Consider the following 72,089-nt stretch of genomic DNA (forward strand, 5'->3'; position numbering starts at 1 on the left):
AAAACTGGAGTTGCTATATTGCTTTCAGCCAAAATAGACTTCAGAATAACAAAGGTTATCAGGGATGAAAAGGGATATTAAATGATAGATGAGTCAATTATCCAAGAAGGCATAATAATCTTAAGTGGGTAAGCACCTAATGACAGAGATTCAAGATATATGAGATAAAAACCGACAGAAGTAAATTAAGAAATAGACAAATACAGAATTATAGTTGGAGACTTCAACACTCCTCTCAGTAATTGATAGAACAAGTAGGCAGAAAAATTATGAAGGATATGAACAATTTAAACAGCATTATCTAGGAACTTGACCTAATTGACATTTCTAGACCATTCCACCCAATATATTCTTCGTCAGCATACATGAAACTTTCACCAACATAGACCATATCTTGAGCCATAAAGCAAAGTTTTACAAAGTTAAAAGAAGAGAAATCATTCAAAATATGTTCTCAGACCAAATGGAATTAAACTAGAAATCTATAATAAAAAGCTTCCTGGAAAACACCCAAATATTTGGAAATTTAAACACACTTCTAAATAACCCATGGGTCAAAGAGGAAGTCTCAAGGGAAATTAAAAGCTCATCAGAATGAAGCCCAAATTGGTGTGGTGTGAGGGAAGTTGGCATGGCCCACCAATGAAATGAACATGGGAGCCAGGCCTTCAGGCCCCTCAGAAAAAGACATGCTCCTGAGATATGGGGATGAGATTCAAGTGAGGGTGGATTTGCAGGTGTGGTTTGGGGCGGTGGGTTGGAGGAGCACCCAGCACAACTGCCCAGCTTTTCCTTCCCTAAATGTTTTGCATTAATGCATGTGATAGGCCATACTTTCCCTGGGCCAGATGGAAAAACAAAGTCCTAGAGGATGTGACACCATTTGCAGCAGGGCACTCCATTCTGAGTTCCTTGCTCTTGATCCCTGCCCTCCAATCCTCAAAGTATTCATTCCATACTGTGCTTTCCCCACTGTAATAAAACCACAAAATTTATAACTATGGCTTGCTTACTATGTAAGTGCTAAGCGCTTTACAAACATTTGCACCTCAAGAAAAAAAATGCATAAGGACGATATTCTTATCCCTATTTCACAGAGATCCAGCTAGATTACACAGGCACAAGCTGGTAAGTGGAAAAACCAGGACTTGACTCCTACTTTATCTAATTCCTAAGACTCTCAATGCCCATGGTGTGTTGCTTTCCATTGTTGAGTACTCAGTACATGGTGTTAACTTTGTCCTTCAGATTGTCTGTAAATGCTTTTGCTTTCTGGGGGCAGAAGTCTAGATGGTTGACAGTGTCCAAGGAGGGTTTAGCAGGAGGTGGTGCAGTGGTCATAGTGAACCATTTAAACACACATTTATAACATCTCCACTAAGATGCGCCATAGCCACGGGATCTTCTTCCGTGGGCCTCTGGGACAAAACCACCAGCAGCATGGACAAAAAGGAGCACTTTAGACATGTGTTCTTCAGGTTGGGCCTTCTCCATTTTATATTAAATATTACTGAGATTAAAAGCAAAACGAATCATTTTTTAATTTGTACTGTCATTCTTCTCACCAAGCAGTAGAAATGTTGAAGGAAAAATAAAAGGCTGGATTGAAAAATATCTGTGTAGTCAAAAAGAACAAAACACAAGGCAAGGAGTTGGTGGCATAATATGTAAAATTGTTAAATTTCTGTACATTTCTGCATGGTGTTTAAGCCCTTCGGGTTTGGAGCTATGCTGCCTGGGATCAAAACCTGTTTCTGCTGCTTACTGGCTGTGTGACCTTGGACCCTGTTACTTTAATCTCTCTCTGCCTCAATTTCCTTTTCTGAGATCTACAGATGATCATAGTGTTTCTTATTGCACAGGGCCATTATGAGGATTAAATGGATTAATATACGCGAAAAGTAATGTGTTCAAGACATTTTAGCTATTATGACTATGCGTTCAGCAACCAACACAGAATTAAAAACATGTATAGAATGATAACTCAAGTCTCAAGAAAATAGGATGCAAAAGTATTTGCCCCTCCTTCAAGACCCTGATCAAGTGCACTGTCCTGAACGTTCCAAAAGAATAATCTTTCCTTCTTTCTGAACTTGGGTAAACTTCTGGTTTAACATTCATTACATTTCGAGTATAGTTTTTTATGTAGCTGTTTCATGGGCTGTCCATGGTTGGAAACTCTTTGAGGACAGGAATAAGGTTTCATTCACCTTTTTCCCTTGACCCTACCCTGCCCCTGCTCAGGCCCACAACTACAAACAGCACCTAGGATACTGTCTGGAACTTAGCTGGTACTGAATAAATGTCTGTTGAATTGAAGTGAACTGAATGGAAATCCAGAGATTTGACCCACCCAGGAGAAAAGAGACTGAAAAAGCAGGAAGAAAGCTAAGAGTTTCTGTCATTTGTCATGCATCTATGTTGCTTAAATGTATTTGAATAACAGACACTCAACATTGCAGGCAAAACATGTTTGAAACGTAAAGAAAACACCTCTGAGCCTATTGATGCCATGCAGATGCAAACAACTCATCCAAAATATGGACTGAATATCTTGCTAATTTGTAGTAATCCTGACCCTCGATTTTAGTCTGTATCAAGCTTAGAGATCCCTGAGAAGCATTCTCTAAAGTTGCTTTACTTTTGCAAATTAGTGTGAGCTAAAGCAAACTTTTCAACAGATTCTACCACGATTCTCCAGTCAAAAGTTCATTAAATTCCTAGGGGTCAAAAATGACAAGAGGATGTCTAACTTTGTTCTGTGGAGGTCTGAGCAAAGTTATGGAAACCAGATGCAATTGTGTATTGCCACGATTCCAGGGGTTACTGGCTGGAGAGTCGTGTTTGTCCTGTAGTGTAAGTTCATGAACATGTGTGTACACACACTCTCAAATACACAGTCTCAAATACACACATGGACAAACGCACACCTCTTAATCATTTCAAAAGTTGCACTATTAGAACCTTTGAGCAATAACCGCTAGTGTGGGTATCCAGAAAGTGGCTTCTGTCTTTATAGTATCTCATCAATACTATGTGGTTTTCAGTTTTGGACCCCTAAAGTACTCGTTCTCATATTTGTATTAGAAACTCAAAATTTCCTGCAGACTGTTTTAAAACGAAAATTCTGGGGCCCTGAAGCTTTTGAGATTCTGGTTTGGAAGATCTGGGGCAGTCTAAGAACCTGCATTTAGTGGATAGGCAATCTAAAATGAGTCACATTTTGAGTAACAATTTTCTAAAGACTTCTGAGTGCTTTTTAAGGCCAAATAGGTCTACCCTACATTTTTGCATTTAATCAAAGAGGCAAATGATACTTCAGTGGCTTTGGTAATGCAAACATAAAAGTCTAGTTGCAGGGAAGCAGATGTGGCTCAAGCAGTTGGGCACCCACCTACTACATGGGAGGTCCCAGGTTTGGTTCCCTTTGCCTCCTAAAGAAGAGGAGCAAGACAGTGAGCTGACGCAATGGGCTGGCACAGCAAGCTGATGCAACAAGATGATGCAACTGAGTTGACACAATGAGAAGACACAATGAGGAAACACAATGAGAGACACAACAAGCAGGGAATGGAGGTGGCTCAAGCCATTAGGCAACTCCCTCTCATATGGGAGGTCCAAGATTCAGTTCCCGGTGCCTCCTAAAAAGAAGATCAGCACACAGTGAGCAGACAGCGAGCACAAACAACAAGGCAGGGGGTGGGGAGAATAAATAAAATAAATCTTAAAAAAAAAAAGTATAGCTACAGAATAGTCCTCCTCTCCTGTGAGCTCCATAGTGCTTTCCACATTTACATAATAAAAAGGGGTGTATTTAAGAATGAGCTGTGTTATACAGATGAACCTGAAAAGTGCAGGCAGCCCACAGCTTTGTTCTAGGTGTTCACCTGCAATCTCATATCTTGGCAGAGCTGGCACTTGAACTCAGCTCTCTTGATGGTGTCAAACCCAAGAGGTGTTTCACTCAACCACATCTGTCTTCACTGGGTGACCAGGAATCTCATAAAAGGAAGTTTTTGCACCAGGTGATATTAAAAACATTTAGCAACTGGTAGAGCAAGTGCAGGGCCCCATCAGAACTGCTTCAGGTGAGTGAGCACTGAGGTTGTTGCCTGAGTGCAGGAGAAGGCCTTACTCCACTCTACTGACCCCACCCACTGATAATGTCAGTGCATCCTTCCAGATGTTATCACCTGGGACTTAGGCCCCTAATTAAGGGTGGGAGAGAGAAGCAGGAAATCACCTGTTTTCCCCCAACTTCCAAGACAAATGAGAGTAAACAGAAAATTATAATGAAAAAATACATGGTTACTTTTTTCTGGAGATAGTGTAGAAGGACTAACTTAGCAGGCTGATTCCCATAAGAATGGTGGTGTTTTTTTCCCTCCAAACAAAAACTCAAACTCATGGTCCAAGTGTTCTATAGTTAAGAAGATAAAGAATCAAATATTTAAAGCCACAACTGTCCTTCAAATCTGTGACAAATGCTGGCCAAATCTCAAGTATCATTTGGTGGTCATTAGTATACCCTTTCACTGCAAAATCTGAACCCCATTGCTAAGAAGTAAGCAGAACAGGTTTATTTCTTTACTATAAAGAATTCGCTTCCTTCTGGCACCCAAATACAAACACCTGGGAGCAGATTTCTGGAAGGTCTATGAAGGTAACTCATTAAGTCCAAACGGACCTCCCAGTTTTGCCTACATCCAGCCCAGGTCAGCTGTCCTTTGACCCTCTGGCAGGGCTGGTAAGAAGCCCTGTGTGAGTGTGAGTGGAAGTTGATTTTCTCAGCAGATTTCAGTCTTAGAAAAAGCTCTGGTCCACTGCAGGTTTCCTTCCTTTTCTATACTCCCATCCCTACCTGCACACACACAAAACCTCACATTTTCCTTACCTATTCACCTATACTATTTTCATACTTAATATTTAATACCTTTAAACTTCACAACTCTCGAGTCGTGAATTATGAAGTTGAGCTCTCGCTTTTGATAACAGTTTCTAGCCTTTTGCCTTTTGGACAACTGTTGAAATGTGGAAAGCTATTGTCTTGAGCACCCCATTGTTTGACTTAAAATGATTCTTACTTAAAGGCATGACATTCTGATTTAAAATCCTACCTGCAATACAGCAAAGTCTAATAACCATGCCCACAAGGTACTTAATGTAATTGGAAAATATTTTATTCTGGCTTCACATCCCTAAAAACATTCCAACACCACTCATTCAGCAAACTTAAATAGAAGTTTGATCTTGGAATTAATTAGGGATTAACACAGAATCTTAATTTTAAATGTATCAAAGGAAAGAAAACAATTTTGTCTTCAGTGTACATCAAAGCATAATTCTACCTGGCAACGTACGAGGGCTTTGCAGCAGCCTAATCTCTCACCACACCCTCATGCTTCCATAGCTACCAAACCACAGAAGTCACAACATCGTGAGTGCTGCTCCCTCGCACAAGGAACTCTCCCGAAGCACTGGGGTCGGGTTTTAATTAATTATAGCTCTTGACAAACACATAGAGGGTGGTTACACACCAACAGAAATGCACCACCGACTCAGCAAGCGGCGTCTTTGGAAGTCATTGATGAACTGAACTGCATTCTGATTGCTGTTATTGAACATGGATTGAGTCCTGACAAGAGCACAGGTTTTGCCTCTGCCCTCCGGCAATCTCTGTAGTGGGAGGGGCAGGTAGGACATGGGGCGCTTGGCCAGAGGGATAAGTGAGAGAAGCCAAGAACGAGGTGGGAGACATTTCAGAGTCGACACCAGCTGCACTCAGGGTTCAAAGTGGTGTCAAATGTCAGCACTGTGCAGCATGAGATTCCTATGCACATACCTTCTTCTTGTAGGCAGGGTTCTGTGTGCATTTTTCTTTTTTTCACTTATTTAAAAACCTTCTGCTGCAGAGGAAGGGATTATGCACTGAGAGTGTTTCATTTTCAAATGTTTTTGCAGAGGGCTTTTGCCTCCCACCAACATTTCAATCACATATATGAGTTTCATGAGAAAAAAGTTTTTCATTTAAAATTTGAGTAAGAACCATAAAATCAAGAAGGATTTAGCATGCCGAATTCTGAAAGAGAGGGAATTCTGGGCAAAGCAACCATCTCTTAGGTAGAGATCAGGTTCTATCAAAAAAGTGTCATCCGGAACTTGAGTCAACCTGCTTATAATTTTAGCATTTGATAAAGGAATGAGTTTTAGGACTTTAAGAGATAACTTTTTATTTCACTAGTATGCAAATGTATCAAAGTTTATCTTACTTTCTGACCACATTTACTAAAAAGAATGTTCACTCTTCTCCTCTTCCTCCTTTTGGTAAGTATAAAAGCTGGTGCAAGTATATATTTTTTCTCCTATTTTTATCACGGTAAAATGTATATAACATAAAGTTTGCCATTTTAACTTTTTTGGATATACAGTTCAGTGGCATTGATTACATGCATAATGGAATGCTACCATCACCTCCATCCATTACCAAAACTTTTTCATGATCCGAAACAAAATTTCTGAACCCATTAAACAATAACTCAAAACTTGATACAAAATGTTAAAATTTTCCTTAGTACAACTCTGTGGAATCACTTTTTCCCTCTAGTGCTAGCTATTCTGAGTTTCTAAACACTGAGCTTTCACTGAAGTATAGAATTGGCTTCCTCTGGGCAGCAGAATTGGTATTGCAAAAGGCCTTTTTTCACTTTTATTTAAAACAAAACAGAACAAAACAAAACCTTCTCAGGAGCAGCTTTCTCCTTACTGAAGGCTACTATTGTGGTTGTAAAGGAGGCCAAATCCTGCATCTCTGTGTATGGCCAGTTCGAATGTGATTCCCCTCATGCTGGGAAAGAAAAAATGTTTTTTTTAATCTCTAAGGGAAGTTTTTAGCTTGAACTGATAAACAAAAATATGTTGTCAGTGAGTGTTTTCCTGGGTATAGTATATCCCTCAAAGAATTTTTCCTAAGAGGGGAAATATTAAGCTCTTGATAAATGAAAAATAAACTCTTGTTCTCAAAGATAAATTATTACAATGCGAACTTTCTCCAACCTTAAAAATCTAATACTAATCTTGGCTTTGCAAGGTAGAGTTTCCCTAAACCATTGAATACATTCCATGTTTCTCAGAGCTTGTTTTGGTAAAGGACAAGGGAGCATCTCCAATGGGTGAGTGATTACCTTATCATCCTTTTACTGCAGCCACCGAGATCTTTAACTCTTTAAGCAGCGGCATTTGAGTCTTGAGAACACCCGGGAGCATGCCCCAGGCTTTAGACATTCTCAGTTAAAAAAAAAAAAAAAGTCAAGCTTGGGTATCAACAAAGCAGAAATAGAATAAGCCAGGTAGTTCAATTCTGATAAGATTGGAGATCTGCAAATCTGGTAAACTGAACTGCAAACAAGCACCCGTGCTTCTGCAGAGGAAGCACCCGTGCTTCTGCAGAGGCAGGCTACGTGCTCTCCTGGTTTTGTATTTGGTGCTTTCATTCTGTAAGGAGACTTAATGGCAAGAAAAGTTAGAGATATGCTCTTTCCCAGTTTCTCTGAGCAATGAGGTTATTCTTACACAAACATCTCTAATCACATCTTCTTACCTTTCCTGTGCCCTTCAAAAAGAGGTTATCTAAAAGTGAATTGTAATGCTCTAGACTATGTTGCAAAAACTCATAGAATCACCAATTTTAAGAGACTTTCTTGCCAACAGTTTATAGCTCTTGATTGAAATGAAATGATAAATATAATTTCTTGACCTCTGAAAAGCTGCCGCAACCACAACCAAAGGTAAGCCTTCTCTTAAAAGAAAAAAAAAAAAAAAGGAAAGAAGATCATAGGAAAGCACTCTTAAAACCAAAAAATCAGAATGCAGAAATTTATTCCTTTGTTGGGAATTAGTTCTATTTTAAGCCCTTTGTGGTGATGTCAAAACCCTTAACCTATACTGGTAAATTGAAACAGTAATGGAAAATGAATTATTTTATTCAACTTTTTGGTGTGTTTTGCTAAAAGTGCTATCTATAAAAAGAAACACAAATAAATCAAACAAAAGCATACCTGTACACCTTGTAGGAAATTTAATGAGACAGTTCTCAATGATAATTTACCTCATGATATTTTTTGTTTTCAAATCAAATCAGGTTTGAAAGCGATCTCAACTATAAAAAGGATTTAAAGAATAAAAAAGCTAAGAAGACCATATATCTGGAGTTAGCAGAACCTGACCTTAACTGGTGGAATTATTTTTATATTATTTTAAAAATTACTAATTTTTAAAAATATTTTTACCTTTCAAAACATCCCAATTTTCTATGAAAATATATACTGCTTAAAGATTTAATATAATTTCATTTTGATGTGTAAAAAAGCCCTCCTCATATTTGTTTCATTCTTGTGGCTTTTAAATGCAAACTTTTCAACCCTCTCTTGCCTTTCCCATTCTTTTTCTCATCCCTGCGTTAAGTGTCTCCCTGGGTTGCCGTTTTCCTCTTCTCTCTTTGCAGACTAATTGCTCTTTTTCTTCTTCAATTAGGTCATCCGCTTGAAACTAAATTGTTTGACTCACCCGGGTGCAATTTATCCAACGTGAGGTCAGAAGGACCGAGGAAGCTCTTTAGAGATAAGGGACTAGAGAATTTCAGAACTGAAGAGATGGGACCAGATGCCTCATTTTAAAGATGAAAGGACTAAGGTTAGTGCACAGAGTGACTTGTTCAAGGTCACACCTCCAGTCTGGGGCAGCACGGGAATTAGAATCCAGGACTAGTCCTTTAGCTTGCATCTGTGGAAAAGCAAAGGGTCTCAGAATGGAGGCTGTCAAAAACAGCAAACACAGATGTGTACAAGGAACCAGGCAGACCAACCAGGAGCTGGCTGGGTTGTTCTAGAAATGCACCGCTATCTCTGGTTATTTTTCCTTTTTCCAGCTTAGGTAGCGATATTAGTACAGACAAATGTTTCTCTGTTTAATAATCACGGCCGTGCTAAAGCAGCGATCAAGAGTCACTAACCTGTGGCTCCAATGGCCTGGGGGAGTCTGGCCCAAAATAACCAGATCTTCTGATTTCAAAATGGCAGGAATTAAGTTTTTTTGTGAGACATTTCCCAGTTATAAAATGTTGGTGCAAACCTTTAAAAACATTCCTCAAGTCAAGTAAAATAGCCCAGGGTCCAGAAGTCTGTAACCCTTAATACAGAATGTGAGAACAGGACAGGGTTGCCTCAGAATCTTAGAGTGAAGGCAACTGTTACAAACCCTTGATGAAAGAGGAAGGATGATTATCTACACTGCCGAAGGGTGACCTCAGAATTAAAGAGCATCAATATACTTGTGTCTGCCCAGAGCCTTCTGGGACACTGGGCACCATTGGCAATTGCTCTTTCCGTGCTTCCCACAGCCTACCTGCCTTTTTCTCTCCTTTATGTTGAAATGAGAAGATGATAGTTGTTGCATCCTTGGCTTGTAACCAAGATGCAGACCTCTCCAACCATTGGTAGAAAGCTGTGGTCCTGCATTGGGGGTCTACCTGTGGAAACTTGCATGTAACAAGCATGCAATATTTAAGCCTGTCCTCTGATGACTAGGAGAGTGACCACAAAAGGGCATCCATCTTGCCATGAACTGTTTCTATGTTCTCTCTGGCTCTCACCCTCATTTAGAGAATGGAAACTCTTTCCTCACCAGAAAGCTTATTTCTTCATCACATAGACCAAAAATTTGCCAATACCAAGACTACACTGTGGCTTTCCCTTTTAAGTTCAACTCATAAGAAAAGGTGTCATTTTTAAATGAGGGCAATGAAATCTCAACCTAACCTAAAGATCATTATCTAAATTATAGTTGGAGCACATCCTTATAGGTTCCTATTTCCTCCCAATTTTCTGCAGTGAGTATTGATTGTTTTTGTACTCTAGAAGGGATAAAGTTATGGCGGGGGGGGGGGCAGACAGGAAAATAACACAAAAGGCATATTAAATGAAATGCCTAGTTGAAGAGTCACATCAGTCATAGGTGGTTCAAAGAAGCCCTAGTGAAGTGGAAAGGACCCCAGCTATTGGGCCAACAACCCTGAGTTGAATGCCAACGTTGCCATTCACAGATTCATTTAATCTCTCTGAGTACTCAAACTGTCCTGTTCAAGGGGAAAACAGTGCCCGTATATCAGGGTCACTGTAAAGGTTAAGAGTAAGTTATCTGACACATTGTAGGTTCTGAATTAAAAGTAGCCATGGTAATATGATAATTTTGTTTAAATGTGCCACCCAGACTCAAATTAAGTTAACTGTGGGCAGTCCTGGTGAATATTTGAATTCACATTGTATCCATGAGAACAAACCACCTCTAAGTGAGCAACCAGCTGAGGAGTATGCTGTTGTTTCTCCTCCCAAAACACCTCTGCAGAGAGACCATGCAGCACCACGGAGCCATGTGGGATGAAATTTGGGACCTGTACAAAGTCTGTGAGAAAATTTTGACTTTTTCTTTTGCTTTATTTAGAGGTATTATACAGTTTCTAAGGAATCAGTGGCTGAATTTTCAGAGTCATTTGTAAATTTAGTTGCTTTCACCCTTCAACAAACAATTTTTTATTTTGTTTTTTTCCCCAGAGTTCTTCAGTGCAAAGAGTACAACCTTTTAGAACAAACTTGGATTTTGTGCTGTTGTGACTCTTTTAATAGTGCTTTCCACTTTAGTAAGTAGTCAATAAACACTTGTTTTGTGTGATTAAATGCCCAGAGTCCCTGAAAAAATGTGCACTCCTAATGGACTCCTCTGGAAAAGTGCTAGATATGTTGCCTTCAGGGGAACTTCCCTATCCTCCAGGAATTAAGGAAAATGCTGATATCTTCCTGGTTAATTCCATAAACTACCTAAATACTTTCCCAATCTACTAATAGTTTGTGGTTTTGTGGTGGTTGTTTTACATATGCATTTACTGATTACTGTGCCAGCTTAGAAATGTAAACTAATTTGAGATTTTTTTTCTCTTTTCTTAAGAAGTCGTCTTAAGACTGACTGAAGATTATGCTCCTCTCTTCCACCAGGGCCGCCTATCACCATTGTCCACTCGGGCTTCCTTTCTGGCCTGGGCTATTGTAATCTGCTCCATGCTGGAATTCCTGTCTCATGCAATCAACTTGTGTGCACGAACAGAGAATTTCTAAACTGTCAACCTAATCCTGGCCTGTGACTTACTGGATAACAACCTTAGCTAATGTTTGCTGAGCATTTATGGTATCTGGCATCAGGTTAAATGCTTTACAGTCATTATCTCATTAAATCCTCCCAACAATCCTATGAGATAAAGCCCCATTTTACAGAGACGCAAAGGGAAGCGCGGAAGGACTAAGTAAATTGTTCAAGTAAGTCGTAAATTGCATTTTGGGCTCTATCTCATCTGCTCACATACCCAGTTCCCTGGTCCACTGTAGCCACAGCAGAATGCTCAGGGCTGATGACCTTTTTTGCTCAATGACCATTTCTGTCTGGGTTGCTTTTGCCCACTTGACACTCAGGTAGAGTCCTCTTTCCTGTGTAGCCTTCCCAGACATCCTTCAAAGTGGACAAAGCGTGCCTCTGTTACTGACTACATTGAAATTGTTAGTTTATCAGTCTTTTTCTTTTTTCTTTTAATCAAATTCCAAGAGGGCTGGGACTTCACCACATTGTATTTGTGTTCATATATACAAAGCCTGGTATTAAACACTGAATTTTAAAAATTTGGAAGTTTGTAAAATGCATTTTTTTCTTTACTAAGACCTACCTGATATGTACCCTTCTCTACACTCAAATCCTCTCTCCCCTCATTATTCTGTTTCAGCCCCAAAGGCCTCTCCATTATCCCAGGGCCTCACTTCATTTTCCTGCATAGCACATGTCACCACCTGAAATATAATTATTTATTTATTTATTTTTTGCATCCTTCATCTCCCCCAGAAAGTAATCTCCATGAGGACAGGGACTTTTTTTCATTCTTTCTATTGTTTATACCTAAAACATTGCCTGGGCCTCATGGATGCCCAAAAAATGGATTAATGCTTTACCTGGGAGAGGCTGAGTGGCTATTGAGACTGGGTCATCTCAGGAGGTGATACTGAATTGATGGTTGAAAATCAAAACGGGACCAGACAGGAAAAGTGGGAGAAGAGCACTCTGGACCCAGGGATTCAACAAAATGGATGAATTTTTTGATTCTCAAGGATGTCTTACTGATTTTATATGCCTCTCAAACCAGGCTATGACACCTTCCAGCAGGTCAGCTTGGAGAGGTCAGATTGACTGAGAGTCATTTCTAGGGGATGACACCAAGTGGGAGTCACAAGTCATGGGGCAGAGAATCAGCAGGCAGAGATGCCAAAGCTAGAGACAGCGAATCCAGTTTGCAGGCAGCTGGACAAAGAGGGGGTTGTTAGGGAGAAAGTAGAGATAGGGTAGAAGGAACTAGAGTTGGCCCAGGAAAAAAACCCTCAGCGGTCACTAGTTTCCGAACAGAGTTCCTCTTTTACTTGGAGCCTGGAAGGATACCACCTGATGTGGTCAGCTCTTAAAGTGTCCATTCCCAACAATCAATGGCTGGTGAACCTACCACCTCCTACCACTCTACCCCCAGACCTGCTCCTTCTGTGTTTTTCTCCATCTAACTGCTGAAACTTCAAGCAACATAGGTCTTCTATTGGAGTCATCCCTCATCCAGCAACTTGTTCCTGCCACATCAAAACAATAGCCAAGTACCGTCAATTCTTCCTTTGAAATATTTCTCATATCCCTTCCTCCCTTTGCTATCTCCTGCTACTCTCCTACTCTAGGGTTGTGTCTCCTCAATTTTTAAATAGGAAAGCACTAGGGAGTCACAATCTGGTGCAAAGAAGGTTTAGGGGATTGGTTTTGAAGCTGTCTTCACAGAGCAAGATGCTGTTTCCTTTAGATTGTATGTTACAAATTAATAATACTGCAAAGTTTTATATATATTTAACTTTTTATTTGTGATCAAGATTGTGATAGGGGAAACTCTCTGTGGTGCTGTAACCATTAGAATTCTTTCATAAATGGTTTCATTGACTCCTAGTTTCTCCTTTGTTGCTGGATAAATCTTCCGAAAGCATAGCTCCAAACCTATTACTACTCACCAAACTTAACTGGTTCCTCTTTGCCTACTAAATAAGGAACAAAGCATTTTGTATGTGGACTTTATGGCCCTTCATAATATTCATCCCATACTGCGATCCCACCCATTTTTCTGGCCTCATAGTCCATGATTCACCATTACCTAATTTATCTATCAGGAATGCCCTTGGCTGCAAGTAACTGAACATCCAATGTGTATTGGCTTAAATTTATTTTTCTTACATAATAATAAGTAGGGTCTGCAGTCCAAAGCTGATGCAGCTACTCAATGATGAACCCAAACTCCTTCTTTATTTCTGTCCCACTATCTCATTATATGGCTTTTGACCTTCTGCTTATCATCTCATGATCTCAAGAGGCACTTCCAGGCCCCTCATCCTTATTTAAGGAGAAACTGCACGTGACAAAAGTTGAAGGAAAGTGCATGTCAGTTGTACCTGTCATCTTTTTTTTTTTTTTTAATAAGCAAAGCAAACGGTTTCCTAGAATATGAACACAGCAATATTCTCCTTATGACTCACTGGCCATAGGTGTGGTGGAAAGTGACTGTGGAAGGTAGGGTTGTGGATAGAGAGGAGTCAGCCAATCAGAAGTGCCTGCCACACACACACACACACACACACACACACACACACACTCTGATTGGGCAGCTCACTCTACTCACATCTGCCCTCACTTCATTTCCTCTACCTTGAATGATCTTGCCCAAACTATCTCTGCTTATTGATGTCCTTTCATCTTTTTAATGTCCTGATGAATTGCCTCTGCCTCCAAGAAGACTTCCTCATCTTCCTCCAAACTTTCTCTGACAAATTTCTCCTTCTGAGATTAACCACTGTTTGCATGACTACTACAGGACTTCTCACTCTGTATTCTGTTTTGTTATGTGTGTTTTGCCTTCCCATCTATATTTTAAGGGGAGCATGTCCCATTCATCTTTGTATTTTCAAGACAACCCAGCACAGAGTAGGTATTCAATAAGTGTTGAATGAATGCACACATATTCTATGACATTCTATTCTGGACAGAAAAGTCTGCAATAGCCCACACTGTGCCCATAATGGCCCCTCTGATCCAAGTTAAAGGAGAACATCTGCAGTTCCCTGTGAATATTGGCTCCTGTCCTCTATCCTTAGCCAAAGCAGGGCCATCTGTAGTGGCAACGTGACTATCTACCAGCACTCGTTATGTCCCTCTGCCTAAATGTGCAGCTGTTTTGCGGGTGGGAAAGTAGGGAAACAGTACAAATGAGATGAAATAAGAGCATTTTCAATAGGAGAATTGTCAGGGAATTAGACTCAAGTCAAGAAGCCTGAAATTGTGCTACAACTTAAGCAATAATATTAATAGCAATTAATACCATTTATCAAGTTCTTGGTTTATGCAAAACACTCTGAACTTTATATTGATTATTCCACATAGTCCTTGTAAGAACATATTCATTCCTTAAATAAGGAAACCCAGACTCAGAAAGACAAGTAATATGCCCAAGGTTACATAGCTTATAAGTGGCAAAGCTGGGAAGACACTTCTTAGTGTAAGCCTGTGAGGGAAGGGATATTCACTTTCTTTTACAGAGAAAACTACAACTCAGAGAAGTGAAGCTACTTGCTCAAGGCAGCAGTGTAGCTGCTAAGAGGATGGCCTCTGAAGTTGACTGTCTGCATTTGAATCCCAGGGCTACCAGGTATTACTTATGTGACCCGTGACAAGTTGCTTAAAATTTCTGCACCTCAGTTTTCTCATCTGTAAAGTAAGGATAACAGTTGCTTCATTAGGCTACTAGGAAAACTAAATGAGTTAATGCACTCATAGAGGCTGGCCCAGCGGCTAGACTAAAGTAAGCATTCAGTAGCTCTTAACCAGGGCTGTCACCAGCAGGGGAGCAACAGCACAACATACCTGGCCTACTGAGCAGAGTGGACTTGGGCATTCAGATGTGCTTTGGTTTTTCTGGAGAAAAGAAATGCATACTGCATTCTGGCTCCCAATGGTGGGGGTCCTTTCTCCTCCTCCAAAGGAGGAGACTCCCCAATTATAAGGGAGTCACACTGTGTGGCCTTGTCTGCATTCCTGCCCACAACCAGCATTAATTGACCCAGAGAATGAGCAAGCAGGCTGTTGGCTTTGGAGTTATTTTGGGGAAGGACATTCACCTGGTTTGTCCTGAGCTCCTTGGGGTGATCTTTGATAGTTCCATGGTATAATGCTACTTTGTTTTGTTAAAGCTACTCTCCTCATTGAAATAGGTAGTCTCCAAAGAACAATGCCTCTTGACATTGGTGCCCGTGTATAGACACCTCCCACCTTGAATCTAGGTGGGCTTTGTGTAGCCAATGGTATACAGTGGGAATGATGTCACATAACTGCTGAGGGTAGGTCATAAGAAGTCTGGTAGTCTCTGCCTTATGCTCTTGGGAAGTTCATGCTGAAGGAAGCCAGCTGATGTATAAGTTCAACTACCATGAGGCTACTCGGGTGTAATAAAGCCCAAGCTAGCCACATCAAGAAGGCACATGGAGCAAAAGAGATACGCAGTTACCCCTGGCAATTCCAGCCATCCAGCTGAAGTGCCAAACACTTGAGAGAAGATACCTTCTTGTACAGCCAACCTGGTCTAGCTTTCAGGTGCCCATAGTCCCAGCCACCATCTGACTGCAACCACATGAGACCCCCAGCAAGAGCTACCCTGCTGAGCCCAGTCAACCTAGAGAATCACAGGAAAATAATAAATTATTTAAACCACTCTGTTCTGACATTGTTTGTTATGAGGAAATAGATAATCAAAACACTCATAATTCCCCAAAGCTCCTCGTGATGTTACAACATACATAAATCCAAACCACAGATGAAGATTGTACACTGTTTCTTTTTACTAAATTAGATTTTGTGGTAAATGTACAAATTAGGGTCAGTCAAGTCTGTATGCAAAACTTTTTGTAATGCTTTCAACTGTTTTTAAATAAAAGGAGACATTTTCTTCTAACACCTAATAGTATTTTACATGTGTATTTTTCTTTTGATTGTCACTCATCTTCCCTTCACTTATGAGCTTAAAAGTGGTAATAATTTTGTCTGTTTTATTCTCCTTTGTAGCTCCTATGCCTAACTTACAATAAGTACTTGTTGAGTTAATAACATTTGAGGAGAAATAAGGTAAATGTATTACAGATGAAATCAATATATAATAAAATGTTCATATAATAAATATATTCAGCCTATGTACACTCTTTCACACTGGTTTCAAAAATAAAATCTGGCATGTGAAAGTGTCCATGATATGTTAAGTTTATAAGGCTAGTTTTTAAAAACCTGGGGGCAGCACAATTACTTTTTTAAAAACAATTGAAAGTGTATATTTGCAAAGAAAAGAGACCAAAAGCATCTTCACCTATAGTTATTTCACAAGAGAATTTTGTCTTTTTTATTTCTTAGTGTCTTTTATGGACTTTCTAGATTTTGAAAAATGAAATTATATTAGTTTTGTAATATGGAAGAGTGTCATTTAATAAAGCTAAATTGGAACATTGTTACACTTCTTTTCACATGTATACTCTGAGATTCCCAAAATTAAGCTCTTCAATTTATTTCAACCATTTGAATCTACTTTATGTGTATTTCTTCCAGTTACAGCTTTTGTAACCTCCAATAATGCCACAGCACAGCATTTCTGCCCACACAAAGCACGAATTAAAAAGTAGAAATAATTCATGTGAGGCACAAGCAAATTTCCATGGCAGTTTAGTACTACAATGATCCATCATTTTTATGTTTTGGGTCCTTGCCCTCCAGCAACTCATTTTCCATGATACTGGTTCCCAAGACATGATTAAAACAGACTTAAAGGTCAAGAACAGATGACTGCCTGCTCTCTGGAACTTCCACAAGTTATGTAGTATAGATTTTGGTATTATGGATTTTATGCTAAAGAGAAACAAAATGGGAGGATTGTCTGTTGAACAAGTCCACCCAGTCCATCCTAAAGGAATAAGAAAGAGTATTTAGCAGAAAATTTGCCAGGACTTATGGTACTTTTTATAATGTATTATGGTGGAGGAAACTGCAAAGTATCTATCTTCCTCAGCTCCATAACTTGGTGGTAAGGACAAAAGATAATTATGTTCTTGTTAATTCACCTTGGGTGAACTATTAAACCACTTGGGTGTCTCAAATTCAGCGTCTATTAGCTGAAGATGATAGTGCTTACTATAAAGGGTTACAGGAGAGGGCTTCAGGGGTGAAGGAGAGAAGTCTTCTTTACCTTGTTAGGCTGCCTAATTAGCTGAAGAAGTTTAGATGCTATCAATAAGGGTCTGTAGGTATGAATTTATGTTAAGATGCTAGAGAACCTGAACTGTGGATGAAATAAAAAGGAAGTAAATGGGTTAAAGAAAGTTTTGCCACAAAGAGAATGTGAGAAGACTGAACATCCCAAGTTGTAGCTGGGATTGCAGCTTGGGTATGTCAGCTAGGTGGCCTCAGGCAATTTACTGAACTTCTCCAATGTGTTTTTTAAATATATATATTGAGGTAACTAGAGTATGTAAGCCACAGATTGTTTCAAGGATCAAATGAGATGATGAAACATGAATGTGCCTAACAATGGGCAGGAATCCAGTGTGTTGATTTTCCTTTTAAGGCTATGAGTCTTCAACAAAGAAGAAAATATCCAAATATTTACATAATCATTCAATTAATTATGACTCTCATGTGGAAACTCAGCATTATTAGCATAAATGCCTTTAGCCATATATTTTGCAGTCCGTAAATTAGTTTCACGTACACGCCAAAGATTGAGCCTCCCACTGAGTCACAAGAGTTTTAGGTGGGTAAGTAGCAGAACAGTTAACATGGGGCAGAGCAGGTATTTGGACTCCAGGTCACTGTTTGGCAGAGTTGAAGTCCTTTCCCCCCGCATGTGCTGTCTCTAAACAGAGTGACATTTCTTTTGTCTCAGTGAAGAGCTAAAACTGTTTTGTGTTTGAACCAGAAAGCTATGAACTACTTACTGGCTCAAGGTTTTTGTGTGTGTGCATTTTGGAGACATTTCAATAAGAAATATTTAGTGCATGGGCATATTCTAGAGGTTCAACATTTCCTGGTCCTGAATCCCTATAGAAGTTTGATATAGCTAAGCCCCTCCCTCATGCACTTTTAAATTTACACCCGAAATTGCACCCATAAATATCAGTGTTTTTACAGATCCTCTAAAATCCACCCAGGGAGCCTTAATCAGGCAGCATAGAAACTTTAAGAATGTCTCATTTAAATAAATTAGCATTTAATTTAAATGCAACAAAAGAAACACAGGCACTCGCTTTTATTTTCTCCTTAGGACCCTTAGTCTTTGAGTTCTCCACTTTTTGTCCCTCCCTCCCTCATTTTTTAAAAATTTTCCAGTTAATGCTGGGGAAATAAAATCAAATCATCCAAATACCCCAGGTTCTAGCTGAAAAGTCTCTCAGGCACAGGAGAGGCACAACATATATTGGTGCAAGAGAAGACATGTTTATCCATTACCTGTGTGGTGGAAACCCTGGTTTGGAAGTGAGCAAAGACACACAACTCAATTGTTAAGGGCTCAACAGAATGAAAATCAAAATTTTGAGGCCAAAGCATCCAAACCCAGCCTGCTTTTCCTTTGTCCTGAGTAAAGGAGACCCCGTGCTTTGTTTGGTTTTTGTTTAACTGGCTTGAGGGAGGTCTGGAACCCTTTAGGGTTGTTTTGCAACGATGGTGAGACCCGCTGCCCCACCAGAGAATGTCTGAAACCCCTTCCAGCACTATTACATCTCCTTGGGGTTCCATCCTAGTTGGGTCTTTGCTCCTCTTCCTAGCCTTACAAATCCCACCTCCTTAGTGTTGCATAACCTTATAGGTAGCACTGCTGGGCTTGACAAGGAGAAACAGCAGATCCCAGGAGCCCAGGCACCTGGAGAAACACAATCTTCTTAGCTGATGGGACAAACCATCCTCTGCCACCTGGACAACCTGTCATAAAACGGAAACAGTAGTGGAGAGGGTGGCTAGCTAGGGAAGCAAGAGCATAACAAATGCCACCCAAATTTAACTTTCTGCATGTATAACTGGGACTCCTGTACTCTGGTGCTCCAGCTTCCCTAAGGCTGTGCGCGGGGAACACCAGGAGTCCATTCCACCTTCGCGAGGAGGCTGGACGCAGGGGGAATTTGACCCAGGAGCCGCATAGCCCCTGCCAGAGGAGTCTCAAGTTAGGACCTCTCATTGCTTTCGGTATTTGTTTGTTTGTTGCCTCCAGGGATGATCTGAAGTTTCTGTGTCTTCTGAGTCGTGGTACAGGTGGGGGCGCTCAGCAGCTCAGGAGCCTCTCGGTGCCGGTGACTCCCCTCGGTTGCCCGGGCGCTCGCTGTTTCCTCCTGTGTGGGTCAGGTTAGCCAGGTGGGGCACAAATCCTGCAAAACGAGTCTGCGAGCGGGGCGAGCTCTTGCAGGTAGGAGGGTGCAGCCGCCGAGCTAAAAATAACGAAGGCCTGCGGCCCGCGAGTGGCAGCGGGCGGGTCCGCCGGCCTCTAGCAGCTGGGCTGTGCGGTGCAGTGCGGCTGGAGTGACTCCTCCACCTTACCCTGCGCTGACACGCGTGGCGGCTCGCTAGGGCGTTGCTGCCAGGTCTCCGCAAGGAGCGCCTAAGGATAAGGTGCAGCAGCCTCTCGAGCCTTTTCGGCTCGGGGTTCCGGGACTGGGGGGGGGGGCGGGTAGGGGGTGGGGAGCGGGCGGAGGGAGGGGGGGGGCAGCCCTGTGCTCTCCCCTCGCCCCTGTCCTCCAGTGTCCCTTGCACATCAGGGAACCACGCCGCTGTTTCTTTACTCCAGGGATCCTCGGGGGCAAGCACACACTGTGTCTGATCAAGAAGGGTATGAGGATAAGGAGCTGGAAAAATGTTCCCCTTAGCAAGCCAGGCAGGGGCCGAGGAGGCAGTGGGGCTGGCCAGCCGGCTTCCGCGCCGGCAGTCGGGGAAGGCCGAGCGCGGGTCGGAATTCTCCGGCGTGCGCACCTCGCTCGGCATCTGCCTGAACTGGAGAGCGTGGTGCGTCTCAGCGGCGCTGCAAGCGCGGGACCAGTCCCCCAACCCCGCCGTCACCTCAACCCTCTCCTCTCCATTTTCTTTACTTCTTGCTCATCCTCTCATCACCAGTCTCCGATTTCTCTGATTCCTTGAGATTGAGTTTGCGCGATCTCTGAGCCAGGGCCCCGAGACCGGCCAAACGCTACCCATTCTATCCCTTTGGCGCCCGGGCTGGTAGATTTTGTTGAGGGACCAAGAAAGCCGATTCTTCGAAGACCCATTTCCTAAGCTACCATCCTCTCCCCAGCTCATTCCTGGAGGGAGCCCCGGAATCTGAAGCTCTTACCTCTTGTTTGGGCTTCGTGCGTTGCTCTCAAGAAATAAAGTATCTGGTGACAGTACCTCCCCCCCTTCCCACTTCCCACTGGGATTGACTTTTGCAGTGCCCAGTCGGAGCCTCAGAGCTAGAGATGTCGAAGAGGCGGGTGCTTCCAGCGGCTTCTGTAACAAGCCCAGCGGTTCCCGGCCTTCCCGAACTGGAGAAAAGAGCTGGGGGCGTGGTAGGGATCTTGCCCTCGACCTTGGGCCGCGCGGGTCCGGAGAGGCCTGGCCTTAGTCCGTGGAACTGCTTTTGTGGAAGTCCCAGAGCGGATGCCTTGAAGCCATGGGTGGGTTTCTAGGTGCTGTGGACTTGGCAGGACCACAGATTACACTTCTCCTAGCTCTGCCTCTTTTTGGTTACCTGAGGTGGATAGAAATATTGTCTCTTGTTTCAACTAATGGTCAAAGAAAAAAAGTAATTTCAAACCAAATATTTAGTAAACATTTTATTGAAATATAGTACCAAAAAAGTGCATAAATCTCAAGTATACAACTTGGTGAATTTCCACAAAATGACCATCAACAAGATTTTTTTAAAAGGGTTTATTGCATCTATGCAAAATCCCTGAGAGGAGGACAAATGAGATACATTTATTCTTGAAGAGGACATTAGTGAAAATGGCTTTCCACCTCTCAAATTCGGTGAAATACTTGGACTATTTGTTAAAACATCCAAGTTTTATTTACAAATAAAAATTTCTTGGAACACATATCCCTTTGGGCAGAGCTTTCCTTACAAAGGTCTACAAAGTTTTTAGTATGAATTTAGGGGAGAATGTTAGATGGTATTTCCTAGTTCACGTTTGGTTGGGAACCCACAATAATTCATTTGGTATGGTCAGGTGTCCGGGTAGAAATCTGCTTCTGCTTCCAAAACTCATCCCACAGTGACAGAGCATTCTTGTTCAGGTCATATTGTTTAGGCATACAAGGAGAGAAAGAGAGAGAATAAGAAGGATATGCGAGCTGAGAACAAAGACATCTCCAAAGTTTTAATCTTCTTGATACATTCTACAAGAATTTATTTCCAAACAGCATCCCTGCTGTATAATTAAATGGAGGACAGTTGATCATTTTCAGGAGGGGAACCCTAAAGCAGGAAGAAGCCAAATATCCTTCATTGTGTGCCAATCCTGTCCTTGTGATAACCATTCCTTGGGAAAAAAGGAGTTTCCACATACACAGCTTGTCTGCCATCCATGTTAATGACATAAAAGCAGCTTTTTCATCTGTCTGGTAACACTGGGGCTTGGATCAGCATTCTCTATGTTGATGCTCTATTTTTTTTTAAAAAAGAACCATATTTTAGAGAATAGCAAGGTAAAAATTTAAGACATAGGGATCTGAAATAATATTGCAGTTTATTTTATTCATGAAAAAAAATTAGAATCCAGCATTATTTAGCCTTGAATGAAGTATAACAAATATGGAAAATAGTTTCTAATATTTGAAAAAGAAATTTGTGTAATCAGATTAAAATGTCCTCTTTAGGCCAGGAAGGAGATAGGTGTCATTTTAGCAAGAGGGACAGAAAAATTCTTAAAAGTCAGAGATATTAGGGATCATAAAAATCAGAGATGGGAAATGCTGTCCTTGTCATCTTGTCCTTGCTCTCAGTAGGTTTGACTGCCCATTTTGACATTTACTAGTTATCTTGGTAGAGAGACGATCATGGGTCAGATCTACAGAGATAAATCATAATGTTAACTCAGTGAATGATGATTCATATAAACAACAGACCTTTTTCAATAAACACCTGATATGTGTGTAGCACCAGGGATTGCAAATTAATGTGAGGCATAACCCCTCTTTTAAAAAGTTTATCACTGACTTTAAATAAAACCTGATACCGAAAGTGGCTGTTCATCTTCTACTTTGCTCATTAATCATTGCCTTTGCAAGGAATAATAACAGCTAATATTTACTGAGCACTTATGTGCCTGTCACTTTACTACATGAACTCACTTAATACTTAGAAAAGCACTATTCTCAAATTATAAATGAGGAAACCAAGACACCAGAGGTTAAGCAATTTGTCCACGATTTTAAGTACTAGGATAGATTGCCTCTCTTGGGGCCTGAGAAAGACCAGTGAGGAACCAGTTCAATCCTCACATTTTACAAAGAAGATGCTAAAACCCAGCAGAGGTAAGCAGCTCCTTTCACCAGATCACAACTTTCTCAAGGAAGGTCATATTAAATCTACCCTAAGGTGGGCTATGTATTAAGTCAGAAGGAAGCAAGCTTGATTTTGTTCTGTCTTTCAATAACTTGGGAAGATTGTCTGAAATTCCCATAACAGCCTGCTGCGAGGATGGAGCAGCAGCTTTTGCCTTGGCCTCTGGAAAGACTCCAAGGTGAGGCTTCTTTCAGGGGGAGCTGTGGCCACAGTGATCTTTCTGCAGGCTCACTGCATTTGACCTGGTTTGAATTTTGGGCCCACCAGTTTCAGTAAGTATAACTGTGAGCAACCTCTCTCAATTTCGGCTTCTCATCTATAGACCAGGACTTTTCATGAGGGCTATAGTAAGAGCTAGAGAGCAAATATGTAACAAATGGTAAATATTAATAAGAGAAAAAGAGATCCCTTTCCAATTCAGCAAATATTTAGCTAGCTTGCTGCTTCTCAAAAGTTAGCAATAGTGCTGGGGATTCCTTCAAAATATACCTTCATAGCTTCAATAAATATCTAATTAACAAAGAATGCTTAAAGACCTGGTTTGGTCCTTAAGGTGGTATAGAAATAAGGACTACTACATTTAACAGGATTAGAAATCTTTTCACTTGCATAGACCTTTTTGGTGTGCTCTGGGTGTAATAATACTGTAAGTACCGCATTTAACAGTTTGTAAAGTAAAAGCCAAGTATATTCCTTGACTGTTTAATAATTTCTTGATATCAGCTTTTAATGGTATCTATCAGACATGTGACTATATGTGAAAGAACTTTTAAAACAGTGGTTCTCACTCTTCAGTGTACTCAGAATCTCCAGAGGACCTTGTGAAATATGCAGATTTCTGGGCCCAGATCTGGGGCAAAACAAGAAAATCTGTATTTTATCAGCAACCCCACTTTTGTTCTGCAGCTTATGACCCTCAGAACATGCTTGAGAAAGGCTGTCCTAAGGGTTTATCAACCAACTACTCTTTCTTCATGCTCCCCAGGAAAAATCGAACAAACACCTTTCATTCAGCACTAACAGCAGAGCAGCAATACTTGCTCCTGAATGATGATGGGTTTGCTGTAAGAGAACAGTTTCACTTGGTCCATCCAAACTATGTTCCATAAAAAAGAACAAGATTCACAGTAGGCTTGAGATGGGAAAAAGAGCTGGACCAATCCGCCTCACCAATTCTGATAATGAGACTGTGATTGACTTAGCTCTCTAACCAACATGTAGTTTGCTCTTTGCATGAGAGAGGAAGAAAAAGGGAGAAGGGGAGCAGGTAAAGGCAGTCAATACTAGATGGTTTATACACATCTAAAACATGGGGAAAGAAATAAAGACATCCAAAGAGAACTGAAGTTGAGCATTCCCCACCACACATCTTAAAATTCATATCAGGGTCTAAAGAAGGAGTGCCAGGTGGCTTAGTTGGAAACTCCTGACACTTTAACAGACTGAAGGGCCTATCAGTGACTACAACATTGTCTGGGTTTCAGTAAAATGGGATAGCAGCTGCCATCCAAAAACATTTGAGATGAAACAATAACAACAAAAACCCCGCAATGATATGGTGTTTTAAAATAAAATAAAGCCCTGCTTTTAAGCAGTGTATCACTCTTGTTTCTGAGTTTAAGAATGAAAGGAACACACTTTGTTAATGATTAAAGCAATAGTGATTGATTTAGGGGACTCAATAAACATTTAATCAGTCTGTACTCTAGGCAGACAGTGTGCTGAAGGACAACACTGCTTAATGCCGCAGGAAGGACATCAGGTAACTATATAATGGAGTTTTAATTTTGTGTTGTTATTAGTAATTTATTATATTATAATTGTGATTATGCTGGAAGCAGAAGGTGTATTGCTAGCCATCTTTTCTAAATAGTTGTTGCCTTGCCCTGTCTCAGGGGATGATTTAAGATGAAAGAAACTGGACATTTTAAATAAAATTGCAATAAAATAATCTGACCATTTTCAAATTGGAAGAGAGAATGGAGACTATCTGACCTAATCCTTTCCTTCTGCAGATGAGAAAACTGAGATGCATAGGAATTAAATGACTTGCCCAAAGTCATACAGCTTGCTTCTGTTGTTTGATGCACTTTTTGATACTAAAAGGCCTCAATAGCCCTAACTTGGAAAAGATGGCAGTACACCATGGCCCTGTTCTAACAGCATTTCCCACTCTTTGTAATCCATGTCCACACATAGGAAGTAGTTCCTGTTTTCTAAATATTGAAGGTGTATGTAATGTAAAGTTTCTACAGGAGAGCTACCCTGGGCCAAGATCTGTTTAAGTAAAGACCTAAGTGCTTTGCTGAGACGGTTAAGTATAGTGTCTACCCTGGAGAAAGAACCCCAGGACAGGAAATGCTGTCTTCCAGCACTCCCCTGGCTACCTGGATCTCAGGGCTGTGACCCTTGACCCCACCCTGCAGCATTATCTCAAGACTCCAGAGCCGAGGCTGTGATTTACTTCAGAGCTTTGGGTTAGTCCCTTTCTCTTCCTGGTTTGTAAAACAGAGAGATGCTGCTGATAGCTCCCTCACAGCACCCTCAGAGGCACAGTGTGAAATTAGTTCCTGTTTGGGAAAGTTTTAAAGCCACCACATTCCACCTTCCTGTTAATATGATTACGAGCACTTTCTAGTAAATGAAAAGGCCAACTCTTCACCCCCCACGTCATCCTTTAAGAACAGTAGGAAGGGCATCTTTTCTGTCTCCCTGTGGCCTAAAAGGCTGTGGCTCTGTGGGTGTTACCTCCTTGGAAGGTCAGTTTGATACGGTAAAGGATTTCTAGGTGCACCACAAATCCATCAATCCATCAATCAATAACAAAAATAACTCTGCTGTGGCAGTTCCTTGGAGAGTTTCTCAACTATAGACAGACTTTCTAACTGTAAGTGAACCCAGCCTGTCTCCAAGCCACCTCTCCTCTCAAGGGCGAGCCTGTGGAGGTGCAGGGAGCCAGCTTGACCATCCCGGCTGTCTTTTCGAGGGTCGTCCCAAAGTTTTTCAAAAGAAGCACTTAAAAAAATGTTTTGGAAGGAAAGCCACCTTGTAAGAGCTGAAGAGGTACCTCTTTCAGTCAGCTGTGTGCACAGCTTGTTTCTCATCGTTTGGAAATCCTTTAACGACTTTTGGAAGGCCATCCTTTAAACCAATCTAGCAGCTCCTCTCACCATAACCTGATTTCAGATGTGTTTCATTATCTCTAATTATTCGGGGTAAATGGTGATTACTCAGTGTTTTAATAATCAGTTTGGGCAGCAGTTACTATAAACTCAGGGAAGTCCAGACTCCCATGGGTATTTTTGGAAGGCACTGTGGCTAGTCGGTGCATGCTTTCTAGTATCTCTGCACGTGGTCCCCAGGTGAGCCCTGGCCGCTCCTATGAGCTGGAGGCAGCGGCGTCCCAGCCCGGGCTGCAGCTGCGGACTGGGGCACTGCCCGGGCTTCCGGGACCCGGGCTTGAGACGCGAGGCCGGGCCGCTGGAGGGGAGGATGTGGGCGGGGCTCCCATCCCCAGAAAGGGAGGCGAGTGAGGGAGGGACACAGGGAGGGGCTGCCGGGGAAGAGGAGGAGGAAAGAAAGAACGAGAGAGAGAAAGGGGGAGAGAGAGGGAGAGAGAAAGAGAGAGAGAGAAAGACGAAGAAGGAGAAGATGCAAGAGGGCAGAGGAGGAGGGAGGGCGGGCAGGAGCGCGGAGCCTGGCCCGGAAGCTAGGTGAGTTGGCATCCGAGCAGAGGGACGGAGCCTGAGACGCCGCTGCTGCTCAGGGCTGAGTATCTCGCCTCACTTTCCCTGATGGGATTCCGGTCCGAGCCGTCTCAAGCTTGCAGCGTCCCAGTCCCCGGCCCTCGCTCAGGCTCACTGCAACTGTTCAGAGGTCCCCAGAAGCTACTGCTGGCGAACCCGCTACTGCAGGGACCTATGGTGAGCAAGGCTGCCTGGTGAGGGGCGCTGGGCAGAGGGAACCGGAGCGCAACCTTGGAGGGAGGGGCGGTGGAAGGTGGGAAACCGGAGGCATGGGATGTGACCAGGGCAAGCGGTGCTCCAGTCTTTTCCAGCCTTGGTGCTGGAAATGAGGATGCTGGCGCTGAAAGACTTCCATATCTGTTACTGCCTCTAACCGGGCCACCTTCTCCGTCGGGTGCCCCAGGCGATTTCTAACTTTGAGAGGTGTGAGCGAGGATATAGAAGAGAAGAGGGTCGTGGGAGAGATTGTGAAGTCGTAAGTAGAAAGCTATGTCGGTGGCCTGGGCAGTTGCGATTCCTCGACGGGAAGGACTGGGAAAGGAAAGAGGGCGCACGCCCGGAGGTCTGGAGAGAGTGAGGGTGCTGTGGAACGGCAGGGTGCGGAGAGAACACCTAGCCAGGGCTGGTTCTGCCGTGGAAAGCGCAGTCCTACTGCCTTCTGGAGCGTGCGTGCCATCTGAGGGGCTTTGTAGAGGGGAGTGTCACCCGACCTGGTGCCGCGCCAGCCAGACTTCCCCGAGAGAGCAGGCGAACTGCCGCTGCAGGACGCACTTCCTTCTTGAGCTATTTTCGTGAACTTGCCGCATTCTAGAAACCTCCTTTCTGTCATTTCGGGGAGTAGGGTCTGTAGGGACGATGGTTGAGATGCCAGGAGCTCCACAGACGTGTCTTCTCGCAGCTTCTTGTCCTATGGGTGTCGCTGGCAAGGCGCGGCAGGCGCGCGGCTCTTCCCGGCTCTCTCTGCCAGGAGTCAATGGGAAGGGTCCCGAGACTCCCAGCTCCCTGCGGACCCATCCCCGCGAGAATCTGGCCCATGGCCTCAGATGCCTCCTGGGCTCCACTTAGGGACATGGCTTGCATGGGCTGAAGCTTTGCGGGCTGAAGACTTTGTTAGACGTCAAAACCCCCAAAGACACGTGTTTGGTAAACTAAGGCTAGCTCTGGGCAAACTTCGGCGTTGGGAAAAGACTTGGGCAGAGAGGTGAAGGCCAACTGCCGGGATGGATCTCCGTCCCCCCCCACCCGCAACCCCAAGAAAAAATTCTGGAGATGTAAGCTGTCTTGCCGGCCTTTATCTTTTGTTATTAAAATAATTTGCAGAAAAAACAATTAGAGACGAATCTTTCAAATAGCAAAACTGAAGCATCACCCTCTCCTCCCCCAGCCTCCTGGTTTTAACGCACCTCCAGCCTCCAGCCCTGGGAGATTCCGACAGGCCGAGGTTTGGCCGGGGATCGTGGGCGTCCGCCCCTTCCGTTGTGCGTTCGCCCGGCAGGGGCCGGCCAGTCTCCGACTGTTTTTCCCATTTCTGGAGTTCCCCCACCCCGCCCTCTCAAGGTCTTTAGGGTTAGGGTTCCAGGCATCTCAAGAAAACTTTGCCAACCCTATCCCTTTCTCAGCCCGCCCCAGCCGAAGCGCGGGAGCCGGAAAGCCGAAGGCCGCTCACAAGGGGCTAGGCTTGGCGCCGGGCGCTGGCGGTCGCGCAGGGGCGCCCGCGGCCTCTGGCCTCTGCATCCCCGCCGGCAGAGTCCGGTGACGTTGGGCAGCTGTCGCCCGGGATGAGAGCACAACTGCTCTTCCTCAAAGTCTTCCCGTGAGGGTCCCCCCAAAGAAAACCAAGTCTGGGGGAGAGTGAGACGGGCAGCCCGAGCCCTCGAGCTCCAGAGCCACCAAAGGTAGGAACTGGGAACAGCCGCAGGAAAAGGAAGCCAGTGGGGTGGGCTGGGGGAGGGAAGAGGGACTAGGGTTTGGGGTTTGGGGCGGGGGCAGTCGTGGGGCTCTAGGAATGGAGTTACGCTAGGTCGGGTTTTCGAACAGGCCCTTCCGCTGAGCGACCCACGCGTGCAGCATCTTAGGTTAGAGTCAGGATATTCCAGCAATTCCTTGAGCTGTGGGTTAGTAAAATTCTTGAAGGAATATTCGCTGCGACTCTGCAGCTGGTGCAAAGGAGGAAGGGGGTGGGGGAAGGAAGTGGCGGGGGCAGGGGCCCGGAGTAGAAAGTGGTGGTTTAAATAGTAAGCCAAGGAAGAGAGACGCAGACCCAGAGGGCCAAAAGCAGTTCACAGTTGTCTCACCTCCCGGGAGCGTGGTGGGATTTCCTTTTCTTGTGCCAATTCGGGAGTTGTAAAACTTCCGTGACAGTAAGACCTGAAAAAATGTGATGCGCCCTTTTTGTGGCGACGCCTCTTTGAATCCGCCCTGGGCGGTGAGCCCCGGCGGCCACCCCTCCGCCTGGAACCCTCCGCCGACTGGTTTCTTTCAGGTTTTGCTTTGCTGGGAGGCAGAGGGAGGGGGAGCTGGGAACCCGGCGGCCCCAAGTGGTGCGCGGTTTTCTCCGTCATGGAACCGGAGAAAAGAGCCTCGCGACCCCTCCCTTTCCACTTTCCCACCCCGATCACCTCCCACCCTCTGTGCGTGAAAGGGTCAGCGGCTTTTAGCTGGGAGCAAAAGGGTCTGCTTGTCTTGAGTCCTCGCAGACCTTTGCCAGTGAGTGAGTGGCGGTCGCGTTTCCACTGGGGACCAATAATTGGCCTTGCGGAGACCTGGGAAGGAAGTGGCGGCTTGTGTGTGTAAATGCGTGTGTATGTGTGTGAGAGAGAGCGAGAGAGAAAGAAAGAGAGAGCTTCAGAGCTTTGCTTTTTAAGTGTCTCTGGGTGCTGCGGGTTTGGGCGGCCGAAAACCGCGCCGCCCTAGCTCCGGGTCCACTTGAACCCGGTTGGCGCAGAAAGGCGCAGCCCCTGAACTGCGTCCCACAGCCTCTGGCTTCAGGCCACTGCGGCGCCGAAACCGCCCGACGCACGGCGCGTGGTAGGTACTGACGAGGACCGCTTCCTCCGCGTGCTGCGCCAGGGGCGCCCTCGGAGCGCGCGAGCGGCTGGGGACAGGCCCGGGGCTCGGCGGGCAGCCCGCGGGCGGGGAGGTTGGCCTCGCCGAGCGGGGGCGGGAACCGAGCGGAGGAGGGCGCGCGGCCCTTTCGCCGCCGGCGCGGGGAGGGCGGGCTCCTCCATGCGTGGGCGGGGCCTTTGCCTTCACGTGACTCGAAGGGGCTGGAAGAAAAACAGAGCCTGTCTGCGCCGGAGTCTCATTATATTCAAATATTCATTTTAGGAGCCATTCCGTAGTGGCATCCCGAGCTACCCACTGCTGCAGCTCCTCTGAGCTTTTCCAGCAAGTTTGTTCAAGATTGGCTGTCAAGAATCATGGACTGTTATTATATGCCTTGTTTTCTGTCAGTGAGTAGACACCTCTTCCTTTACCCCCTCCCGGGAGTTCACTCTGCCCTCCCTACCCCTGCTTGTCCTCTGTCCCTCCTGGTTGACTTCCCTTCTAGCGTTCACACCCCGCTTCCCGGCTGCGCTGTCGCTCCCTTCTTGGCCTGGCTTGCTCCTGGCGTACCGGTTCCTTTTAAAGTGCCGCTTGCTCCCTTTCATCCTTTGAGATCGGATGCGTTGGAAGAAAGAAGAGCGTGAGCGTGCTAAAGAGATGAAAGCTTGGCAACCTGGGGCTGTGCCTTGAGGGCTTTCTCGTCCCTGTTTGTCTCGGTAGCGTCCAGTGCCCCCGTGGCGCTTTCCCCGTGGTTTGTCAAAACTCACGAAGGTCGCTTTGAGAACCTCCTTCCCTTCCGGAGAGCGAGTGCGCGGGCGCGATTAAACGCATATTGCTGGACATTTCTAACTCATCGGCCACAATAAAATAAGCCGTCAAGCCACCCGGCCAGCTCCCAGGCCACCTTCTCGGCCTCTGGAACCTGCACCCCTGTGTCCTTGCTCTGCTCTTGCTCTTCTCCTTTTCTTCGCTTGCCCTCCGAAACAGCTGGAAGTTGTGGAAGTTAGGCTCGGAGGGTGGAGGAAGACGGGAGTAGGGGGGGGGTGGAAGAGGGGGGAGAGGCCGAAGGACTGATCTAGAGAGCGATGGCATTTTAATCCTCCTCCCCCCCCCTTTTTTTTTCTAACTCTCTTAACGTTAACTGTTTATTCTTGAAGAAACCAAGCTGAGATCATGGCTCAGATAGCTGTTGCAACCAAAAAAAAAAAAAAAAAGATTAACAGGATGGAGGCTATCTGATTTGGGGTTATTTGACTGTAAACAAGTTAGACCAAGTAATTACAGGGCAATTCCTACTTTCAGGCCGTGCATGGCTGCAGCTGGTGGTGGGGGTGTGTGTGAAAGGGAGAAGACCCAAACTTGATCTTTCTGACCCGTTTTACATCTTGACCCTCCATTTCTATTTCTCTATGCATATGCAGACATCTCGATTTCGTTCTATTTATTGGTGTTTATTTATTCTTTAACCTTCCACCCCCTTCCCCCTCCCCAGAGACACCATGATTCCTGGTAACCGAATGCTGATGGTCGTTTTATTATGCCAAGTCCTGCTAGGAGGCGCGAGCCATGCTAGTTTGATACCTGAGACGGGGAAGAAAAAAGTCGCCGAGATTCAGGGCCACGCGGGAGGACGCCGCTCAGGGCAAAGCCATGAGCTCCTGCGGGACTTCGAGGCGACGCTTCTGCAGATGTTCGGGCTGCGCCGCCGCCCGCAGCCTAGCAAGAGTGCCGTCATCCCGTCTTACATGCGGGATCTTTACCGGCTCCAGTCTGGGGAGGAGGAGGAGGAAGAGCAGATCCACAGCATCGGTCTGGAGTATCCTGAGCGCCGCGCCAGCCGGGCCAACACCGTGAGGAGTTTCCATCACGAAGGTCAGTCGCTGACTGCCGCGAGTCAGACAGAGGCCGGGAGCGCTTAGTGGGGCTGGTGTTGGAGCAGTGCAAGCGCTGGGGGAGGAGAGTTCTTGTTACATCAAAGTCCCAAGTCCAGGAGGCTGAAGAACAGAGCTGCTCACCTCCAAGAATTTCCAGAACGGTTGAAATTTTTTGGAGACGAAGGGGGGTGGGCAGTTAATTCGGGGAAAGGGGAATGACACCACTCAGAAGTGGGCTAGCCCCAGCGGTATGTTTTTGCTATATCAAAGCCTTTTCTGCCAGGTTTTCTGCCCGGTTTTTTTTTTTTTTTCAAAGCACCTACTGAATTTAATATTACAGCTGTATGTTTGTCAGGTCTATTCAATAGGGGCCTTGTAATCCGATCTGAATGTTTCCTAGCGGATGTTTCTTTTCCAAAGTAAATCTGAGTTATTAATCCACCAGCATCATTACTGTGTTGGAATTTATTTTTCTCTCTGTAACATGATCAACAAGGCATGCTCTGTGTTTCCAAGATCACTGGGGAAATGTTTAGTAACATACTCGAAAGTGGAAGAAGAGGGAGAGGGTGGTTATGTGCATGTTTCCTCCCGCCTTTGCTGGGTTGGCCCCTCTTTTTCTGTACAACCACTTGTAAAGAAAACTGTGTACACAAAGCCAAGCGGTTTTTTTTAAAAAAGGGGAGTCTGATGCTGGTGGAGTAAGGAATTGACACATGGAAATTATTAGACATATAAAGGAGGTTGGGAGACACTTTGTCTTTGGTGCTTGCTGAATGCTTGCTGAGTTTTGCTGGTTTGCTAGCTACGGAATTAATCTACTCTTTCCAATTAAAAGTATATTTATTTACCCCCAAATTGGTTTCCAGTCTATAAGCAGAATTTACCACTCTTCATTCAACTTGTAGCAATTTCTTGACCTTTCCATCTCTCCAAAAAGTTCATGTGCTTTTTATTTTTTCCTTTTTCTTTTCCTCCCCAACTGTGCCTAGAACATCTGGAGAACATCCCAGGGACCAGCGAAAACTCTGCTTTTCGTTTTCTCTTTAACCTCAGCAGCATCCCAGAGAATGAGGTGATCTCCTCTGCAGAGCTTCGGCTCTTCCGGGAACAGGTGGACCAGGGCCCTGACTGGGAGAGGGGCTTCCACCGTATAAACATTTATGAGGTAATGAAGCCCCCGGCAGAAGTGGTGCCTGGGCACCTCATCATGCGACTACTGGACACTAGACTGGTCCACCACAATGTGACACGGTGGGAAACTTTTGATGTGAGCCCTGCGGTCCTTCGCTGGACCCGGGAGAAGCAACCAAACTATGGGCTGGCCATTGAGGTGACTCACCTCCATCAGACACGGACCCACCAGGGCCAGCATGTCAGGATTAGCCGATCTTTACCTCAAGGGAGTGGGGATTGGGCCCAGCTCCGGCCCCTCCTGGTTACCTTTGGCCATGATGGCCGGGGCCATGCCTTGACCCGTCGCCGGAGGGCCAAGCGTAGTCCCAAGCATCACCCACAGAGGGCCCGGAAGAAGAATAAGAACTGCCGGCGCCACTCGCTCTATGTGGACTTCAGCGATGTAGGCTGGAATGACTGGATTGTGGCCCCACCAGGCTACCAGGCCTTCTACTGCCATGGGGACTGCCCCTTTCCACTGGCTGATCACCTCAACTCGACCAACCATGCCATTGTGCAGACCCTGGTCAACTCTGTCAATTCTAGTATCCCCAAAGCCTGTTGCGTGCCCACTGAACTGAGCGCCATCTCCATGCTGTACCTGGATGAGTATGACAAGGTGGTACTGAAAAATTACCAGGAGATGGTAGTAGAGGGATGTGGGTGCCGCTGAGATCAGGCCATCCTTTCAGACAGACAGACAGACACACACACACACACACATACACACACACACACGCTTCTATCCACTCAACCACACACTACACAGACTGCTTCCTTATAGTTGGACTTTTATCTTAAAAAAAAAAAAAAAGGAAAAAAAAAAACCTAAACATTCACCTTGACCTTATTTATGACTTTACGTGCAAATGTTTTGACCATATTGATCATATATTTTGACAAAATATATTTATAACTACATATTAAAAGAAAAAATAAAATGAGTCATTATTTTAAAGGTAAACTATGTTCTTATTCTCTTTAATCCTTATCCTTATGCTCCATTTCTTTTCAATGAGATTTTATTCTGGTGGATGGGGTTGGGGGCAGGATGGCAGTCAGGATGGTAACCAGAGGTGGTTAAGTTGGAGGGACAGGAAGTAAACTGATGGCAGAAAGAGATGGTAATTGCCAGGGATGAATTGTTTTCCATTTCTATTTAATGTTAACAAGGACACAGCATCCTCTCCCATCTGGATGACACATGCCTTGGAAAAACAGTGGGATGAAAGGAATAGGTCAGATTAAAGACTCAATTTCAGGTTCCTTGTACATCCTCTGTTTTGCTCACCTGTTAGAGGTGTGTTGTAGCTGAGTATGATGGAGAAGAGTCAAGTCTAAGGAAATGATTCCCCCTTTCTGCTTTTTTGATAATTCAGGATGTCTCCAGTTATTCAGGTACCAATGTTGTATTTTTAACCCAAAATTAATATATACACTCACATATTAACATATATATATTGTGCATGTTGTTTTAAAGTGGGTATTTTTTTCTTTCCTTTTTCTTCTTTTTTTTTTTTTTTTAGAAAAGGGCTTTAGCTAATAAAACAAGAACGTATCCTAACTTGAAAATTTTGGTGATCACCATTTGAAACATCATAAGGTAGAATTCTCCAGCCTTTCTTGACTTTTTTTCCCCTTGCCCCTTATTCCACACATGAAGGCCTTCATTAGGTTAAAAATGCCACAGATTGGGCTGGGTGGAAATGAGATTGGACACTGAAGGGTTTGAATTTTTAAGTAGGCACTGCAAAAATTTTCTACTCTATAGATACTCTTGAATTAAATACCAACCCTCTGCTTTTCTGTACTGCCCACCACCAACCTGTTCCTTAGAGCTGGGCAGGAAATGATAAACCTGGTGGATCTGATATTCTGAGCCAGGGTTCCTTCAAGAAGAAAGCGTAACTTTTGGCCACAGAGGAAAAGGACATTGCTAATGTTCTTGGGCAGTCTCCCTCCATGATGCACTGCCAGCAAGGCAGAGAAATGACCTTCTGGAAGGAGATGATATGGGAATTTAGAGGACCAGAGAAGAGGCTTTTTCTTACCTGTCACCAACAAATTAAGTCCTGGAATCTTAGCCTGCTCAGGCTCATTTCTTTTGTATGGGTTTTTTTTTTTTTTTTCCTGCATGGCTTGGATGGGTTTGGGGCAGAAGCAGTGTCTTTGTATATTCTGTGTGGGGAAGACTGATAGGAGTGTATTTCTCCAGCATGAAGATGTAGACTTGAGTGGTGGTGGTGGTGGTGGTGGTGGTGGGCCGGTGGGTGTGCCCACAGAAAGAACGTGTGGTGCACCTTCCTGGCATGTGTATTTTTCTGTGTGATGTGTGTGTACCCTCTGCATTTGTGTATACATGCTCTTGCATATGTTCTTGAGGGTGGGGAAGGGGTGCATGAAGCAGGATTCATTTTTGTTTTTAATTACCAAAGTCCTACAATCCTCCAAAGGAGCTGCTTAGTGGAAACCAATAAAAACAGAGTGGAGAGGTTGCCAAAGCCCAAAACTCCCTGGAGAGCACAGGTGGGGAGAGGAGATCAGTGCCCCAGGCAGAGGCAGCAAGACTCCACAGTTCTCCAAACCACCCCCCCAAACCCCCAGGTCACTGCCCCTTTGATTAATGGTATGGAGCTCAAATAAATCATTTAGGAGAAGCCTATTATGGGTTCCCCTCAGGCGGCCTCATTTTGTTTTTCCTGATTTCCAGCAACTTTCTAAAATGTCCTTGTCATTGGAAAGGAACTCACAGATCCCTAGCACTTGGACAAGTTATCTGAGGACCCAGTCCTGAGTTCCCAGGCTGCCAGGCTCAGGTCACTTTCTAGCAACCACTCCCCTCCCCCCCCTCCACCTATCCTCCCCCTCTTTCTACTGGCTTATTTTCAGGAATGGATAATGTTGTTTATTTGTTCAGCCAAATATTTGGTCTGGGGAATTCACCGTGAAATTCTGTGAATTGCATATACCTAGTTAACAAAATAGTCCTAAGGCCGCAAATGTTAGCATGAAAAACAGTGCACTATGGCCAGCTTTAACTCTTTAAACTCTGTTGGATGGCATAGTCCTGAGGTTCAGGGAGATAAGAAACTGAATGTGTGTGGAGATTATTTAATCTAGGTTTCCGTAGTTCGTAATTTTTGATGCTCGGCTTTGTAGAAAATGTAGGTTGACTCCTAGCGTTGCTTTGGGGTCAATTCCCCCTCCCCCCTCCCCCCCCCCGAGAAATGTTCCTATTACTCAAAGAAAGATGGGGAGGGGGAATCGACCTTGAGGAGTTCAGCAAAGTCGTAACCACATCAGAGGAGCGACTTCGTCGATCCCTGCCCAACCCTTAAACCGGAACCGGCTTCCCAAGAGTTTGAGGGAAAAAAGGAGGGGGGAGGGGGTTGGAAATGTGTTGAAAACGCATCAAACATTCTCTTGCTTTCGTTGCATAATTCGCTCAGGTGACCTGCTGACTTTGTTTTCTGTCTTGACCATAACTTCATTCCATACCCCGCCCCCCCTCCAGCCGCCGGGCAGCGCCAAACTGAGAAGGCTCGGAGCAGCCCCCGCTCGCGCGGACCCTACGATCCCCGGCCTCGGCCCGACGTCAAGACCCAGCCGGAGAGGCTCCGCCCCGCGCCCGCTCCCGCAGCAACCAGACCCGCCCCGGACCCGAGGGCTCGGCGCACCTGGCGGGCGCGCGCGGGGGCGCCCCGCGGGCAGCCCCCCTGCCCCCCTCCCCTGCCCCCCTCCCCAGCCAGATTCCCGATTTCAGATCCCGGACCGGAGCTGACGACTCGCGTCCAGCTCCTGCGCCCTGGGAGACTCGGGGCTCAGGTGAAACTGCGGAGACAGACGGATGTGATTAGCGCGGCTGGTCCTTGGGGCTGTGGCTCGGCATATTTAACGTGAAATGGGGTCAAATGGCCGCGAAAAACCATGGAGTCTGGGGAGAAAGTTCACCAGGGTGGAAGGGTGTAAGGGGGTTGAGACCTGGAGGGGTTTTCTGTGGGGGGTTAGGGAACGAGGACTTCCTTTCACCTGGCTCACAGTGGGCCCACATCTTGAGGTGGTTACATGGAGGCGGGCATGGGCGGCGTGGGCGAGCGGGGAACGACCCGCTCCCCGGGCTGGAGAGCAGGACGCGCACACAGCCCCGCAAGGCCGAGCCGCCCCTCCAGCCTCCTGCGGTGCAGAGTCCCCGCGCCCCTTCCTCCACAGTCCCGGGCGAGTGGATTGGGTGATTTCTCTCCGAATTTATTGCCGAGACGGTAATACGTAGTGAGAGAACTTCAGCTGACCTCCTCCGAGCCTCCGGCCCAGGAGCTCCCAAAGCCAGGAGTGCAGAATGGCGATGCTCCAAGGTGAACCTGGGAGAATAAAGCTTGTTTGATCCAGCATTCCAAACTGTCGGTCCTCAGTGATGGTCTTGCTTCAGCACGGTGCAGATTGTATCAAATATTCGTATTTTCTCTTTTAAAATGAAAAGAATAATGCGAACAGCTTTGGTGACCTTACATTACCTGAGGAGGTGAAGGGTGTTTGTATTCCCTAGAGGAATTTAGGAACACTGGTTGGTGGGCTGCCAAATTAGAATAGATGCAGAATTATTCAGGCTTACCGTGAGATACAAACTAGCACGATTCTGAAAACTGTTACTGGAAATAAATTCAGAGTGGTTAAAAATGTGGCCTGGGTGCGATCGTAAGGATCCCCATTTTCCTATACATTCAGCACTAATTGAATAAACAGTCCACAACTGCTCACCCATGGAGAAAAGAAAAGCGTCCGGTTGCTCTAATGTTAAAAACAAAAACAAAACCAGAAAAATTGAAAAAAAAATAAAAAGTTCAAGGTGTACAACAAACTTAGAACAGTGAAAGATTTTTTTTCCACTGAGGAAGCCATTTGAAATTACCATGTCACTCAAGATATTACCTGAAGCAAGTTCCAATTGTGCCTGCTCTTTCTTTACAAAATATTTTTTTAAACCCTGAATGAAAATATAAATGCTGTACACTATGCTGTTACCATTTTAGGAACTATAAATTACATTATTGGTATCACAATTTCTAAACTATTCAGAAAATATACGATTCAGAAATGTTTACTTAAAAATGTGAAATTTGAGGGAAAAAAGACAAGATGGAACAATAATTTGCTGAGTTGTGTTACTAATGAGAATTTCTTAAATCCAGCTTTCAATCAGTTTTGCTGCATTTTCTGAAGAAAAAGTCTCATCGATCTCTCTTAATATTTTATATCCTGATTTCTAGGAAAAATATTTAAAAACAACAAAGTCCCCTACTCTAAATCCTTGAATCCCATAGCCAAAGTGCAAGTAGGTTCTAGTTTCACAGTTTCATTATCATTACTTTAGCAATTTTTTTTTTCCAGATTTATTAACTACTATTCTACTGGGTCCAAAGCAAACTGTTTGGAGTCTTTTTATTTGTTCCTTTGTCTCTAAAGTACCAGCACAGATTCCTTCCTGCAAATAGTTGCCCACGATTCAGTTGAGAAAATGTCCAGCTGTGTTCAACTCAAGTCTCATGCAGATTTAATCTTTCAATACTTGTCAATCAACTTTCTAAGCAGTTTGTTTTCGAGATAGGACCCTGAGGAAGAACCCCTAGATATGCATATTATCATTGAATTTCCCACTGTACTTCAACTTACCTTATTATGCAACAATAATGAGGTGCTTTTCCTGGAGGTTAACAAAAGATATGGTTAGGATTATAGCAGTGTCCCTTGAATTCACCTACAATTCAGAAGTAGTTAAATGTGTGTCTTTTGAGAATTGTGAAGCTATTAACTTGACCTCCAGAAAGCTCAGACCCAAGCACTCACTGTTAAATTGCAATGACTTATTCTAGTTGCTTCAATGCAACTATCTCTTTCCTCCTATCATTTGTAGCTTTTGTTAAAACAATATTAAAGAAAAAATTTTATAGGAAAGCAAATTGACTTATAGTCTCATCATCCTAAAACAGGTGTTTATTTTTTTTTGTTCCCTTCCAGTCATTGTCCATGTATTTATAGATTTTCAAATAGATTGTATTTTGTGCTCTGTTTTTCTTAACGTGCAGATAAATATTATAACCTTAACAGTTTAAATCTTAATGCGTGGTTTATACATAAGTTAGTGTAGCTCATCTCCCCTCCTTTGTGGAAATAGATGGGTATAAAATTTAAACTCCTATCTTCTGGTACTTTTAAGCAGCCGGGCTATAATATCAGGGCTATGGGCATCATTTCCCAATTTTAAGGTTCTTTTTTATTTCTTCAACCTTGGCTTGAGTATTGTGGCTCCAGTTTTAAAAAGAATGCTGCTTCGTATGCATTAAGTATCCTGAAAAAATCGATTATGTAACATGCTGGGCTCTGACATTTTATATTGAAGGACTGGTGTCCACATGATTTGGTCATCCTGGGAATAGATTCCTTCCCTGGAGTTTATCAGTTGTGACTTAAAGAGAGAGAGGAGCTCTATCTCATACATTCCCAAGCCATTAGTTGAGCAGTCTTCTGACTGGACTCAACGTGTGTCCCTAGTTTTCTGACCCTGGTTTCTTGCATTGACTTTTCTTGGGAACTGAGGGTGGTGGAAAAGAGAGAATTATCTAAATACAGTAATTACCAAATTGAAACCCATTCAAACAGGCTACTAGGCTCAGAACTGACCTTGACACTTTCAACCTTCAGATTCCAGTTGGTTAGGATCAAACACAAATGTCGAATTGCTGAGTGATTTCCACATGCTTCTTTTGTGTACCTTAACTAGGGCAGACAAAAGATGTTTTTCCATGGGACTTTGTTTATGAGGGCTGATTCTCTAAGGAGCAAACTGATCTTAGGCGATTTTGAGGTTTTAGGGCACTAAGAGAACTTTTGGAGCATGGAGAAGTAATTTGTTCAATGGCACTTTAAAAGAGTGAATTTACCTCCAAAAGGTGAGTTCCTTTTATATCCTTAGTCTTTTACTTCCTCTGAGATCAGGCCCATTATTTGCATAGCAAAGCATTCCATTTAACTGGAAAAGAGGGGGTGGGGACCGTTAACAAGCAAAGTCACTTTTCCCACAGTACCTCAGAAGTCAGGAGTGTGATAATAGGGTTTGATAGTCTTTCTCCTCCTCTAAGCCTTCAAACTTCAGGCTATTTTGCTCATTATCTATCTTGAGACTGACCAGCCTTTCCGGATCGAAGAGTTGTAAGGTTTAGCATACAGCTGCTGAGAAGACAGTTTTGCTGGTGTTATTTCTTTTGGCCATTTAGTGTGGACTTGTAGATGAAAACCCCAGGAAAACACAAACTCTACCAGCATCCCTCCACCTCTTCTTTATTGACATTGTTTTTTATTTTAAATAATAATATTTTTTTAAAAATCCGGGAGGAGATTTTAATATATGGATGATACTTTGATATTATGTTTGCCATTTGGCTGCCCTGCCAGTTTTACCCAAACTAATTAATGCACTGAAACCATAGTCTTCGAGGGCCTACATTATGTGTAGGTTATTGTTTATTTGGTTGTCACTTAGCAATTCTCCAGAACTAGCTCATAGTTTATTTTACCTAATATACCCCACCTTAGAGACCCACCACCATAAGTAAAGGGGACTTACCCCTTTTGGAAAATTGAACACTCAGGATTCTAGTTAGCATAGGACCTATTGGTAGTGCTTTTAACATGCCCATTCTTTTCAAATTGGGAGATTTGACAAATGGATCTGAGGGCAGAACCCAGGCCTTTAATAAGCTCTATCAATAAGAAGGGCCGATTAAAAATATAAAAGGTTTGCTGCTAAAAGCCAAACTAATTTTTATTTGAAAACTGTTACATGTTGAAAACTTAAGGTGGGACGATCTAAATCTAGCCATATCTCCCTATGACCAATGATGTTGTATAAGTCATACTGACCCGAAGAAAAAAAAATTAGGAAAATGTTGGAGGAAAAGAATGACAAATAGGACAAAATGGTCTGTGGTTTCTTCTGTAGATTTCAGGCCATTGGAAAAGTTTTTTAGGGCTTCTCTAAGCAAAGTATGGCTCAGGGGAGAGGAGTGTGTTGGGGTGCAGGAGAGTCAAGAAGGGGCTTCTATTTTGCCGAGAAAAGTTTACAATGAAAATGTATTCAGCCTTTCACTTTTAACCTGGTTGTGTCCTTACATCGAAGGTGGGTCTCTTGTTGACAACATAAAAAGGTATTCCATGCAAGTAGTAACCAAAAAAAAAAAAGAGCTGGAGTAGATCAAATAAATGTAAAATAGCAATATTATAGTATATGAACAATAATTACTCAGCACAAGCAAAAAATTGTTCCTGTGATCAGTATTCTGTAAGTTTCTTCATACAAAATAAACACTTGCTTTTAATTGAGAAAAAAAAGAGAAAATGTATTCAGTTTGTATGTCCATAATTAAATACAAATAGCCCAGAATTTTAAATGGGAAATTAAAATTGTGCCTACCAAGATTAAAAAATTGATTGCATCCCTGTGTTGTAATGCTGAGATAGTGTTTTTCTTAATTTAAATAATTTTATTTAAGTATGTCCTTCATATGTGAGCATACATAAGCAATAAGTGTATAATTAAAGTTGTGAACTTGCAAAACAAATACACATGTCACCAGACAGAGTTCCCATACATTATCCCACTACCAACACCCTGCATTGTTGTGAAACATACCAACAATGAAACAACTTTGTCAAAATATTACTACTAGCTATAGCCAATATCTTACATTTGGTGCATTTCCCCCCAACCCACCCAGTTATTAACTCCCTGTATTAGTATTATATATTTGTTATAGTTCATGAGAGAACATTCTTTTAAATACAATCCATCTTCCATGGCAGGGTTCACTGTGTTATACAGAATTCCCTATGTTATATGGGCCCATGCTTTGTATGATCCATTCAAAGTGTACAGTCAGAAGCTCTCATTTTCACCACAGAGTTGTGCTGTCATCACCTCAGTCAATTTTAGAATGTTTTCATTACTTCAAAAGAAAAAAATCCCATGCTTCCTTATACCCCCTATTGTTGTCCCTTAGAATTGATATAATACTTACTTTGCCATTGTTGCAAAAATATTTCAGTGTAACTGTTATTGTAGTTATAAGTTATATTCGTTGTAATTTTCCCATGTATCAGCATATTCTTAACACTTTGTATGCTTATACTGTTAACCACAATCGTCTTTAACCACTGAAATCACTGTTATACCGTCCCTATTCTCTAACTTCCTTTCAATTGACATTTACATCCCCTTTCAGCCACAGTTACATTTATAAATCATCAGTGTTAGTTGTACTCACTATAATGGGTTACTGTCAACTCTATTCATTTCCACACATTTACAATAAACCTTTTAAAAAATCCGTGTACATTAAGCATCAGCTCTTTCTCAATCCACATCCTATCTCCTAATAACCTATATTCTAGAGTTAACTTCCCTGAATTTACTCACCATATTTAGTTCATATTAGTGAGACCATACAATATTTGTCCTTTTGTATTGGTTTATTTCACCCATCATAATGTCCTCAAGGTTCATCCATGTTGTCATATGCATCTCAATTTTATTTCTTCTTATAGTTGAATAGTATCACATTGTATGTATCTACCAAATTTTGTTTATTCATTCATCGATTAACGGACACTTGGGCTATTCCATATTCTAGCAATTGTGAATAATACTAATATGAACATCGGTGTGCAAATGTCAGTTTGCATCCTTGCTTTCAATTCTTCTCAATATATTCCCAGGAAATGGATTGCTGGGTCATACAGCAATTCTATATTCAGCTTCTTGAGATACTGCCAAGCTGCCTTCCACAGAGGCTGTACTATTCTACATTCCACCAACAGTGAAGGAGTATTCCTGTTTCTCCACATCCTCTATAGCACTTGTTTTCTGTTTGTTTTTAAAAAATAATGGCCATAATATAAAGGTGAGATGGTACTTCATTGCAGTTTTGATTTGCCTTTCCATAATAGGTAATGATGGTGAGTATTTTTCATGTGCTTTTTGGCTATTTTTATTTCCTCTTTGGAAAAATGTCTATTCAAGTCTTTTGCCCATTTTAAAAATTGGGTTGCTTGCCTTTTTACTGTTGTTTATCTTTATGAAAAAGGATTCTGTGACCAAATACATATATATATATATATACACACTACATATATAGTATATATGTACTGTATTACCCTCTTGAAGATTTACAATGAGCATTCACATTTTTTTAAAGGTTTTTTGAGAAGTTCCACAGTGAGGAAACTGCTTAACATTGATCAACTCAGTGATATCTCAGTTGCAGATGTTTTGTCCTCTACATCTTCGATCCTATTATACAAGGTCTCTACAGGATTTGGCCCTTACTATATCTCTGACTTTTTCTGCCTTGTTAAATAGATTTCAGCCCCACAGGTTTTCTTTCTGTCTTCTAACTACTGCCATCATTCATTCCTGCCTTAGACTTTGATACATGCTATCCCCTTTGCCTGATAGGTTCATCCAAAAGAGGAAGGCTGGCCTTCTTACTCAGTTCTGGATTCAGAATGTCTTCTCCTTTGTGAGGCTTCCTCTGCTGTGCTAATCTAAAAGACTCCCCTCCTCATTTCTCTCAGCACGTTATTTGGTTCTGTTTTCTTCATAGATGGTTTTTTGAAATTCTCTCTCAATCCTGCCCCCACCCCCATGTAATCCTCTAAGTGCAGCGAAGCTCCGTGTGAGCAGAGACTTTGCCGCTTGTGTTTTCTATCAGATCATCCTGTCTCTAGAAGTATCTGGCACATAACTGCATTCAATACAACTTTATTGAAGGAGGGAGAGAAAGAGAGAGAGGAAATTTCACAGATCACAGAGAAAGAGTACTTCACAGATGACATTCACATTTTCGGAAATGCTATTTTATCCAAAAGGAAATAAAAAATGCTAAATTATCACTCAAAAAATGCACAATGTCACTAACAGTTGCAGTGCTAATTAATACAACTTAAAAGTTACATTGTCGCTAAAAGTTTATTCTAAACACCTCATCTAACTATACCTATTGATTACTGATGTTACTAAAATTGGATCTACTTTTTTTTTCGAGCACACAGATTGCCCATAACAAGAACTATAAACTGCTTAGGGCCTTCCATACATTGGAGAATATGCCTTATAGAACTATCTAAAGAGAAAAATCAATTTTTTCAATACATTTTCGTCAACTTCAGTTATAACAGGAAGATATTGGACATGATCTTTCTATGGATTAAAAATGGCAATAGTTGAAGTTATGTCAATACATAGAACTGTGCTTATTAGGAAATTTTATATTAAAAGAGCAGAACACAGATTATGTACTTGGTGGATTACATAGTTATAAAATGTGCACATACCCACTAAACACGACTAGAGAAGAAAAAACTATAGTACAGATTAAATTTCATGTTTGTTGCAGTCTTTTCTCTGTAAAGTTTAAAGTTTGACCTAAGAAGAGACATTGGTGCTTGTCTGCACGGAGGAGAGAAAACCAGTTTCTGTTTACGTCGTCGAGATCTAACTGAGAAGGCCTAAATGTCTTGAATTAAAGGTAGCAAAATTCATCCCTTCAGCCTCCCAAGGTAAGTCAGCTGGAGGTCCCAAAGGTATGCTTATTTTCTAACTGATTCACTTAGTTTTCCTCAAAGTTCTTTGAGAGGCAGAAGGTTACTATGTACTTTAAAGCAATTGCATCTAAATAGGGTGCTCTGACATAAATTACATTGGAGATACTATTTTTTACACCTTGAATTTATTAGCTTTGTTCTGTTGGTTTAAACCTGTTGTTTAAAACTTTCAAAAGCAAAACTTTCCCATGGCTGGCCATCCTCAGCTTAACTAAGGCCTGAGAGACCACTCATGTATTTAGAGTGTGCTCTGTGGTCCCAGTCCAGTAAGGAATGCCAAAATGCCCAGCTTAGTGTTTTGCAGATGAAGGCAGTTTGCCGTTCAGCACAAGGATTCCACTGGTGTGGACGTGAGCTCTGTGGATGAGCAGGAGTCAAAGAGGAACTGTTATGTAATTATAGCATCTAAGGCGTCTGACGCGCCACTCAGCCTAGTCTGAGAGTTTGCACTGGGAAGTAGGCATCATATGAATAGTAAGAATTAATTAATGTTTATGAAGACTTGTCCAGATTCATGGGAGGAAAGCCCTTGTAAAGGCAGTGTGTTAAAGTGTTTGGAAAAATGATGTCTTCTTCTTCTTCTTTGACTGTAAGTCAGAATTAGTTGGGCAGAAATATTGTCATTTCAGGGGAAATGTTAATTTTATTTCTTTTGAAAATGCTTGGTAAAATCTTTTTTCACCTTATTAATCAAGTCTATTTTGGAAAAAATGGATATTTTGCAGCATACAAACTATGACTGGTCTTAATGTATATGAAATATACATTTCATTTTCATCAATGAATAAATACATTCAATTATCCAGTTCATATATGTCATGACACCATTTTTATGTAATGCCTATAGCAAGCAAATATAGTCTCTGTGAAAAAATTGTTTACAATTCAGGAACATTTTTCTTTTTAAATACTAAAGTGTAAAGGAACATAGTAGCTGGAAAAGCATATCTGAATTATTCAAGCATTAAAAAAATGGTTTTAAACATTATTTTTAATCTTGGCTTAAAACAAATTAAATCATCATACCCACCCAAATCTGTGCAAGTGTCAACAAATTGAAATTGTTTATAATTCTAATATAGTCAGCTAGCTATATAGATTATCCTTTGTGTGCTTTCCTTTATAAAGATGATTTGAACACATAAGACAGAAAATAAATTTGGTTAATGTAAATTTGCAAACTTTAAATTGCACACAATGTTTATAATACCACTGGCATACAGTATAGAACCATTTTTAAAGTTAGTAGATTACCTGTAATTTTAAAATACAGCATAGCGTGAGAATAAATTATTAACTGACATAATTATATATGTTTATAGCTTACTAACCTGTGTTCTAGGTGCTGCATAGAACATAAGATTAACACAATTCTTAGCTATTGAGTAGCATTTCCGGTGTTTTAATGGACATTATTAAGCAGACAAGGTGGCATCATCCTATTTAATTTAGAATAATTTTAAAAAAATATTTGAGAATGATCCTTCTTTGTAATTAAAGGAGATCTTTAGAATATCCTTAATACTATACTGTAATTTTCTTGTAACAGATACTTAACTCAGCAGTTCGTTCATTCATTAGTGTTTCATTAGTTTAAATGCGTTTAGTAAAAGATCTGTAAAATAAGGAGACTTATTCAGGTACTGGAGACCACAGATATAGAACATCTCAATGCTGACTTTCTCTTCTGCTCACATTTAATTTAACTTACTTAATAACTCTTTACTCTTCTTTCTTGGGTATGCAAGCTATTTTCTTCGTCAAATTGGATTTTAATATAAAACTCTAGCTTGTCTGGTAAACTAAGGAAATATGAAGCCATTACAGAGAGTCTCATGCCATCAACTTAGAAATTGACTGATCTGGGAACTGGCAAAGAGTATTTTGCCTGGAAACTCATTTTATTGCTTAATTTCAAATAGAACAGAACCTTAATTGATCTACAATATTTACAATGAACAAAATTAAAGGAAGCTTTTGAGCATTCTCTGGAATGCCTCAAAATGGGAAATTTGGTTAGGCTATGAGGGAGGTAGCTAAAGATTGTGTAGTTATATTAGATATGAAATCAGAACTGCCAAAAGCAGGGAAAGGTCCCATCAAGAAGAGAAACTGAACTAATTCATTTAATTTGATGGAGAGAGTCAATCTGTGGCATTAAAAAGCCTCTATTTTAAATCTTAATCTTGGATTTTAAATTTAATAAAGTTTGAGCTGGAAACCTTAAGTAGATAATATATATCATGGGAGGACAGAAAACCAAATTGGCATGGAGAAGAACTTGTGAAGGATTATATCATTGATCTGTCACTATTCAACTCTACAGATTCTGATGACTAAACTCTAGTGTAAAAGAATTAGGTGAAATCACCACAAAGTGTGAAACATCCTGAGGAATTCAGTGTTGACTGACAAGGCGCCTAAATAAAATAATAAATCTTTTTAAAAAGAACCAATTAGCCTGTCAATTTAACTTGAATATGTGGAAATGCTCAAATTTATCCCACATTGTCTTACATACAAGTTTTCAAAGAACAAATAATATTTGAAGTAGTCCCTAAAGGTTGAGAATTGGGTCCTTTCAGAAGTTCCTGTCCTGCAATAATCGGCATGGACTTTGAGGCTGTTTTCCACCAGCCTTAGCACTGCTTTTCCATACAGATTCTTTCTTCAGGTTCCTCTTGTGACCAAAAAATACCAAATTATTAAGGCTGGAGTCTGTGACTGTGCCACAGAGGGAAAGTAACCAATTTTGTAAATTGATACCTTGACCTTGCCCCTGAGCAGACAATGCTATAACCAACTTAGCTAACTGGTCACAGACCTAAGTAGATGAGCTTGGTTGGCTGAGGGGAAGCAATAAATTATGTTTGTATTGACCTTAGTAAACCTTTTAATTCTTTCCCACATGATATAGTTCTCAACAAATTGGGAAAATATGGCCTAGAGTCTAGGTAATTGAACAACTGCAGAGCAATGGCCAAGGCATGCCACATCAGTTTTATGCTTGGGCGTACTTGAACAGTTTCATCATATGTAGAGGAATGGCAGGGTGTTTAGACTCCAGGCTGTTCCCTCCCATCAGCCCAGAGAGGATGCTGACCTTTAGTTGCCTACAGTGGTGGGAGGGAGGGGACGTGCCCTTCTACCCTGTTATGGAGGAAACACTGCTCCAGGTGTGTTGAGGTTGACATGAGGAGGTCTGAAGTTTATTGCAGCATTTCTCTTAGCAGCTGGTCTTATTGAACAGAAAAAAAGACCCTGCTTTTCCTTTTGCATCATTCATTTGGCTGATGGTTGTTGTGGGTGTTAGTGGATTCTTTCCAAAGTGTCCTGGGCTTTTTGTCTCTATCTTTTCAACTAGTAAGTTGCTTTGCCCATCCTCTCTTAATCCTAAAGAGAATATACATCTTGACAGATGGCTTTCAAGTTGAAAAGTCTGCACAATTTGTAGAAAATTCACTCACTCACCCAATAAAGAACTGTTTAGTAACGACCATGTGCCAGCGCTCTATTAGGCAGCGGGAATACTGAATAGAATTCAGCCTTTGCTCTAGAGCAGGAGTTCTTAATTTTTTGTTCCAAGGACCCCTTTACCAGTCAGATGAAAACCATGGATGGCTTGCTAAGTCCACACTATACTCTGTATTATTTAATAAATATTTCACACCTGCACCAACACATCCCCACAAGAATAATGCTTTTTTGAATTTCAATTCAAGCTCACAGACCCCAGGTTAAGAACCCCTGCTCTAGAGGAACTTATAGTCTATTTTAAAACACTGACACATACATGCATAATAACAATATGGTGAGATAAGTATTATAGAGGTATGGAAAGTTTTATGAGTTCAAAAGGTATCTTGGAACCAGGACAAACATCATTTCTCAATATTATTAGAGTCTAAAGCAGATGTTTCTATGGCGATCCATAGATGGACTTAGACCTATGTACATGATCTGTTTGGTCAGCATCATGGTTTTAAAAAATTATAAATCTGAGTGCCTTTAAGGTGGGGCAAATACTTGCCTCTTCTCCACATTTACAAGATTTGTTTTACCCTTAGACTTTCTGAGTTTGTGATCCCTGGCTAACTTCACAAGGAGGAAGAGAAACAACCTCCTAACCATCCCATGGTTTGCAAGGTACTCCAGCCCACATGGAGTCAGTAAACTACTTCATTGTACACAGGTTATTATTCATTTGTTTTGTTCATTCCTTTATCTCCACCCACTTTCATTTAGTTCCTTCTCCAGCCAACCAAGAATAAGAAATGGTCTCACTATTGAGCCACACTCTTCTTTACAGCTAATCCTTAAGCCACTTGAAGATTTAACAAAAGTTTTGAAATTACTACTTTAAGGTCTTGTTAATTTCTTAAACAAGACTTTCCTCTGCTACCACAAACTATATAGTCTCTGCTGTTTTCTAATTTTAATTGATTGAAAATAACCAAGACTTACTTCATATGATCCTTTAATGTTCAGCTCCATTTGCCAACTGGCAACTTTTCTTGGAATATCCTGGTTAAAAAAGCAGGAAGATAGAAATGGATTAGTTGATTTATTTCCTAATCCCAGGTCATAGGTTACCACCATTTGAGCTATAGATAAGAGTGGGGAGTTTCACTTTAAAGGAAGTATAAGTGAGCAGGATGTATCTAAATGCCTGATACCTGACATAGTTTATAATCTTGTTATTGCCTAGTTTTAAGTGATGGTTTAGAAATAACAGTTTTCAAATCAATACAATTAAAATAAAAATATTTTATTAATATTTAAAGTGTGAAAAGGTGGAGAGTTGCAGCAGTAATCAAAGAAATGCAAATAGAGCAAATATGTTATCACATTTCAGCTTACCAGTTTGGCAAAGATAGAAAGGATAGGTTATATCCTGTATTGGCAAGAGTGTGAGAAGATGGGCTCTCTTATACATTATTAATGGAGCGTAAATTTGTACAGCTTTTTGGAGGACTGCCTGATAATGGATATCAAAATTTAAAATTCTACTTTTAGGAGTTTATCTCAAATGCAACAAGTTATGTATAATATGATTATTTCCATCACAGCACTGGAAATAATTGGAGGAAAAAAAACTGGAGAAAATTTAAATATCCATCAATAAAGAATGAATCTAAATCATTATTGTGTTCCTATAATGGGATCCTATGTTGTTACCACTATACAGAACAATTCCATCAATATTAAATTGCATATATGTATATCTTTGTATGTACGTAGAGATGTATGGCAGTCTGTTTAACAATACAATTAGAATGACTGCTTCTGGGTGATGGAAGTTGTGAGGTTTTACTGATTTAAGGGAGTTTTACTTTTTTCATATATTCCTTGACTTTTTTGTATTATCATAATTAGAAAAAGGTGAATATCAAATCTGGACAGAATATGCATCCTAAGGCCAAGATATTTACCAAAGGAGGTCCATTTTAATACCTGATTCTGTAAACTGTACTTTGGCTCAAATATTTTATTTTTATTTATAGGCATAATTCTTACACGTAGACTATTACCAAAAGAGCTTGTAGTGTGTCCTGAACTCTCCTTTTAGAAAGTATGAAGTATTCCAATAATGGCCAATTAATTTAGAAATACATATTCATTGATGACATGTAAATTTACCTCATTTGTAATCCCTGGTGACAATTTTGGCTTTGTTCTGTAATAATTCAAAGTTAATTAAATACATTTTACATGAATGGTTTTAAACAAGTTTTATTATGCACCCAAGTTAGCAAAAAACATACATAGTAAACCCCAAGTTAAAAAATCTTACACCTGCAATAATCATCAAAGATAGAAACTTAAAAATAACACGAAAGAAATGGAATAGTATCAGCTCTAGATGGGAGTGATATTAGTAAAGAAATTTGCAAATGTAGGTATGGATTTCTTTGCAATTTCGATGAGATAACAAGTATTTAGAATGGAAATATGATTTTAATTGGGGCTATAACTTGTAAAAATTTAAGAACCTACTCTTTTGTTCTTTTTATTGCTTTCGTGTGAAATGGCTTTTTCTAGGTTTCTCCTAGTGGGAAGAAAAACCCACAATCCAGAAAATTTGAAAAGAACGAGATGAAGGTAAACTATTTCAGCTAAATACACTCTTAAATTTTGGAACTTGGAAAGCTTGTCATGACAAATGAAGTCCATATAGTAATTTTTATTCTGCAATAGCTAAAGATTTTAGATAAGCCTTTTTAAATTTTCAGAATATAGAGGCATATTTACAAATGAATGGTTTAATTTTACCAAATGTATGGAAACCACTTGATAAAGTATGAAATCCTCTGGAAAAAAAAAAGTTACGTTTAGTTAACATATGTTGGATCTTGTATATTTACAGGAAATGTTTCCATTTTAGACCATTGATACATTAATAGTTTCCAGGCACATTTTATGACAGAGTCTAAGTTTGTTCTCTTTTGAATAGCTAGGAAAGGATGTTTTTAAAGTAAGCACTTAGATTTGCCTGGATCTCATTTATAAAGCAAGGGTCTTAACTACAAATGCCTCTGAAATCAAACTATGCCCTGGAGTAATGAATTCCCTGGAGATGACCAAAGCATCTTTCACTCAATTTCTCTTTACCGTCATTCAAACTTCCTAAGTTACTATGTTTTCTTTCTTGAAAAGTAGTGAATGGATGCAGCTCCTGGTTGTCCCCCAGTCTCTAATTTTTTTCATGGGGAGTCTGTGACTTCACTTTCATAGTTCCTTGGAAAAGCTGGTGATCATACATCATTCACTGAAGTACTGTTTTAAAGCTCTGTGCTCACTTTGACCCTATGATCTGACCTGCATTTTTTAGCAACATTCTGAGATCTCTAAGAATTAGGGGGAGAAAATATCAATGTATCCTGAAGAATATGTAAGGCTGCTGAAATGCTATTAATCTGAATTCTTTGTTTTCCTGTGTGTAACTAAAGCCCCCTAGTGGCCAGGTGACCCCAATCAGGTGCTGTGTGCCCCTTTTTGGAGAGAGGATCTTGAGAACTCAGCTCTGGCCCTCTCCAGATCTCTCTGAACTATAGGTGAAGACTGTTGGGTCTGCAATATATCCAATTTTCTGGTTTTAAAATTTCTCAGGACATCCCGGCCTATACCCCTGGCAGCTCCCCAAGGAAGAGAGAGACCAGCAATCTTTCAACTTTGAAGAAGGGTAAGGTCCCTGGAGCTTTTAACTAGTCCTTTAAAGCAATGGGGGATACTCCTTCTGGCAGTGCAGACTGGAGAACTCATGAAGGGTCAGAAAGCTGTGAGCTGGGGTTCCCAAGGTAAATTCCTGGCCAAAGGAGTCTTAGACTACCTGTGAAGCTCCAGGAGGAGGGAAAGGAGTCCAGATTTCCTCTTGACCGTCTCATGGGGAAGTTTAGGTAGCACAAAAATATGGTCCATACAGTTAGTCACATAACTCACATAACTCACATAACTTGGATGAGTTGCTGTAAAATCAAATAATCCCTCTACTTAGGTTTTACAGTGTAGATGTATGAGAAATTCCCCAACACCCATGCATTTATTCCTCTATAACCATGTGCTTCATGATGGGTATAAGCCCATTTATAAACTTGTCACAAGGGACCATGTCCCCTCTATGTCCTCTGTGATGAGCAACGTGTCTGGCATGTATTAGAGACATGGTCTTAAGAATGAATGAAAGTCATTGCATCAAGCTTATCTGAGGCATATTTATTCCTGAGAAGACCTTCTAAGTTGCAAAAGATGCCCCCCTTACCAAGCTTTTTAATTAAGACTTTTTTTTTTTTTTTACTGCATGAGAGCTAAGTGCTGAGCACTATGTGGGATTTAGAGAGAATTCATTCTTGTTCCCCAGAAGGAACCTATAGCCTAGTGGAAGCCACTTGCCCTCCCTTGACCCCATGTCCCCTCCCACTGCAGTCCTAATTCTCAACTCCCTGTCAATCTTAGTTCTATTTCTCCACTTCCCTCTCACCCTTTAGACTGCCCCTTTCTGCATTCTATATCCATCACTCCATGGATTCTGCTCTTCCTGAAGTCATCAGGTTTGAATTCAATAGCCACTTCTTAAAAATTAGATTTGTAGGTTTGCAGAAAAATCATGCCTAAAATTCAGAGTTGCTGTGGACTATAGATAATAGTACAATTAGAAAAATGTTCTACCATCAGTTGCAACAAATGTTCCACACTAATGCAAGGTGTTAATGATAGGGCGGAATATGGGAACTCAACAGTGACTTTTTAATCCTCCTCACTTTAAATTTACCTCTAGTAAGCATTTAGCATGTGTGAACACCCCCTCATTTGCTCTTCTCTACCTTTCTGACCACTCCTTTTCTGTCTCTTTTGTCAGCTCTCCTTTCTCTTCTCAAACTGTAAGTGTTGGCTTTTCTTAGAGCTCATTTTGAGCTTTTCTTTCCCTCATTATTACTTTTATGGTTATTTTAATTGTGGATATATGCCAGAAGAACCCAGGGAGTGATGATTTTTAAGCTAAATATGTCCAACCCCAGAATTTCTGATTTATTGGACCTCTGGTATATGCATTTTTAAAAAAATTCCACAGATAATTCTTAATAGCACCCCTTTTAAGAACCATGATTTTATTTATTATTTTTCTCTCTGCTTCTGTCTTTTTCTCTTTCTCTATAGTTTTTATAGGTGATTTCATCCTATAGAGAAAGAGAAAACTTGTCCTTTGGGCAAGTTTTTTGTTTTTTGTTTTGCTTTTTGTTAGTTTTACAGGATACTGATGACTTCTAAATCTAAATCTTCAGACCACAGTTCATCTTTGAATTCAGATCACTGCATGCAATGCAATCTTGGGTAGCTCATAGGCATCTCATAAAACTAACACATCCCAAACAGAAATCATGATTTATTTCCCCAAACCTGCTCTTTTTCATGTCTTCTCCATTTCAGTGAATGGTATTGTTATTTGTACAATCCAGAGAACTGGACATTTCCTTGACTCCTCCTTCACCCCCCATATCCAATGAAGCATCAGTTTTTGCCAAGTCTAGATACTCAATTGATGGTAATCAATCATTTTATTCCCAAAATGGCAATTTCAAATGGTTCAACCCAATACTCATCAAATATATATACTTTTCTCTATTTTTGTGACATTTTGGTTCAACTGTTGGTTCTTCAAATGGCTGAAACACCTTTCTTACTGGCCTCTCAGCATCTGCTCGTCTCCAACCTGCCATGGCCACTCTGCCTGTCCATAATTTACACTGCATGCAGAATGATCTGTTTTTTAAAATTGCAGATCTAATTATACCATACCTCTACTTACAACCTCTCAATAGGTTCTCAGTGTACTTGGAATAGAGTAAAATTCGTAACTGGCTAGGAAGACCCTGTATCATCTGCTCCCTTTTTTCCCTCTGCAACATCATTCTAAGCCACTTGTTTCCTTTCCGCTCTATGGTCAAGTCTCACTGGACTCTTTTAGGTTCCTTGGGGTTTCAGGGACTTTGTACATGCAATATCCTTGGCCTGAAATGATTTTTACCATTTTCTTTGCCTGGATGGCATTTGCAAATCCTTCATATCTCAACCTAAACACCACTTGCAATGGGAAGCTTGGCCTGATGCTCTCCACTCTGTTAAGCTCCTTTATTTTGTAGCCTGAAACCCTTCTTTGTAGTGCTCATCACCGTTGTTATTTGTTAATTAAATTGTTGTGCAATTATTTATCTAATACCTGTTTCTCTGCTAGGCTGAGCCTCCATGAAAGCATCTAACTTTATCTCATTCACCACACTAGTCACAGCATCTAGCATGGCATATTAAATTTAGTAAACTCTCAGTGGATATAAATTGAATGCATGGATAAGATGCAGTTGAGACAGACACAAAAAGAAAGTACAAGATATTATTTTAGAAGTATTCTGATGGAGACATGAACGAAGCACATTGGGTGTTAGAAGAAAGAAATGTTTCTTCCTTTTTTAATGGAAAATTTCACACAGATAGTATGATGAGGTCTTCCTTGGATGGAGAATGACATCTTAGGCAGAGGGAAAAACACGCCCAAAGGCACAAAGGTAGAAAAATACAGAGTAAACTTGGGGATTAACAAGTGATCCAATTGGTTTGAGAGTAAAATAAGTGCTGGAGGAAGAAGGTGATGAAACTGAGAATAGGTAGGAGTAGGGGTAAATGAAGAAAAGCACAAGGACTTTAAACTTTTAATTTTAAGCAATCACCCAAGCAGTTTCTGAGAGAATTGTTCTGGCCTCGGTATGCAGGGTGAGCTTTGAGTACCCAGAGACTAGTTAGGAAGTTTGCGCTAGACTTTGCAATAGATAATGAGAGCCAGAACTCAGGCTGTAGTAGTGGAAATGAAAGGAAGGAAAGACTTAAGGCTAAGATTACAGAAGAGGGATTGCTAAGAGTTTGATGACTGATTCCATGCAAGGGCGACAGAGAGACCAGGTGCCGATGATTCTTGGCTATGAACACTAAGAGGCAGTGCCTTGGCAAACAATTTTAGAAGAGCCACTAATCAGGATGTAATGGAAACTAATGATTGCTTCAAGTGTCCATTCTGCAAAAGTTATGAGCTCATTCATTAGCCAAACATATTCATCAATATATCACCAGTATATCATCTGCTTTTATCCAGTGTTCTTTTTGCAGACACATTACCTGCTAGTGAGTAGCTGTTTGGTTGTAAGCTGATTTTAAATTGGAGGATTAAAAACATTTTCTTTTGTATTTTTTTATTCTTTTCTTTTCTCTGACAGCTGTTATGGTTCAGTCCACTTCACAGGTATGCCTCAGGCTTGCAAATGACTATTTCACATTCACTGTATAAACTAGTGACTCAGTATGTTGCTTTAGAACCAGATATGTGTGGTTTTGCTTCACTTGAGGAATTCAGTAAAGAACATACTTCATGTCAGCAGAAACTCTCGTAAATCTATATAGAGAAGGACATGATTAAAACCTCCTTTTATAATCACAAGGTTGCAAGGAATTTGTCTCCTTTTCTTTATGGACAAGTTCTGGAGTTTTCTCTAAAACCTCAGAAAAAGCTCATTCGTGCCTATGAGCTGATTTTGAGAAGGGATGACATTGTCATCTTTTTCTTGAATTTATTCTTCAAGCTTAAAAAGTAATTGAAGGAGAAAGTAAAATTCAAAGGGTTACTATTTCGCTTTGTATGTAAGAGGTATGCATTTTCCCTCTAGACGTGTACTCCAGGGAAGATTGCCAGAAAAAACAAACAAGGCAGCCTGGCCCTACACAGTTTCTCCTGTACAATGGCTGAGCTTCTGTATCTGGCCCTATGTATATAAACTAAGTGTCCTAGGATAGAAAAATCTTCCAGAAGCTCAAAATTATGGAAAGAAGAGAAAAAGGGAGGAAAGAGAATTTTTAAAATTGTAAATGAACATTTATACCATTACTATCTCAGCTTGAATAAAGATTAAGGTTTTAAAAAATATCCATAAATAGCATCTTCTAGATGTGGAGGTTTTGGCTCATAGAAATTTGGATTAGTGAGATTAAGTAAAAGGAGAGAAATATTAGGTGGAAGTCCCCAGACAGAAAGGTTTCACAGAAGACACCTGCCCAGTTTGGCATAGTGGACTCAGAGGCCTGGCACTCTTCTATTTGAATACTTTGGTGGGATTGATGACCTTTTGTGGGTTTTGTGGCATGGGAAAAACATATAATTAATTTTTTTTCTGAATGCAGTGCTGTATGTTCCTCCAAGGAATCCTTGGCATTCTGTTGTCTTATACACTTTACTAAGTTAACTTGGGGAGCTACTTGGACATACATGATGTTAGAAACAATTTCTGACTTTTTCATTTTCTATATGCCACATAAAAATTTATCTTGGAAATTGATGTATTATTTATCTAAATTTATACTTCAAATACAAAACATTTTGTGCTGCTGCAGGGACATTCACTTTAATATTTTATTGGTCATTTAAAGCATGCTTTTGTTTCATTTTGTCCCTGAATAACACCATTCCTTTTGTGTGTGTGTGTATGTGCACATGTATTTTTAACCTCTGAAATTTGTCTTATTTTGTTTGACTTTACAAGGCTTTTGAGACTATTCATCATACCAAGTAATCAATACTTGGGAACCACATGTCCCAGAGAACACAGGTCTCAGAACTGAAGTTGCCACTCTTCAGTTAATAGCAGGTGAATGTTCTCCATGGCCAGGTATTTTAATATTCCTTTGGTGAGTAGGACTAGAAAACATTGCCTGTTTTGTTTATAGATGACACTTTCTTGGAAGGAAAAACTAAAAACGTACAGTTGAGGTCGAACTTGACTTCATAATAGTTTTGATAGAAGCTGAGGCATTAGCAGAGCTAAACTTCATTCTATGACAAATACATTTCCTGGTTTACAGAGCTTTCTCTTCTCCTGCTTTATCTGGAACCTGGCTGCTCCCCAGGACCCCTTCTGCTGGGGACCTTCCCAGGCTGCTTGCCCAGGTTCCTGCTCATGCCCCACTTCTCCTTCGACCCTCTTGCAAAGACCTGTTCCCCTGAGCTTATCTGGATCTGTCACTGTCTTCTAGCATTCTCCATCTATGGACCACTTTTTTCTCTCCTTCCACCTACATTCGACAGCTTTGGCGTGTTCCTTCATCCTTGCAGCCAATAGTTCTTCTTTTCCTCTTTCCCCTCTCATGATTGAAAAGGAGTTCTTCCTTCTACCTAAGGTCAGTCTCTACTCTTGGGCTCTGGATCCCATCCCCTCTGGCTTCCTTGTGGCCCACTCATTTTACTATAATACTTAACTTCTCTTCAAATTTTTTAATATCTCCAGCTTCACTGCCTCTGTCTTAATTCAAGTTACTATAATCTCTCATAGTCTCTCAGGCCCCTAATTTGTTTCTGTGCTCATAGTTTTGCCTTTTTCAGACCATCCTTCTTAATGTAGCAACAATGAGCTTTCCAAAATGTAAATCTGAGCATTTCATATAACCCCTTCTTGCATTTCCATGCTGGGCTCCCCTTGGTTGTTAGAATAAAGCTCCAACTCTGCAACACAGCATTCAGGATGTCACAGTCTTGCCTTTGATTAGGTCTGAGAAGAAATAACAAAGCAAATGAAACAGCGATACAGATTAATGAGAAATATTTTTTTTAGAAGTATGATTTCCAGTATATACCTAGCCTGTCCTTGAAAGGTCAAGATAGAATTTTGGAGCTTATAGAACTTAGTGTTTTACTTTATAAGCAAGCCTTCTAAAACTGTTTCTAACATTTGCAAAATCTCTTAAAACTATATACTTTTTTCTTTTATAATAGCTATTTATGAACACATATTTAGATGATTTCTTTGTACAAAAGATGTGATTCATAGGAGGGATTGGTTGGTAATTTAGAAACCCTTGAGTTCTAATTATGGGAAGTTGCCTGTGCAAGGGATATGTTCAGTCTGCCTATTTACTAAGCTTTAAGATGGGGACAAAATACCATACCACCTCCATGAGTGTGTGTGTGAAGCATACCTAATAAAAATAATAAGATATTAAGTGCTTTGCAAATAATAATCTTTTTCCTTAATAGCATGGTGACCTGCTAGTTCTTTGGAATTGTTTTTAATACCCGAGGTTAGCTCTTATGTAACTTAAGAAAGAGAAATCAGGTACATAGTGGTGAAAGTTCCTGCTTCTCAGTGTATGTAATGTGACATATGATGACAAAATAAACCTATGAAATTGAAAAGAAAATCAGCTAATATTTAGCATTTATAAATTCATTTTGATTTTACAACTCTTTCCAAACCTTGACTAATTAATTTATACACATATCAAAGGAAGGTGATGATTAGCTGTTTTACAGGTGGGAAGAAGCTGAAGATAGTTGTTAAGTGCCTTGCCCAAGGCCATTGAGGAGGGGGGATGCTTTGAGGCTGGTCTAGAACCTGGACAGTCAAGATGCTTCATTCATCCACCTCCCATTCTTTGTATAGGGTCCTCGCTCTCCTCAGTGGGGGCTTTGATTGTCGATTAACTGGATCTTTGTCATTTGATCTTCAATGGATAGAAAATTGAAGTTAATGTGTTTTGTGGTTCATGGGTCCCCAAAGAAACTCAGTTCATGGAAGCTCTTTTTTTAGGGACAATTTTCAGAGAGAGCTAAATGGGGTTGAGGGAGTAAGTAAAAACATGACATATCCAGGAAATGCGTCTGCTCTGACATGTAGGTGAGTGATAACTCATGGCCTGTGTGGCTTCCAGTGATGAAATATAAGGATTTAATGTTAAATGTTCTTTGAGAGTATGCTTGCCCTCCTAGTGCACAGTGATGAACTGTAAACTTGTCTAGGGCAGAGATGATGTAATTCCTTTGTACCTGCAAACTGAGGATGACAGGTTAGACAGGTTGTTCACAACACTCTTTGAAAAGGGAATGTCAGAGGTTTCCAGCATTCCTCAATTTACATAACAGATATTTTCCCCAGGAAATTTTGCTTTTTAAAAGATACTTCTTTTCAATCCATTTGAAAATAAACCAACAGAGACAATTACTTTTTAATTAATCTAACTCTGCAGAGTTAGCTTTCCAAATAAGTGAATTCTTTTCAGCCAGAGCCTTTCTATGAAATGGTGGTGAAATGCAACAGTAGTACTGATACTTCATGGCTCTGGAAAGACCATGACCTTCAGGGACCGACATCTCTTGGTTGTAACATGAATTCTGTCAGTTACTGTTGTGTGACTATGGGCAAGTTCTGTTATCTTTTTGTTTTTCAGTTAGTTAGAAAATGAATCATTTTATAGTGAGAATTTTAATTTAACCGAGTATCATGAACAGCTTCAGGGCAGTTCTAAGGCAGTTCAACAGATCTCCCTCATTCTTTTAATATTTGTGTTGGCAAAAGACTCTGGGCTCTGGGTTTCTAGGTTCTTGGCTTATGTCACATAAAAGAGTTTAAGGACATGCCATAGGGTGGGCAAAGGAGTAAAGAGTTTATTAAGAAACAAGAAAAGAGTACTCAATCCTAGACACGGATGCCGGCATGCTGCAGGGTGAATTCTGCAGGTGGGAGTCTCAGGTCAGGCCTTTTAAGACTTTTGGTTCTTCCTGTGCATAATATTGGGGAGGGGCCCCAGGCAATTGCTGTTCTGATTGGTTGCCCCACCTGTTAGCTCTCAGAGGGCCAATGGGGAGACTTTTTGTTTGAAGGTACCTGGGACTTCCCCTTGACCCAGGAAAGAATTCCAAATGGGATCTTGTGGTCAGGATCTTATGGGATCTTCCTGGCAGACTTCCTCTCAGGAAGTTTCCAGGCAGGGTCTTACGGCCATGTGGTCTCTTGGGCATGTTTTCTGCTGGGTCTTCAGCTGTGACCTGTCTTCCCTTTCCCTATATTAACCTGCCTCATTTGCATGGTATTCAATTACATGAATATGCATAACTTATTTAGTCATTCTTCAATTAATGAACATATTGCTTTTTTTTTTCCTGACAGTTTTTATCTTTTACAAAGGATCAGGTAAAGAATATCTTTATAATATGAGTTTATATATTCCTATATATGTAGGTCATATTTCTGAAAGGGGGATGATTAGGCATGTGCGTTTTTAATTTCGTGGATCCTGACATTATACTCCAAGATTGCTTTCCCATGAACACAGTATCCCAGTGCTCATATCCCAGCACCTCACTGATAATGGCTATTGCCAAACCTTCTTATTTATCTAATCCGTTGGATGAAAAAGAAAGTACCTCAATGTTGGTTTTATTTCTATTTATTTAATTATGGGTGAGCTTAATAAGCAGGTTTTATATGTGCATTAGGCCTAACAATTTTGTTTCTGGCTGATTGGAAAGGAATCAAATTCAGGCATGAAATTTAATCCAACTCTGGGACTGAGAACTTCTTTGACTTTCTCCTCCTTTGTTCTAATGGTTACAGTAGGTTGCAGGACGATAAGTTGTGATCCATCCAATCCTACCATATCAGAAAAAAAAGGAAGAAAAAGCAAGTGCAAGCGGTTCCTGTATTATCTCCAACTTTATTATGACTCTTGATTATTAGACAAGCATTTTTAGTTCTGGGAACTGGAATTGATGGAAGAGCTTGTAAACAAAGTTTAGGAAATAACTTAATTTCAAGGAGTATAAGAGAGATTTTAGGAGAAGGATGATTACTATTTAATGGAAAATAATTTCATACCCCTTAGCACTGACTTTCAGCTGGAGATTCATTAGTTACCATGACATTTTGATTGTTACAGTTAGTAGTAGCTATGGGCTTAATAATTTTAATTCATGGTTTGAACAGCCCACAGAAATTTGGCCTGTGGTCTTTTGGAGAAAATTACCCTTTAAATGTGTTACTGTTCCCCAAAGGAATCATCTTTATACAAATATTAAGTCTGATAACAAGCCTATCTTAAAGGCTTTACTGTAATTCTCTGTCTCTGTTAGTTTAATTCTTTTTCTTCCTTATCATTATAAGAAGCATTTTTCAGGCCTTAACTTATATTAACTAAAAAGAGAGGCAGGGAGGGAGGGGGGAAGAGAGAGAGAGAAAAGAGAGAGAGAGAGAGGGGGGAGGGGGGAAGAGAGGGGAAGAGAGAGAGAGAGAAAGAGAGGAGAGAGAGGAGAGAGAAGAGACAGAGTGAGAGAAAAAGACAGAATTTAAAAGTAACCTTTTAAGCAATTTTATTGAGATATATTTACATACCATACAATCCATACATTTAGTGACTTTTGGTATAATCACAGATCAAAGCAGCCTATTTTTAACTAACAGGAGGAAACAAAATTTATTTTCAATTTTAAAATATTCAGGTTTTGGTTTTTTTTTTCCTGTTAACTGCTTTTGACCATAGTGCAGTTTCCCAAGCATGGATCACTATTAGGAAAACCCTGTAACAATGGAATTAAACAAACAAAAAACAAATAGGGAAGAGTTTATTTGCCAAAGAATCACAGATTCTTTCTTTTAATTAATTGTGATACTCTGATTAGAAACTCAATCCTGTTTTAGTCAAAGTTCACCCTCATAATTAGAATAAGAATAGGGTAGGATTATGAAGCTAGCCCTGTCCTATCACTTATGTCATTTTAATTAGAGTAAGGCTTGTTCAGATCTACTTACTGTAGAGCAAAGTGGTGGAGAAGTTTATAGCCTAGAGGACAAAAATGGGACAATAGAAAAGGACACATAGGGCCAACAAGGTAGGGGACAACCTGTTGTGCCATGTGGGAGTGGTCTAGCCACGAAAAATGGTGGAGATCAAGAGGACTTTTAAGAACAGAGTAATTTTTAATATTAAGTTTGCAAATTTTATTTCACCAAACCTGCAGTAAAATATACCTACACCAAAAAATGCTTTGTGTGAGTGTTGTTTTTTTTTTTTCATTACTAATCTTATTGGAATTCTAGTAAAGGGTCTGAATTGACTGGGTTCATGTGTTATTGAGGAGAGACAGCATGTATAAGCCATCTAAATGATTCATTGACTGAATTCTTTATCCAACAAAATTGTCCTTCAAAAATGAGGAAGAGTTTAAAACACTCAAAGATAAACAGAAACAGAGTTTGTCAATAAAAGACCTGCCCTCCAACAAATAGTAAAGGGAATTCTGCAGGTTGAATGGAAAAGATAGGAAAAAGTGGCTTGGAGTAGTGTGAAGAAATGAAGAGTATCAGTAAGAGTAACTAAAAGCATAAATGCAAAACCCAATAGGACTGTATCCTCAATATACAACTCTATCTTCAATTCCTATAAGAGTTAGAATACAATTGAACAAGAAAAAGGCATGTATCCTGGTAATGGACATGCATGGGTTATTGGAATATTATTTAGCTATAAAAAGGAATGAAATCCTGATGCATGTGACAACATGGATGAACACTGAGGACATTATACTGAGGGAATTAAGTCAGACACAAAAGGACAAATATTGTATGAACTCACTGATATGGACCAATTAAGATTAGCAAACTCAAGGAGTTAGAATCTAGAATATAGGTTACCAAGGGATAGACTGGGCTTAGAGAATGGGGAGTTGATATTTATTCACACAGAATTTCTATTTAGGTTGATTGTAAAGGTTTGGAAATGGATGGTGGTGATGGTAGCACGTTATTTTGAGTGTAATTAACAGGACTGAATTATATAACTGAATGTGGTTAAAAGGGGAATCTTCATGTACATTGCAAGAATAAAAATTAAAAGATAAAACATAGGATGGTATAACACAGTGAACCTTATTGTAGATGATGGGCTATACCTAATAGTACAAGTTTAAGGATGTTCTTTCATGAATTACAACAAATATAGGACACTGATACAAGGTGTTAATAATGGGGTGGTATATGGGGAAACCACACCTAATGTAAACTATGGGTTATAGTTAATAGTGCTATTTTAAAATCTTTCATCAATTGTAAAAAAGATAACTACTGTTAAAAATAGAACAATTAGATAAACGTGTTATCATCAATAATAACAAATGTTCCATACCAGTGCAAGGTGTTGGTAATGTGGTATGTGGGAATTCTGCATTTGATGCAGGATTTTCCTGTAAACCCACAACTTCTTTAATGAAAGCATTTTTGAAAAAGTGCGGTATTGGTGGAAAGAAGCACATAAATTAATGGAGCAAATTAGAGATTCCAGAAATGAACCTACACATATGTGGCCAATTGATTTTTTAAAATAAAATTTTATTGAAGCATGTCATTCATACATGAACACACACAATAATGTATAGTAAAATTTGTGAATTTACAAAACAAACATGCATATCATCATACAATGGCCGATTAATTTTTTAAAAAGGCTTTTTATTTTAAGATAATTCTAGACTCACATGCAGTTTTAAGAAATCATGCATGTACTCTCAACTCAGTTTCCCTCTTTAATAACTTGTTATAATTCATAAAAGAATGTTCTCATATTTGTTATATCAACCATAGTCCATCTTCCACCATAGGATTATTGTGTTATACAGTCCCATGCTTTTTTCAATCCATTCAAAATGTGTGCTCAGTAGCTGTCATATTCATCACAGAGTTGTGCTGCTGTCACTTCATTCAAATTTAAAACAGTTTTATTACTCCAAAAGGAAAAATCCCCCACTTTTGTCCCTTAGGATTGATATGTTGCCATTGCTGCAAAAGTATTACAATATTATTATACTGTTAACTATCATCCATAAATTACATTATTTGTACTTTTCGCACGTATCACCATATACTTAATAATTGTAAAGGAAGAACGTTTTAATACTATTAACCACAATCTTCATCCACCACCCAAATCACTATGTTATAAAGTCCCTACATTATTCTTTAGCTTCCTTCCAATTGAAATATTACATCCACAGACTACCCCTTACAGGCACAGTCACATTTGTAAATCAGCAGTGTTAGTTACACTCACTATAATGAATTACATAAACTCTATTCATTTCCACTCATTTACAATAAACCTTATTAAAAATTCTACGTACATTAAGCATTAGCTCCCATTCTCAACCCACATTCTATCTCCTAGTGACACATACTCTAGAGTTAACCTCTGTGAGTTTACTCATTGTATTTAGTTCATATTAGTGAGACCATGTGGTATTTGTCCTTTCGTGTTTGGCTTATTTCACTCAATATTATGTCTTCAAGGTTCATCCATGTTGTCATATGCATCCTTATTTCATTTCTTCTTAAAGCTGAATAGTATTCCATTGTATATATATACCACATTTTGTTTATCCATTCATTGGTTGATGGACATTTGGGTTGTTTCCATATTTTATCAGTTGTGAATAGTGCTGCTATGAACATTGGTGTACAAATTCAGTTCATGTCTTTTCTTTCATTTTTAAGATTTTTTAAGGCTTTGGTTTGTCCACAGTCTTGTCTTCTTCATTGGTCTTTTCTGTATATTTAGCCTCTTCCTTTAGATGGGCCATCTTGTACTTTTTTGTTGTATACTGTACATTTTAATATTTTAAAATGTTAACTCTGGGATTTACTCTCTGGGATGTCAGTTTCTGGGTTTGGAACCAGCTGATGTTAAGACAGATTTTCTTGAGCTTTAGCTCTTCTATCAGGAAGGTCTGCCCAGCGCAAAAGTAGTGTGCAGGGTTTTCCCTGTCTTTCTGGGCCTCTGTCTTGCCCTGGGCTTTTGCTTGTTAGTTGTTTTGGAGTTGCCCTGTTATGAAAGCTTGGTTGTCCCTTCTGTTTTCCAGGGCACAAAGCTTCCTTTCCTGGGTATTTGAGGCTAGTAGGCTCTTCTCCCAGACGGTCTGTCTCTATAGTTTCTACATTCCTTTCACTGTCTCGTGCTGCTTTTGCTGGAGGACAAATTCTCGGAGGAGAGTTGGCCCAGGTAGGATTTTCCCAAGTTGATTTTTCTGAGCCAAAACTGGACCAGGGACCCATGAAAGGGACACAGACTGGCTCCAAAATTCCTTATGGAGGGGATCAGGAAGAGTGTGAGAAGCTTCTCTGATGGCTTCCCAAAGCTGAGTTTTCCTGGCATGCCTAGCAAATTCAGTCCTTCAGTTAATTGTCCCTGTAATCCTGAGGAAGTGCTGCATCTTTAAATCTCCACCACCTTCACCTCTGTCTGGGACAGGGTTGAAACAATGACTGCTGCTGCCTTGGTCTAGGGTGCCTTCAGAACCAGGACCAGAGATTTGAATTTGCTGATCAAAAGCCATGATAAGTGATTGGACATGCCTGCTCTTATTCTTGGGGAAGAGGATTTTTAGGTACTTTTATGTCACCAGAAGCTAGGCAGGGTCTGGACCTTGTGGTAGTCTGACACAGGAGTTGGGGATTGGTACTGGTAGCCAATGTGCAGAGAAAGCAATTCACAGTTCTTTACCATAATTTATCATCTCTTGCTCCCGCTTTTCCCTGGATGCTGTACAGTGTTCTTCTGGCCTCTGGAGTTTTAAAATAGTTGTTTTAGATAGTTCCTGCTTGTTTAATTGTTGTTTTGGTGGAAGGACTGAGTCCTGGAGCTCCCTACTCTGCCATCTTCCCTGGAAATTCCTCTCATTGTGGTTTTAATTTGCATTTCCATAGGGGCTAATTATGTTTAACATCTTTTCATGTGTTTATTTATCTGTTTATCCTCTTTGGTGAAATATCTCTTCATGTTTTTACCCCTTTTCCAGTTGGATTGTTTGATTTTTTAATGTTGAGTTATGAGAGTAATTTATGTGTTCCAGATCATAGTATTTTGTCAAATATGTGGTTTGCAAATATTTTTTCCTAATCTGTAGGCTGCCCTTTAATCCTTTTAAGTCTTTTGAAGAGCAAAAGTTTTTAATATTGATGAGCTCCAGTTTATCATTTTTTCCTTTAATGGATCATACTTTTGGTGTCACGTCTAAGAACTCTTTGCCTAGCCTTAGATCCTGGAGATTTTCTATTTTTTTCAGAAAAGTTTATAGTTTTAAGTTTTATATTTAAGTTTGTGATTGATTTGAGGTAAATTTTACATAAGGCATGAGGTGTAGGTCACTGTTCATTGTTTTTCTCCTCTGGATGTCCAATTACTCCAGCATCATTTATTAAAGAATGTCAATTGGTTATTTTAATTGTGACAACATACATATAACATAAAATTGGCCATTTTAAACTTCTTTAAGGGTACAATTCATTGGCATTTATTATATTTATGATGTTGTGCTGCTGTCAACACCATTCATTACCAAAACCTTTTCATCATGCCAAATGGAAACTCTATAGCCATTACACAATATCACCCTCACCCTGGCTCCTGGTAATCTCTAATCTATTCTGTTTCTATGGTTTTGCTCATTCTAGATTTTTATATAAATGAAATCATATAATATTTGTCCTTATGTGCCTGGTTTATTTCACTTAGCATAACGTTTTAAAGGTTCATCCGAGTTGTAGCATGGATCTGTCAGAATTTCATTCCTTTTTATGGCTGAATAAAATTCCATTATCTGTATATATCACATTTTGTTTATCTATTCTTCTGATGATGAATACTTGGGTTGTTTTACACCTTTTGGCTATTGTGAATAATGCTTCTATGAACACTGGTAGATAGTACCTTTCTGAGTCCCTGTGTTCAATTCCTTTGTGTATATACCTTGAAGTGAAATTGCTGGAACATATGGTGATTCTATGTTTAACTTTCTGAGGAACTGCCAAGCTGTTTTTTTTTTTTTATGGTGGCTGCATGAATTTGCATTCCCACCAACAATGTACAAGGTTCTAAAACCTCTGCATCCTTCCAACTCTTTTTATTTTCCTTTTTTTTTTTTTTTAGAAGATAATAGTCATCCTTTTGGGTATGGTGCAATTGATTTTGACAAAGGTGCAAAAGCCATTCCATGGAAAAAGGATAGAATTTTCAGCAAATGGTGCTGGAACAATTAAACATCCATTTACAATAAAATAAACCTTCACCCGTACATCATACCTTCTTTAAAAATTAGCTCAAATGAACCATAGATCTACATGTGGGGCCTAAATCTATAAAATTTCCAGAAGGAAACAAGAAAAAATCTTTGTGAGATTGGATGAAGCAAAGTTTTCTGGATATGACACCAAAAGCACTATCCATAAAGGAAGACTGTTGATATATGGTACTTCATCAAAATTAAAGACTTATGCTCTTAGAAATTGTTAAGAGAACAAAAAGAGAAGCTACAGAATGGCTATATATATATATATATATATCACCTTTCTGATAAAAAATTGTATTCAGTTTGTATAAATAATTCACAAACTAATTATAAGCCTACAATTACCACAGTAAGGAAATGGACCAAAAATTTGAGCAGATACTTTACCATAGAAAATCAAATTGCAATAAGCAGATGAAAATGCATCCAACATCATTTGTTATAAGGGAAACACAAATTAATCCACAATGAGATACCACTACATACATACTAAAATGTCTAAAACTGAAAAAAAAAATTCCCCAAAACAATGGCTAATACCAAGTTCTGATGAGTATGTGGAGCATCTGGAGCTTTCATACACTGTTTGTGGAAATGCAAGTTGGTATATCTCCTTTGGAAAAACAGTTCGACAGTTTCTTCTAAAGTTAAACTTATACTTAACCTATGATCCAGAAATTCCTCTTTTGTGTATTTACCTAAGGAAAATGAAAATTGTACACAAATGTTCATGGCCGCATTATTAATAACAATCATCTAAATCTGAAAACAATCCAATTTTCCTTCAACTGGTATATTGCTAAGCTACTATGATAAATTCATACAATGGAATCCTACTCCACAATACAAATGAACAAACTAAGGATACATGCAATGATATGGATATATCTCAAGTGCGTTATGTTGAGTGAAAGAAGCCAGATTCAAAGGTTACATACTGTATGATTCCATTTATATGAAATTCTGAAAAAGGCAAAGTTACAGAAACAAAACAGATCAGTGGTTGTGAGGTGCTGAGCATGGAGGGTTGACTACAAAGTGGCAGAGGGGAATTTTTTGATGATGGGATTTTTAAAATATCTGTATTGTGGTAGTGATTATATGACTGTATGTTTGTCAAAACTTGTAGGACTGATATCAACAAAAAGGGAAATGAAATATGTGCATATAAAAACAGGGAATAAGAAATATTGATGTAGAAAATATACACCAAAATCTTAATAATTATCTCTCATAATTGCATTTTTTATTTATAGGTACCTTCCAATTTTTCCACAATAATTAAAATTAAAAGAAGAGAAAAATCAGTACATGCTTACTGTTGAATATTTGGAAAAAAACAAGAAAGCAGACTATAGTAAAAAAAATTTATCATAGCTACATTATCTTTTGACAACTATATTTTAATCTATTTCCGCCTAGTCCCTCTCTATACATAATTATGTGTACGCATTTTTCCAAATGACTCAAATTTGTTTTTGTCTTTCTTTAAACCTATACTTATCTTAACTTTTATGGGCATACATACTTACCCTAAGAAATATATCTCTTTTGTTAATAAAAACATTGAACCCTTGCTCCTTCGCAGTAGACCATTTTCGTTGCCACACTCAAGGATTTGAGAGTGTGCTTTTGGAGGTCAGGGCCTGGACAAGGTAGTCTTTTCCCCTTCGGGAAGTGTGGGAGTTGTCATTGGTTCCTGCCTTCAATTAGAATTGTCTGCACTAGGGTTGGGGATTTGCCAAAGTAGGAAGTACCTTACTTAGATAGCCTTTATGTGTCTATGTTTGTCACCAAATCTAGTTCTGTTTTTTATTTCCTCTTACATTTAGAGTTCCTTCACAGTTTCTACTTTTACCTCAGGCCCAAGTAGCACATTCTTTAAGTTCTTCCAGCGAGATAGTGTTTGTGTATGTACAAGGTTCCCCTCCCCCCACAGGTTTGTATTAAATTTCTGCCTGGGATTTTCATGATTTTTCTAGATGCTCTTCTCTCTGACCTCTGACAGGTCCACTTCTCACAATCCACTCTGATTCTCTAGATCTTTCTCTACGTCTCTATCTCTCTGCTGCCCTCCTTTTCCAACTCTGTTTTCCTTTCCTATTTGGACCCTAAGGATTGTGTAGATGGGTCTGGGAGTCAATCCTCACTCAAATCCTCATGGCCAATATATTTGTAGTGACTCTACTTCTGGTGTCAGTTGTCTGTGACAATATTGCTTATGAATATGAATTATCAAGTGTGATGACTGTAAAATAGTCATTTATATTAACTTTGCAGTGTCTTTTTTATACATAGTGTATTAGTCAGTCAAAGGGGTGCTGAGGCAGAGTACCAGAAATCTGTTGGTTTTTAAAAAGGGTATATATTTGGGGTAGAAGCTTACAGCTACAAAGCCCTAAAGAGTTCAACTCAAGGTACCATAAGAGGTACTTTCTCATACAAAATCTGTTGCCTTGTGTTGATACAAGATGGTGGGCTACATCTGCTAGGGTTCAGCCTTTCTCTTCCTCTTAAGGCTCCATGGGTCCAGCTTCTTCCATTTGCTGCTGTAGGCTGGCATAAGGCTCATCTCTCCTTCTGGGATGCCTTTCTTTCCAGGCTCAGCTGGTCTATTCTCTTCACAAGTCAGCTGTAAGCTATCAGGTGAATGGCTCGACTCTCTACGGTCTCCAGCATCGAAACCAAGTTCTTTCCTTGGCCTGTTTTTTTTGTGTGTGTGTTCTCATGTGTGTCTACTTCCATGTAAGTGTCTGATTTATTGGCTTCCCAAGGGGGTGGACACTCAACCCCGCACACCCTAATGACGTGGTTGAATCAAAGCCCTAATCTTGACATAATTTAATCAAAGGCATCTCTGCTGAATCTAATACAATCAAAGGGTATCACACCCAGAGGAACAGACCAGTTTACAAACATAATCAATATTTCCTTTTTGTAATTCATAAATAATAACAAACTGCCACACATAGGGAAAGACAGCGTAGTATAGCAGTTAGGAATGAAGACTCCAGAGTCAGATTACTTGGGTTTGAATCACTGTGTTGCCACTTTCTAGCTGTGGGATATGAGGTAAGTTACTTAACATCTCTGTATCTTGGTTACTAACGTCTCTGTAAATTAGATTTTAATGGTATCTATCTCATGATGTTGCTGTGAGGATTAGCTTGATTTTATAAAGAGCATTTGAAGGGTTGCCTGGCACATTGTAGGTGCTTTGCAAATGCTAGCTCTTCTCATTGTGGGATAATTTCACCTCTGTAGGCCACCAAGATGATAGCAGAAATAAGCATCACCTATAAATGTGAAACATAAATCAGGGAACGAGTCAGTTCCCAGAAGAAGATTCTCTGTGATATTGAATAAAAACTAGTTGTCAAAGTGGAAGAACTAGAGCACTGAGAAGGTAGATGGATATCCCCAAATGATTCAAACCTTCAAGCAGTTGCCCTCAGAGCAGTTTCATGGATAGACTTTTACTCTTGTGAGTCCTAGGAGGATCAGGAACCCAGAAATCTGCTTGTTCCTGCCCAGGTATCTGTGTAACCTGGGGTGAGGAGTGGGAAGGAGGGTCCTTCCCTTACCAGTGGTGAGTGAGCTAAGCAGCAATTATATCAATAAATGCCATTTTGAATAATAAAAATAATAATAACTAGGTTCTCGGTTGATTCATAAATATAACTGCTAGGGAAGAGTTAACAAAGGCCTTTGAAATTTCAATCCAAGATGCAATGAATCCAATTTTACTGTTTAGGTTCTACTCAGCTATAACCTGTGTAACCTAGCTAGTTACTCATATACAAATGCATGATTGCATCATCATTTTTGTAGAGAATAGAGACAGTAAAGGTCTATTCAAGGGTAAGTGCCATGAAGAATAGGCTCATTCCACAAATTGTCCAGTGAAGAATAGAGGACATTTTCTGATTTGACTATACATTTCCATCATGCATCTGTTAAAGGATGTGGAATATATTTTTCTGAACATTCTGTTTTCGTACAGCAGTGCTTTTTGAATCTTTTTCATCTGACCTGAGGATTCCTGTGCGTGCCCTCCCACCAAACAAAAACAAAATAAAACAAAAACCCCAAGCAGTTGGCAGCACACTGGAGGAAGGAGATTGGATCAGCAAAATTTTGTGCCTAGGAGGGATTTAGATACAGATGAAGTAGAGAACTAGGGCGAAAGGGGCTAGGCGAAAGTGGTCCTTGTGCTACACAGGAGGGCAAGAAGGTCATCGTGGAAAGGGTGACCAGCTCAGCGATTGCAAGAGTTTCAGGGTTTTGATTTCTTTTTCTCAGGAAAACATTGGGAAAATTCCATTTACCATGGTTTCAGAAAGAATAAATTACTTAGGAATATATTTAATGAAAGGCATGTTAAAACCTCTATCCTAAAAACTATAAAACATTACTGAAAGAAATTAAGACCTAAATAAATGAAGAAATATACATGTTCATGGGTTGGAAGTCTAGTATTTTTTCAGGTATCAATTCTCCCAAAATTGATCTCCAGAGTCAATGCAACCCCAATCAAAATTCCAACAGAATGTGGGTGAGTGTGTTTTAAATTGACTAATTAATTCTAAAATTTATGTAGAAAAGCAAAGGTCCTTGAATAGACAAAACAATCTTGAAGAGGAAGTATTTTTTTATACCTCAAATACTGATGACTAACTGCTGTTATTTAGTTTAGTGATTTAAAATCACTTAGGGAAAAAGTTAAAATATTTAATGGATATGCCTGGGGTGGGGGTGGCAATGTTTTATGATTTTACTTTCTATGTATAATGTGCTCATGGTTAATTCTGAAAAGTAATGCTGGTACAATAGCATTTGATTCTTGGTTGGTCTCCTTCTCTTCCTAATTCAAATATTTGAAAGGGGGAAAAAACAACAAAGCAGATTATTTCCTTGCATGCTTCTGTGAGTTTCCAAACTTATAGGCAAAAATTTAGCTGTAGCATACACAGCTCTAAATTTACTAACAAAATCCCTGTGTAAATCCTAAAGGTGGTTTATATTTATAACTATTTCCTAACATTTTCCCAGCTTTGGTCCTCTCTTTATACACACTAACCATAGGGCTTTGAAAACTGGGGCAGTTTAGAGAATGTTAGGAGAATATTGGATTAAGGCCAGGATGTGTTAAACTTCTAAATGTAAATATCTACTAACATCCCACAGTGAGCAGGAGTGCAGTTAGCATTTACATTTACCATTGTTTCTCATAAATTCACATTAGCTGGGCTGCAAAGTCAATCTGGATACAGAACTTGAATGGAGCTCCTTTACTATGTACAGTCTGTGAGTGAATGTGAATGGTGATGACAGCTGCTAGAATAACAAAATTGAGGAGAGGAAAAAGGATAGCATAGTTCTCATCCTGAGCTCAATTGTTGCTAATTGGAGGACCAGTCTCAATATCCAGGCAGCTTGTTCTGGGCTCAAATGGCAGA

At 40.6% G+C, this 72,089-nt stretch overlaps 1 protein-coding gene and 1 long non-coding RNA gene across 4 annotated transcripts; both read left to right on the plus strand.

Moving 5' to 3' along the window:
• The first annotated feature begins 5,517 nt into the window (after positions 1 to 5,517).
• On the plus strand, positions 5,518 to 11,701 carry LOC131277933 (uncharacterized). 2 transcript variants are annotated; one of them, XR_009184995.1, is made up of 4 exons: positions 5,518 to 5,694; positions 8,530 to 8,688; positions 10,605 to 10,690; positions 10,996 to 11,701. It is a non-coding gene; the product is annotated as an uncharacterized lncRNA (long non-coding RNA). The 2 variants fall into 2 exon arrangements; XR_009184994.1 differs by lacking the exon at positions 5,518 to 5,694 and having other exon boundaries at positions 8,385 to 8,688.
• Positions 11,702 to 26,308: 14,607 nt separating this feature from the next.
• On the plus strand, positions 26,309 to 33,387 carry BMP4 (bone morphogenetic protein 4). 2 transcript variants are annotated; one of them, XM_023583997.3, is made up of 4 exons: positions 26,309 to 26,436; positions 29,797 to 29,921; positions 31,060 to 31,386; positions 32,381 to 33,387. In XM_023583997.3, the coding sequence occupies exons 1-4, from the start codon at positions 26,375 to 26,377 to the stop codon at positions 33,235 to 33,237; spliced, it is 1,371 nt and encodes a 456-aa protein (XP_023439765.1). In that variant the 5' UTR covers positions 26,309 to 26,374; the 3' UTR covers positions 33,238 to 33,387. The 2 variants fall into 2 exon arrangements, with proteins under 2 accessions (XP_023439765.1, XP_004449380.1); XM_004449323.5 differs by lacking the exon at positions 26,309 to 26,436 and adding an exon at positions 28,019 to 28,364 and having other exon boundaries at positions 31,007 to 31,386.
• The last annotated feature ends 38,702 nt before the right edge of the window (positions 33,388 to 72,089 follow it).

This window comes from Dasypus novemcinctus, chromosome 3 (assembly GCF_030445035.2).
Source record: "Dasypus novemcinctus isolate mDasNov1 chromosome 3, mDasNov1.1.hap2, whole genome shotgun sequence".
Classification (NCBI taxonomy): domain Eukaryota; kingdom Metazoa; phylum Chordata; class Mammalia; order Cingulata; family Dasypodidae; genus Dasypus; species Dasypus novemcinctus.

Excerpts from the sequence above, each read along its gene's own strand:
- BMP4 (XM_023583997.3), top strand. The coding sequence starts at position 26,375 with ATGCAAGAGGGCAGAGGAGGAGGGAGGGCGGGCAGGAGCGCGGAGCCT. Across the intron at positions 26,437-29,796 it reads GAGCCTGGCCCGGAAGCTAG|GAGCCATTCCGTAGTGGCAT; the intron begins GTGAGTTGGCAT and ends TATTCATTTTAG. Across the intron at positions 29,922-31,059 it reads ATATGCCTTGTTTTCTGTCA|TCCTGCTAGGAGGCGCGAGC; the intron begins GTGAGTAGACAC and ends TATTATGCCAAG.